The following is a 70,818-nucleotide window of genomic DNA, read 5'->3' as shown; positions in this document are numbered from 1 at the left end:
TTAATCTGCTTCATAATGCCGGGATCAAACTACAAATAAAATACAAAATCTAGTGTTAGTCCCGTTTCATAAATTCTTAATCGAGAAAACTAAAGCTCTCTAGAAGGCCATTCAAATTCCCAGTATGTTAAATTACGCATCGATCGGTTTCCTCATAAACCAAGAAAGCAACACCTATTACCAACAACAGAGAAGGGAAATGGTAGCAAAGAAAAAGGACGCATAAAAAAGGAACAGCAAGACAAGGTTGCCAGTTTGAAATCAGTAAACAATGGAAAATGAAAATCTGGAAGACAAAAAGACAAGCAAGACCTAAATGAGGAGCGGGATAAGACATCAGTATTGCTATGCACATAGTTTCAAAACTCCCCCGAATCATTGACTCGCCGAGTCAACTCCTTTTTTCCTAGGATTTGCTTTGGTTGCGTTTCGACCCGCATCTGCATTTTGAAACACTGTCATGCATAAGAGAAAAAAATGGAAATCTCCTCAAACGAGATTTGGAAACACGCTTCCTTTTTTATGTAAACCAAAGCATAATGAAGGGCTAGTTAAAACATAATAGAATGTAAGGGCAAAACCACTCAAACACAATTCAAGCAGCAGAGAGTAAGGTTTCTAATAAGGAGCATAGATAAGATGGTTTCTAATAAGAAGCATGGATATGATACCAGCCATCCGTAGCCCTCTCGAACATCCAAGTAGATGGCTTGCCTTCTATGTAAAAATGGCAGTGGATACTGGATAGACATAGAAGACTAATCAGATAATGCAACGGAAACAAGAAATTACCTTTAGAATATATTTAAAACAATGCTCAAGTAGGAGAACACAACAGAAACTGACTTCGGGTTTGAAACTCAGACTGAAGGCAACCGGTTATGTGCATGATAAGACTAAAACTCCTCCTTTATTCCTCTTGTATCAATAATTATATAACAACTGGATATAAACTGATTCACTTTTAAACATAGCTGTAGACACACCATTTTTGCCAAGTGGCTCGGCCAATCTTTTGCAGGACACAGGTTCAATATGATGGCTGAATCAATAAGGTACCCACCACAAGCAAATCAAAATAGCACTCAAGAAATTGTGTCATCCCTCCCTCAAGCAAGAAAGATACATGTTGAATCATCAGAATTACAAAAGGTGCACCTGAGCCCACCAATTGCAATTAAACTGGGCTACCCCGAAAAGCTTGGAAGTGCCAAAAGGCACATATTGTTGATCATCACTATCTAGTATCTACAATGCTTAAGTAGGAGAACATTTATATGTATCAACATAAACTGGCTTCGGGTTTGCAGCTTAGACTGAAGCCAAACCAGTAATGTGTATGAGACGACTAAAAACAACACGTTTCTTCCTCGTCTATCATTTACTACATTACAGGACACAAATTGATTGAAGTCTAAACTTAGCTACAGACACCCCAAAATTTGATCATCCTAACCATGATTGTTTGCCTGGTTGGGTTTTTTTTTTGGCTGATTGTCTGCCTAATTAGATTTTTTTAAAAAACTTGGTGAATCATTGTCAAGAACCCAACAAATTGATATCAGATTAATCAAACTCAATGCAAATCACGAACTGTGAAATGAACCTGAATCGAACCAAACAGCAAACCTGGCAACTATGTCTAAACAAATTGTTATGAAATAATGAATGTATTTGCTAGGGAATTTCGTGGAAAGCCATTTCGCGGCTGATTTTTGCAAGAGAGATCACCCATGTAGGCTCTCTTTTTAGCAAATTTTTTTTCTTATTTATTTAATTCTACTGCGGTGGCTTGCTACTTGACATATGGAGTCAAATTTAATCAATGGTTAACAAAAAAATGTCCAGCCATCTGCATTCATCTTTTGCCACACACTTTTTATAGAGGGAGGAATCTTTTAATCCCAAAGGAGCAAAAGAATTCTGAATTGATACGTCATTTTGGTCATTACTCTAGTAGGCAGTTGAACTGCTAGGGGACGACAATAAAGGCATTAAGGGGCCGTTTGGATACGGGGATTTTAGAATTCAGGTAAAATAGGGCTCATGATCAAGCTGTTGTATGTTGTCCTGGCAGCGCGTTTCTTGGATTTTAAGTGAGAAATTCAGGTTTTAAAAATCTCTCCTGCATCCTAAGATTTCTAAAACCAGGAAATATGGGAGGATTTGCTGCTCTATTGCTGATGGGAAGAAGGGCGACAAGTCAAAAACGACGGATGGTCCTCTTCTTCTCTTGTCTCTTAGCTACAATTTTGAAGAAATTCTGGATTCTAAAATCCGCGTATCCAAACGGCCCCTAAATCTTTGACTTAAATGAGGTATTTGGTGTTTCAGTGGTATAATAATGATAAAAGTAAATTTTAAAATCTCCGAGTTGCATAAAATTTTTTGGATTATTTAGTTAATACTCCTGAAAAACTACCAACTTACGAAAATGCATAACTAAACATTTTGGTAATTAAATGAGTTTTTATATGTTGTGTGCCCGTGAAGTCCAGTATTAAAAAAATACAGTGGGATCCACTTTATAGGATGATCCAAACCGTTCATTTGTTAGCCGGCCGGCAACACAAATAAGTTGTACCCCGAATATATAAGATGACCCTAACACTCCGATCTATTGAGCTTTCTACAATGTGCAGTCCCTTTTTTTTAAAAAAAAAAATGGTATAATGTGCAGTCCCTCTACAGTGGGGTACAACTTATTTACGTTGCCGATCAACAGATTAACGGTTTAGATCATCCTATGAAGTGGGCCCCATAGCATAAGTGAGTTTTTGGTTGATGTATTTGATATACTCTTTACATGCTTAGGTCATGAAATAAATGGGCGCCAAAGTCGAAAGAGTTTTCAATCCAAATTAAAGTTTAAAGGTGATTGAACTCCTCTCAGCAAATACAAGATAAATCTGGAGGACACATGTATTTGTGTTAAGAAGTACATGTTCATTACGAATTGAGTACATGGTCGATTTCAATAAAAAGTTATATATAAATTCAATCACGCACGCCTCTATGCTCAACTCACAAAGATAACTTGCTAAACAATATTGGTATTGTTGTGATCTAGATAGTTGTATGCATCCGATTAATAGGTGTATTATCGCCTTGGTGTGACTCAGTAATATTATTTGACTGAATGAAAGTTGAGAAGCATGCATAAATTAATCCCGCATACCCATTGGGTTGCACATTCACCGCCCCATACACATATTCCCCACAGGCCCCATTGTTGGGAAAGTAGCCTTCGTTTCCCACACCCACTTCCAGATTCAAATAGGATTGTGAGGGTCTTTGTGGGAAGCTAAAATGAGAAAGGTCTTCAAGGTTTTTTTTTTTTTTTTGGTAAGCCTCGTATAGAGAAGTTTTAATAAACTACAATTAAATTGTGTGGTGGCTTGAGAAAAACTGGATTATCTTAGGTACGTGAGGTGTTGATGATTTTTCCTCCAATATTGTCTACCTGGCTTTTGTATTAAAAAAAAGAAAGAAAAAAAGAGAGTAGATGACTAGTGAAACCTTTTCGATGCTGCGAGATAAGACACAGACTAGGTTGCTCTTTTTAGGTGATTTTCTGTCTCTACAATAGAAGAACCTCTAGTGCAGAAGATTTGAACATAATCACCTCCAGGATACAACAGCCTAACACATCGTCGATATCGATTCAACCTACACTATCAAATATATCGGAACCACCCACTAGAGCACTCTGATTGCCGAAGCAAAAATATAGAAATACGAGAAAAAAAAAAGATGATAATAGTGGTAACAGAGAAACAGAAAGCGTACGTAAGAAGAACGTACGTAAGAAAACCAGAAAGCGTAGTTTTTTTCGGTTGCGTGAAAAAACACAAGGTAGCCTCAGATTTTTGTAAGGCGCACAAAAGTGTATGTTCAAGACCCCCCTTGATTAAATCCGTAATGACATCCTTTCAATCCAAATACTAGCCACATGATAAATATGGATGACACAGGTATGTGATCATTACGAATTGACATAGTGGATTTCAATAAAAAGTTATATCTAAATTCAATCAAGCTTGTATGCTCACAAAGGTAACTTGTTAAATAATATTGCTATTGTTGCGATCTAGATAGTTGTATGCATCCGATGAATAGGTGTATTGGCAGCCTTGATGCGAATTAGTAATATTATTTGATCAAATGAAAGTTGAGAAATATGCATAATCACTAGACCCACATAGTATTTTCCTTAAATAGAGCGGCCAAAAGGGAAAATCATTTTTGGTATCCCTCCTAACCATCGGATTGCACATTCACATCCTCATACACATATTCCCACTGGCCCTAGTGTTGGGAAAGTTGCTTTGTTTCCCACTCCCCCTTCCTAATTCAAATAGGATTGTGCGGGTTGTGGTGGGAAACTAAAATGGGTAAAGGTCTTTACATTATTTTGCAAAGCCTAGGATATCAAAACCTTAATAACCTAGGACTGAAGTGTGCTGTGGCTAGAGATTGCTCGGGTAAGTGCGGTGACAGAAAGAGAGACCAAGGGAATTCTTAGTTTCTCTTTGGGTACTCTTTATGTACAGTCTTTGTTGAGAGGGCAAGGGAAAGGATTGTGGTTTGAGGGTTTGCATGTTAATCCATTGACCTTTGTAATTTTTGTGTTCTTGCCCGCACAAGCGTAGGCATCTTGGCCAAATCACATAAAATCTCGGTGTTCATATTTTGGTTTGCTTTTATTTCTATTTTTCCGTTTGTTTGTGCGCGATTATTTGGGTTTTTGCTAGACAGATTTCTTAATTCCATTTGTTTCCACCGGATGCGCAGCATGTGTGCCATATAGTGGCTACCTGTCGAAATTTAATTTGTTTAGTGATGTGTCGTCCCCTGATGGTTAGGGAGAGTCCTTGTTTAGAATTTACTCATAAGACTTTTGAAGATCATCTCGTCCAAAGCTAACACGAGCCGCTTCTCTAGTGGATAGATATCTGTTCACATTTTCAAGGTTAGTATATCATTGACCTAGTAGTAAATCTTGCTTACTGTTTTAGAATTTGTATCTTTTTGGGAAAAATCTCTTAGAACAAGCATCGTTTGACAAAAAAGTTTCCTTTTAGGGAAAGTAGCTTGGACACTAAGAACATATTGTGCCACTAAACTCCTGGGAGTGAGTAGTATATTGTGGAAAATCACATGGCTTCTTTTTTAACTGTCTAGAGGTTGGAGTGCTTTGAACACCCTTCTTGCTTCTAGGCCCAATTTTCTCGGCCTTTGACATGCATCTCGAGGAATTATGAATGAAAATTTGTAGGTGTTTAGGGATTATGATGAAAAAAATGTAGCATATCACATGGGGAAGCCGCTATTTTACTTGCATCTGCAAACCACATGCAAGGGATGCAAGCGCGCTGTGTGGGTTAGACTTGGATAATAGGGAGTGACAATATCAAATGAGAGGATTGCGGATAAATGTGGATTTGGGTGTCTTAGTAAAAGATCGAAGGGTCTTTTTCATTTTTTCCTCCTTGAACATGAAAAACTCTATATAAACCTGTCCAAATCCCATCTAAAGCCTATTAATTTTCTTTCTTTTATTGACGTATTGCAATAAATTTAATGTTTTAAGTAATAGAATGTGCTTTTTTTTAATTAATTTTGACTCATATAGTAGTACTTTCTTGTATTTTTCTAGTAATTTTTTATTTTTAGGATTTTTAAAATTTTGAACTTCTAATATAAATTCCATCGTAGCATCTTCTTTCGAAACGAAACACCAAAACGCTAAAACACCGAAACATTCTGTTCACTGACCAAAACAAAACAACGAACAAAACGGAACCAACAACTTAAGTTGTGCCCGTGCGCGTGTGAGTCTATTAACTATAACATGAGTAATGCTAAATGGAAGGTGTGCCTCTGCAAAAAACCAGCGGGAAGGGCGCCCCGTTGGATCAACATCACTAATTAACTATAGTGAATAATGCAAAGTTAAATGGAGGTGAGTGATACGGATCCTATAGAATGCCCTCCAAGCTGGTTTATTGCAAGGGCACCCTAGAGTTTAACATTTCCCTGTACCTTCTCTACGTGTGAAATGACAGAATTGCCATAACACACTCTCCCTAGCTACACCTCTACTAAATTACCCCAGATATATATGGCCAATGGCCTAGAGTGGTTTGAAGACCCCATCAGTCACGCCTTATATTTTTGGATGATGGCACCTTTGCAACACCATCACTATCTCCACACAAACACATGAATAGCATGACCATGTATAGGGTGAGGTCCACCATTTGACACCCTATATTTTGATTATCACAATCTCCACTCAAAATAAGAGTAGGGCCTCCATTTTGTACCTCTTGTTTTGATAATGGCACCCATGCCACACCATCACAATCTCGACGACTCCACCCAAACCCGAGAGAGAGAGAGAGTAGCCTCGTAAGTGAATAACAAAGAGAGTCATTAATTTGAAGTAAATTGGGATTAGCCTCGTAAGTGAATAACAAAGAGTGTCATTAATTAAAAGTAAATTGGGATCGAGGAGATTGTTATTTGCAATGATTTCTGAGAGTTCAGGCGTGGGGAGGTGTGAGAGTCAAACCCCGTTGACACACGTGTTGGTCCGACACAAAACGATCTGCTCATCTCATCTCATTACAAGAATGTCTGACGCGTGGACTGCCAGTTGCACGCAACGTGTCATGGTTCCAAGTGGTTAGACAGTTTCACGTGCGTCAGTGCTATTCAAAGATTAGAAAAAGAGCCGCCGACTCTCAGAGTGTCGAAGAGACGTCCTTCAACCAATGTTCAGATAAATTAGTGAGCTTTTGCTAAAAATTGAATTTGAATCAAATCGAACCCCTCCTGAATTTAAGGTAAAAGCTCAACCCGAATTTCAAAAAATCGACGTGAGCCCAAGGGTTTAAATTTCGATTTCGGAGAGACCTAACCCAATTTTTCTGCTGAAATCCAGAAATCCACTAAGCATGATAAACACATATTTTATTACGTAGAAAATTCTGCCCGAAATCCTCGAAATTTCGGTAATTCCAGCTGAAATTTTGGGAAAGTAATAAATAATTAAAAAATCTAGATTTTTCAGTGAAATTCATTAAATTTTGTCCGAAATTTCAGGGATAAGAATAACGAAATTTCGAGCGAATTATTATAACGTTTCGTGTATATCCAATTTCGGTTTTGATTAATTTCAGCTTCGGGGTTGTTCGGATTTCGGTTGAAATTTAAAACATTGTCTGAGCCTCAATAGTAGGGTGCAACTCGGGTTGGGGCCAACCCGTGTTCCAACTCGATTAGGTTCAACCTTACTTGACATGAGGAACCCTTTTTTCCTACCCGACCCAAGTTCAAACCAAACCCAACCAGACTTTTTAAGCTTACTAAATTAAAAAATGCTGGGTTTCCCTCGGGTCGGGTTGCCAAAGCCCTCAACCCGAACCCGACCTAAACTCAACCTGACCCGACCCAGCCCAACCCAAGTTGCACCCCTATTACCTCACCCCTAGCTTGGAAAGGAAGAAGAATGAAATGAAGGAGCAGGAAGTTAAACTTTTGCATCCACCGTCCAAATTCGCCCAAACTTTGTTAGGGTGTCTTTTCCCAATTTGATTTCAACACACTCTTCCAAACAAATAAAGGAAGGATCTGCATAGTAGAAAGTAAAACTTTCTTCTCTTGATAAAGATGTTATCCTAATTACTATAAAAAAGGCAGATTTTTTGTTCAAAATTTGTTTCTATAGTCTTATGAATCCTCCAATCACTTCTACTATGAGAATCACTAAGAACTTAAAAAATTTTATTCAAAGAAATCATGATTTTAGTATTGATTATAGGGCACTTTGTTCATAAAAGTTTGTTATAGTCTAGACTTTTGGAAGAGTTTGTGAATCATTGATTTATAGTAAAAAGAATTCCTTAATCAAAGAGTCATACTTCCATTTTGTGGCTGTCGCTTGTACACATGGGTGGTAATAGTGAATCATGGTCCGCTATGACCTACATGAATACAATAGCCTTAATTTGTATGGAAAGAAGAGAAAAAAAGAAAGAAAATTGAAGCTTGCAGCCCTTCTAAAGAGAGGCGGGGGTGTGAAGATATCATTTTTTAAGAAGGGAGGTGCAGAGATCAGTTCCCTAAAAAGAGGGCCTTATTCCTCACATGCTATTCATTTTCTAGTTTCAAGTTTATCTTTGTTCCCTTTTTTTTAAAAAAAGGGCAACAGAATATATATATATATATATATATATATATATATATATATATATATATATATATATATATAAACAGAACCGAGGTGGTCCTGAAGGAACTTTATCTTTGTTCCCTTAAGAGGGTCTGGAATTTAATTCGTGGGAAGGAGAAATCCAAAGGATTTTGAGGGTGTGCTGAGGAATTGGTGAGGGTAGGATTTTGGAGGGGGTGCCCGTTGCCCGAAGTGGCTCGTGAGATTCAGTGCCTGGTCCGGCCGGTAAGGGACACTGCCACGAGATGGTGGGCTGGGTTGTAAGTTTTGCCCATGCTCAGTTGGGTCCCACTTATTGGTGCCCGTTCGGGCAAGGGAGTCAAGTTGCCCAAAACCCACAATAGCAAACATTTGGAAGATGACAACAACTACCCGTAAAGTTTGTAGGGTCCCCTTCCTTTTATGGCATTAGTTGAGGTTCCCTTGGCTTCCACTTCCCACCGCCAACGTGACCAATCTCATATAGTATCAAAATTAACTTTTAGTGACAAATGGAGTATAATTTGTGAGGGATGCTAAACTCAAGGGCGCCCCTGAGTCTAGCATTCGTCATAATTTATTGCTCGGTTATTACTTTTGTTCACAAATTACCTTTACCCAAATTTTCCTTTCTTGTTAAGAAAAAACCTTAAGCTTAGTCATTACTCATTAGTTTGTGAACTATTCTTTTTCTCGGAATGAGCATATTTATATAGGGAGGTGATATAGTCGCCCCTTTTTTTTTACCAGCGACAGCACCCTCTAGCATATTTATGACTACTCTTTTACGCTAAGCGGGGCTGGCCCAAGTAACAAAAAGGGGTGAATCTATTATTTCCCTTTATATATATGCTAGCAAAAGGCAGATGAACTCATGAAGATGCGCAAGAGATATTTTATGTTTTATTTAGGGGGTGAAAAGGTCTATTCACTTCATCCTAAACTTAGGAAATTGATTTTAATTACCCTGGCTAAAATGTAGGAGGGCTTAGGGGCATCAATAGACTAGACTAGACATAAGGATTTGAAAGTTAATGGACAGCATTTGGATTTGGGTACAACAGCTGGATCCAAACCGGAGCAGTGTCTATTGGATCCATATCCTAATTAGGGAAATACCCCTCAAGCGGAAATCCCCCCATTTAACGGTTTCTGTGAGAATATTTCACTGCTGGACGATAAACTCACCCCCTTTAACGTTTTCCTTTGCATTTAAGACTTAACGAATAACTTAAAGGGGGGGATTTTATCCGTAAGAGGTGGGGAAAATATCATTCCCCCCTAATTAAGGTTCAAAGTTATTTTGAACACAAAATCTCTTGTAGCATCCTGGATCCAAATGGAAGGTATTCATGAGGGGTATTTTTGTAATATTTTACAATCTAACATAATTAGGAGTCTCCTCACTCTCAAGTTTCTGTAAGTAGGACCTCGGACACTTCGATGGACGGTCTGATTTGAAATGGATCGTGACCCAAAATCCACCTATTTGGGTTGTTGAAGAATGCTCTCAAATAGGAGCAAATTGGGCCCAAACTGGGATTGAGTTGGATATTCCTTCCCATTAGGTTGGGTTGGATTGATCTGTTCATACCTAAAAAAGTTGGATTGAACATCTCTCCTTTTCCTTTATGCTCACGTTCTCACACATCCTCTCTCTGCCTTGGAAACAAGAATCTCCATCATGACCTACCCAAAAAAGAAAGAATCTCCATTATGAGAAAGAGTATCGATTATTAGCCCATCACCAATGAGAAAATGTTGCCAAGCTGGGTCCAGTTGACGATCCGATTGGGCTGATCTGGAGGTTAGGTCCGTAATTTCTGGCTCCTAGTTCTCGGCGGTTTGGAATTGGATAAACCACAACCCGGCCCACTTGCATACCAACCCAACCTGATTACATTTTAAATCTCCTACTTTCTATTTATTAATCTGTTACCTTTTTTCAATTACGACAGCATATACATCACAAATTTTGTCCACTTAAAACCACCCAAATTATTTGAAGGGAAATGATGTATTCTTGCCTCCTTTTCTCCATCGGGACACACCCCTGTAGTGTATTGATGATTACTTTTTTAGAAGCTGTGGCCCAGTGAAGAAAGGAGGGCAAACATTAGAGGAATGATGTTACAAGACGCAGCCCACATGAGACACTTGTGATCGGTCTCACTCACGCAATGCCAAAGTGATCTAGGCCATCTATCTAGCTGTTCCCACTCGTTGGATGATCTTAACCATTCGATTGACAGCTTGGGAATGGACATTTAAAAAGAGAAGCAGAGATTGCATATTCAAGCCTTTCATCTGGGTGTTTAGGATAATCCAACGTGTGATTCTTAGGCTATGGATCTTGGTGGGGTCCATTAGGTAAATGGTGAGAAAATGCAGTTGCCGCGTGCCTAGCATCCTCGAGGATTTTCCAAGCAAAAAAATGCACTTTTCTTCAACTTAATAGTGCTTGGCTGCTATTCAGCATCAGTTTTCAGTGTTGCATGTGGATCAACGTCAAAGTTTCAACAAGACTACCAGAGCAAAACTACGGGACCTGATCCGTCCTTCTCTGCCAATGTAGCATTGAAATCCCTCGAGACTACCAGATAAGTTTCAAAAGTAATAACTGCACGTCTATGATGATGTGACATCAATGTTTCCTCATTGTACTTTCCAATTCCAATTTTTCAAAAAGGGAGGAATTTGGTTTGGAAAAATTTGCTTTTTCTCTTTCTATTTGTCTCGCTATATTGGTAATGACAATCCCCTCCGACTGCCCTTTGAGGTTCGCATCCAAACACTACTTATCACTATTCTACCAGGGAAATTCTAGGTAAATCAAATGTTTGTCTCCTCCCTATTGACTACTTATACTAATAATCTACAAGGTAAACTACCTGTATCCAAATAGATACATAGGGAGTCTCATAAATAAAAGTACCCGGTATGGTATTTTTCCTACTAGTTTGGATGGTGTTTTCGGCAAAAGCCACGTTTCATGATTATAAACAAAGGCTCTGTTCACTTTTTTTCCCTGGTGCTGTTTTCCCTGGAAAATAATTTTTTTTTTTCCTGACAAGACCTTGACAAGATAGAATTTCTGTGTTCACTTCTTTTCCAGGGAAAACTATTATCAGATATGTAATTTCTTATTTAAAGGCTAAAAATGATGTGGAAATTGACTTTTTCCCTGATACTTGAGATTTGCTTTCCTATTAAATATATTAGAAAGAGGCTTTCCAGGGAAAACGAAGGCTTTTCCTCTTCATTCCTTTCCCTTCTGCCATGTCACTCGGAAAGGAAAGGAAAACCGGGGAAAAGAAGTGAACAGAGCCGAAGAGTAGTAGTAGTAGGAGTAGTAGTTAGAAAGTGGGGTGGTGATTTCAACCGGGACTGAGGAAAGTACGAAATCCGATGGGCTATTTCCCGGTCAACTTCCGCTGCCTAGGCTAGCAAATCCCTTTTTATAAATGAAGTAAAAAGGGAAGTGATAAATTCTTCCCTTTTTTCTCTGAGACAGCCCCCTGCCGAATATTTATGAATAATAACTACAAAAGGGAGATGATAAATTCGCATCCCCTTTAGGATAATTCACACCCAAGTAGTGTGAATTGCCGTCAAAAAGCGTCAAAAGAACGGAGGGTACGCGGCAGACTTTAACGTTTTTTGACATCAATTCTCCTATAGGGGTGCGAATTTATCATCTCCCCTACAAAAATTTGATTATTAAAATGCGAGGGAGAGAGATAAAAGCGGGTAGAGCTCGAGCGGCAAAAGGCCGTGTTTTGGGACTTGAACCACAGTAAGCACTTGCCTGGAAAAGTCTCTCTCTCTCTCTCTCTCTCTCTCTCTCTATTTAACCCTTCCAAGCCTTCAATTGCCTGCGGATCTTGATTACCATTCACTCGATTTCTCGTATTCTAATCTCTGTTGGGTGTATTGACATCCTCTCCAAGCCAGTGATATGAGGGTAAGACACACTACAAGAGCTGCTTTAAAATCTCTAACAATGTGGGTTGTTTAGTCTGTACAAGGTTTCTAATTAGGTAACTTCGATTATATCAAATGATATGTGGGTTTGTTGCCTGTAGATTTTGAATTGGATGCAAAATAAGATTAATGGGAGACAGGGGAGCAAGAAATCGACCATGGTTTCGACTAGCAGTAAGTTTTTTTTTATTATATGGGTTTGCTATACTCTAAAAGGTATTGATTCTGAATTTTTTATTTAGATCGTTTACAGGGAATGTTATGGGTGAATTTTAATGGCTCAAAATGTTAAAACCCACAAAAGGATTGTAGCTTTATAGTAGATTTTTTCAATCCATTTTTATGATCTTTGGTTCTTGAAATTTAATTATTTTAATTTAAAACTTGAATCATGAGAGCATTAGATGTTTTTCAATCTATTTTTATGATCTTTGGTTCTTGAAATTTAGTTATTTTAATTTAAAACTTGAAACATGAGAGCATTAGTTCCTATCTCTTTGTTCATCCATGTATTGATTGAGGTACAAAGTTCTTGGTGCAGAACTCTTTTGATTCATCCTATTGGCTTTGTGAGAATCTTATGTCAATAAGGTGGAAATCAAGGAATTCTGAAATGATGGCGGTTTAGATCGTGGTTTTTCTATTATAATTTGCTAAGGACATGTTCGTTTTGGCCCTGTTTGTTTTGGATTTTGAGTCAATTTTGAGTCCAATAACAGTTCTGAATACAAAATCAATTCTCAACATCCAAGATGAACAGGGCATTTGGATTTTGAGATTTGATTTTGATGGACTTAAAAAATCAATTCTCAAAATCCAAAATCGCCTGAAAGATCAATAGCTTTAACAAAATAAGAAAAAAGGGATAACCTTTTTTAATCTGTGCTTATAAATTCATTCTCATTAGCTTTGACAAGTACAATCAACATTTTACTTGTTACATTCAAGTAAGATGGACTTAACCATATAAAAACATGAATTTACTTGAAAGTCATAAGCACTTATTCAATTAATAAAAATTGTAAACATGATGATGATGATAATAACGACAATGACACCGATGATGCTAATTGCAGTATGACAATAACAGGATGCTTTTTTTTTTCTCTCTCCGAGAGTGTAATTTTTTTTAATCCATAACTTCAAAATGATCTCAAGCAAAAGCTATATTATAGAAATGAAAACTCATTTTTTCACAAAAAAATGATCCTTGTATATTAATTGAAAACTCTAGGCCATAGGACACCCAGACAGATGCTCTGACTCTTAACTGAATCATGAAACGGAAACAGTAAGTAGGATGCGCAGATCCGACTGACTTAGGATTCAAATGAATCGTGATGCATACATAGGTCGGTCCGATCTAGAATGGTTCCGTTGACAGCCCTTGTTGGCTTCTTAGGGAGGGTCCTAAGAACTTACTTGATAACATATAAAACATAAAGCTATTTAACACTTGCCAATATTATGGGAGTTCAATGCGACAACCTTAACACAAATGAGTTTGTGAATAATAATTTTCTTACCAGAATTTATAACTAATCAAGGGAGGTGATATATACAATCTTGCATTAGATAATTACTCTCATAGTCTCTTCTCTTTATTTGGATTTTTCTAATTAGCTACTAAAGGGTGTTATAATTCTTGAAAAGAAATCAATGATTAAAAAGAAAAAGGAGACTAAATAGATGAGTTCTTTTATCAAAATCAAGAAGCACAAATATCATTTCCTCTAATCAAATTGTTCAAAAATTAATTTAAACTTTTTGAAAAATTGGAACAACCATCTTCCAAAAATGCAATATAGACCAAAAAATGCGAAGTTTTGCTAACATATTACTGGGTAAAAAATGGAACAGGCTTTGAAAAAAATGCGAAGTTTTTGTTAAGATAGCACGGGACCCTGCCATTTTTTCAAAAGTTAAAATTAATTTTCGAAAGATTGTCATGCTAATGTTCTCCTTATTTTACATTGTTCAACCAACTGTCAAAGGCTATTACAATTCCCCAAAAACTCTCAACAACTAATTAAAATTAATTTCTCTTCATTTGTTCTGTTGCTCTGTAGATTACAACATGCAAGAAGCTCGCCAAGAGGAATTCAGTGATTGGTCACATGGGTTACTAACAATTGGGACGTTTGGCAACAATCAATTAATGGAAGATACAGAGAGACCTGAATCTTCAGACAATTCACATCCATATGAAGACTTATCCAATTTTACAGCAGAAGAAGTTGGCAAATTACAAGAACAACTAACAAAGCTATTATCGCTTAAACCAGTTTCAAATGCTATTGAATCTAGAGGAGAAATAGCTAATCTTCCACTAGACAAATTTCTAAATTGCCCGTCAAGCTTGGAGGTCGATCGGACCAATTGCCAGAGATTTTGTGATGATGTTGACAAAGATGATGGCAGTCTTTCAAGAAGTACCAGTATCATTTTGAGTAAAAGCAAAGAAGTATGCACGGACAATAGCACTGCAATTAGGCAAAGATCGCTCTCCTTTCTTCTTAAAAAGATGTTTGTTTGTCGGGGTGGTTTCGCAGCAGCTCCCAGCTTAAGAGATCAGCTTCCTGAGACAAGGATGGAGAAGGTATCCATACAAAAACACACATGCACGTTCCTAAAAAGGACTTCATTTTTTAGTAAAAGATAAACAAAAAGTAGTGGAAATATTGGAAACAGGGGCTGGTAAGAATCTATCATTTTTTTTAAGGAAAAGACCATGTTTTGATAATGGAGCGAACTCACCTTGTTTTACACTTTCTGATTGGCTGGCGAGAACTTTTTTGGGAATTGTTATATCCTTTGACAGCTGGTTAAATACTGTAAAATAAGGCGCGCGCGCGCAGGGGCGGAGGCACATAGAGCATGAGGGGGGCCATGGCCCCCCCCCCCCCCCCCCCCAATGACTTGGAAAACCTCTTTTGTGGTTTTTGGCAGTACAAGCATTATAAGCTAGTTTAGTGGCCATGGCCCCCCCAAATGACCAATGCAGGCAAGTATAAATTAGTTTGGCCCCCCCAAGTGTAAATTCCTGGCTCCGCCCCTGCGCGCGCGCGTGTTTGTGTGTTATATAAGGGACATATATTGGACTGATATAGCCACACTATCAAAACATGCTCGTTTGAACATTAGTCCCATATCTGTATAGATATCTATTATAATATAGCAATAAGAGAGGTGGATGACATGTACAATCTCCCTTTCTCCCGAATCCTATGTGGACAGTCCCATATCTATATTTATATGTGGGAAATGATATGACCAAAATCATAATTTTTGTGCGAACATCAGTCCCATATCTGTGTGTGTGTATTATAATATAGCAATAAGACGGGGGGATGACATGGACTGTCTCCCCTTCTTCCGAATCCTATGTGGACAGTCCCATATTTATATCTGTATGTGGGAAATGATATCAGCAAAACCATTTTTTTTGTGCGAACATCAATCCCATATCTGTATTTATATACACGTGGACAGTCCCAGATCTATATCTATATATAGGTGGGAAATGATATCAGCAGAACCATTACTTTTATAATAGGCGCAAACTCACCTTGGATTAGATGCTTAACCTGCTGTTACAATTCTCCAGAAGCTGTCAGCGGCCTTTGACAGCTGGTTAAAGCATATGCGACAAGTTGAGTTCGTGCCTATTATGTAAACATAGTTGTGCGGTTGTGCCTATATCAGTTGCCTATATTTATGTGCATATGTATAGCATTATTTTCCATTTCAACACTTCAATCCATTTTTTCTTAGCCATTTTTGTCTGCAGCTTTTGAGGGCAATAATTCACAAGAAGATATACCCCCAAAGTTCAGCTTCGAAATCAACAAAGAAATATTTGGGGAACAAACAAACATGCAAGACAGACATAGAGAATCAAACACAAGAGAGGGCAGACGATGGATGTAAATGGGTCAAAACAGATTCTGATTGTAAGTTCCCCGCATTCTTTTCAGACTACGCCCACACGCATGATTGGATATATTTGTGCACAGATTTAGTTATTAAGCTCTTCCTCAAAATGTGCATTGATAGAATATTTTCTTTTTGTGCAGTCATTGTTCTAGAGATCTAAATCTCTCTCCATTTTGACCATAATGGGTAAGTTTGCACTCCGATTATACTCTCTTTTTTTAATATAAAAATAAAGGCTATATGTGCTCTTGAAACTTTACATAAATTCAGCTCTACTCCCAATTATATGAGTGTTTCTTCTTAGTAGTACTTTTAAAGCCGCATTCCTTTTGGATTTTGAAACTGATTTTTGTACCCAAAACTGCGCTTGATTCTGATTCCAATAATCTATTTTGGACTCAAAATCAATTATCAAAATCCAAAACGAATAGGGCCTAAGAAATTAGAAATTTTGGGCCTCATTAGATGCAACCAAAGTTGGTTCTTATTTTCAGATAAGATTATTTAATTTAATCTTAGGAAGCCATTAACTATATTTAGCCCTCCCAGACCCTGCAATGGTGGGAGCCTCGTGCACTGGGCTGCCCTTTTTTTTTTAAATGTCATGAAGGCCTCTTTGGAAGCCATTAACTAAATTTTTTTATCAGTTGCATTTCATCATATTTAACTTCAAACTTATATGCAGTTTTAGTGATATCCAAAGATGCCTCTAGTAATTTTGCACACTCCTTGTAATTCACAGATCTTGTTTGTTTGCATACATCAAGCATTTCCAGTTTTGAACAGTACTTTCAAAATTATGGATGCGGTACATAACATGAGGAATTGTAAAAGATTTTTTGCTAGAAAATGCACAAGTTGCACGCATTATCCAGTAATAAAATGATCCTGATGACCCACCTGATACCAATTTGATGGTTAACCGTTGGTTAAGTTTTCCAGGCCTGGCCTAAAGAAAAAACCAAAAAATTGAACAGTTTCTCAAGAGGAGAGTTGGATTTTTTGTTAAGGGTCCGTTTCTTTCGACGTAAAAATGGACGTAAAATTTGTTTCATGTTGAAAAAATGAACTTAAAATTTTTTTTACGTCTATTTTTACGTCGATAGAAACAGAGCCTAAAAGATGTTAGTTCTTATCAGAGTTTCATTAAAAGTAGATTGTAGGTAAGTTTCTGTGTAGATAAGGCAATTTTATGACTCACATTGGGTAGAAAGATTTTTATCTGTTATTCTATATACATGTGCTTGTTAGGCTAGAAGTGCTAACTTAATGATAATTTATGTTTCAGGCATGGGTGCTAGATATTGCTTAAATGCCCTAGCTCAACGTATAAGATTTACATAAATAAATCCGAGGCAGCCCTTGCAAGAATGATTTGGCGTATGATCACAAAATCCCTGCTCGTATATGTGTGAGCATGTCGCCTGTCTTTAGTCATCAAGTAGTCCCTGTTCAATGTCATACATGTTTTTAGATCTTTGTAAGGAACTTAATTTTTGGAAAAAAAAACCACATATTCCAAGCAGGATCATTGCATTTTTTTGTGGGTAAGCGGGATTGAAGTAATTAATTCAACATAGACACCCACTTCACCCTATATTCCGTTATTATATTGCTTTTGTAACTTCATCTTCTTCCTTATGAGGAAGTCTAAGCTTGACCAAAGGCTCTGTTCACTCGTGTTCCCGGGAGACCAAATCCCGGGAAAACCCCCCTTTTTTCCCGAGAAAGCTAAAATTCGCATGTTCACTTGTCTTCACGTGATTTTGAAGAAACCTAGGTGGAAAATGTCACATCTGACATGGAAATTTGGAAAAATGATGTGGAAATGAGTCTTTTCTCACGAGTGTGAGATTCCTTTTCCCTTTTTTTTAGTCGGATTTGCTTTCCCAGGAAAACTAGTGAAAAAAGAGGGCAAGAAGTTTCTGGGGAAATCTTTTCCCGCGCAAGTGAACAGGCGCGGGAAACCTTTTCCTGCACAGTTTCCTTGGATTTCTTTTCCTAATGCCACGTCAGATTCCCGGGAAACTTTTTCTTTTCCTTTCCCGGGAAAACAAGTGAACAGAGCCTTAGAAGTTGCAAAAAGCTTGGAGCTTGCTGCCTTCACCAATGAAACTTTCTACATTGACTTTGATACGTTAGGACCTTTTATATTCAGACTTCGCTATATTGGAAATCTACTCTTTAAAGAGTTTTTATTCTTGGGAATTAGTTTTTGTTTTGGAATTGTATATAGTTCAGATCCCAGGTTGAATGTTTAACTGCTCATAAATTTTCTTTTCATGTCGCAGTCTAGGGAAAGAACACGGATAGTTGGGTATGAAATTGTGTATTAGCTTATGAAAATGAGAAGAATATGGACCTTTGGTTAATAGATCAATTATCCAACTACAAGAGAGTTTTGCATGGACAAAGTGATAGTCAATCTCAATATGCATTGAGCGAGGCTTCATGTCTATATTTGCATTCATTATTAGGGAGTACGATATCATCAACATACAACATCAAAAAAATACATCTTGTAAATAAGCCATTAGTTAACATACAACATATCTTGCAAATAAGCCGTCTGTTAATGTTCGAGCAATGCAGACCTTCATAGAAACCATGTTGATTGGGGATTGAGCCTCTACCTCAATGTCTAAAGGCTTTGCTCTTTGACCAACCGGCAAAATGGGTTCAATCCCAGCTTACCCAGCTTACCAACCAAAAAAAAAAAAAAAAAAAAGGAGGTTTTTGAAAGACAAGGTGAGTTCGTCTTTTAAAAGGCTAGTGATATTTGCACTACGGTTACATAATAAAAGCCAAGGTGAATCCGTCTCGTAATCAAAACGTGATAGTGCGCATATCAGTGGCCTTTTTTAAAAGGCCACTGATATTGGCGTTACGATGTTTTAATAATTGCACAAACAAAGTTTATCATTTCCTTTTTAATTGGTTTGTGAGAGCTTTATGCTCTGTTTGGTTGCCGGGTTTTTTTCGTTCCTGGGAGTTTTGTGGGAGAGTAAGTTAAATTTTGGTCCCATCCCATGTTTGGTTGCCTTTTAGCACTAGGTTTATTTTAATCCCACTCTTGTAATGATTACTTGTGGGGTAAATTTTTTAATCCCACTTTTGTAATGATTGCCTTTTCATCCCATCCCAAGATAACCCCAGGAACAAAAATAAACTCAGGAACCAAAAATAAGCTTGAGAAGAATTTTTTTCTACCCAACCTATCAAGCAACCAAACAAAGGTTTTTTTTTTTCCCACCATATCTCCCAGGGTATTTTTTTCTCCCACATAACCAAACATGGGATTTTTATTTTACCATGATACTTCCAGGACTCTTTTTTTCCCACCTATCTCCCAGGGTATTTTTTTCTCCCACATAACTCCCGGGACCAAAAAAAACCTGGCAACCATACAGAGCATTACGGAATTAGGGGGCCTTTAATAACCTTGACAGCTGTTTAAATAAGAAAAGACAAGCAGAGTTATTGCGATTATGCCAACACGAGGAGCCTTTTAAAATTATTACTATTATTATTTTATAATGGGATTTGCTAGGGACCATTTTAGAAGGCATTTCGCGGATCGGCTGTTGCATGAGAGAGCAGCCACACAGGCTCACTTTTCAACAGATTTTGTCCTATTCGTTAATTCATCTGAGGTGGCTACTCTCTCATGCAACACCTGCAAATGAAATGCTTTTTTGTGATGGTCCCTAGCAAATCCACTCTTAAATGCTTTTTCAGTCTCTATTAGTCGCGAGGGAGGTGAAAAACCACCTAAAAAGGAAATGATATCAGTATAAGAGCTGTCAAAACTCAAAAGTCATTACAGTTCCCCGAAAAGCTTGTACGAGTCAATGAAAACAGTAAAGACAAGCTAGGTTCGTGTAATTATTAAAACATGGTTGGGCTGATATCATTTCACAAACAAAAACACTATTTAAATCGAGCCATTTTTTCTGATGCCTGACTTTACAGTTTCCATTTGCCCTAGGTCAAAGGGTTTTGGCTCTCCCTTTGGGAAGATGATGTAAAAGGCGTATCTTTCAAAAGGACAAAATTAGGTGCCGATCCAAACGTAGAAAACCCTAAAACCCTAGCGGAAAGCCAAAAAGATTCCATCTTTTTCGCCCAAATCGCTTTAGGTTAGTAGTGGCTTTGTCCTTTTTTTTTTTTTTTTGAAAAATTTCGGAGCATATTTGAATCTGAGTCTTTTAAATCATCAAACCTTTCAATTCCTGAAGAGAAATCCGGATTTTTGGCTAGGATTTCTGTTTGTGGAAGTTAGGGTTTATATCTGGAAAGATTCTGATTCAGAATTAGGGTTTTGGTGATATCGGATCTGCCAGGGAAAAGGTTATTGAAAGATTTTGATTCAGAATTAGGGTTTCTGGAATTGGGTATTTTTTTTAGAGGGCTTTGAGAGGTTTTGGTAGGGTAGAGTGCTCAGTAGAGAATTTACCTGCCAATGCCATTTGCTTCGGCTTTGGTGGATTTTTCGTCATTTTTTGAGAGACTGAAAAAAGTTATAGTTCAATGTCTTGGGCAGGCCCAGAAGATATCTTTCTTTCCACTTCTCTTGCAAGCTATCTTGACAGTATGCTCTCTCTCTCTCTCTCTCTCTCTCTCTCTCTCTCTTATTGGTCGAATGCTTCTTTTTTGTACTCCTATTGTATTTTGCATGTATATTGAGCTATCATGATTGTATTTTCATGGGTTTTACTAACATGTTTTGTTGGTGCCAATGTGATGACAGAGTTGTGCAATTTTCTGTTAAAACCTATGATTGTGGACACGGACACGGACACGTGTTGACACCGGAGTGTCTGACATGATAAACCCCCAATATTTAGAAATGGGGACACAACTAAAATAGGAAGTATATATAATCACAATCTGTGGATGCTGATTCATGTATCAAGTTTCAATACGGATACGTGGTGTCTGACATGGCAAACCCTAAATATCTAGAAATAGTGATATTTCTATACAAGTTCATATAGAATTACTGGAGCAATGATAGATACAAGGGAGCCCTTGTATAAAGAGCCGCAAAAGGGCCCTTCATTGGATCCACGTCATTTTCAGTTACATTTTAAAATCGGTTGAAAACGTACAATCAGTTACATTTTTTGATGTGGATCCAATCAAGAGCCCTTTTTTTGCTCTTTTTGCTAGGGCTCCCTCGTATCTATCATTCCTCAAATTACTGACTGTTATCATAATTTGCAATAATATAAATACGGTATTCATTTAACAAACTAATAAATCTTTGGATTTATCAACTATAATCTAAAACAAACATGAGAGAATAAAATAACAACATATTCATCAATTTAATTTAGTTCTCTTCCCCCTTTTTAATGAAATCTGTTACCATTCAAAAAAAAAAAAATTATTTCTCTTCTGTCTCCAAAATGCAGCGAGAAAGGAAGACCAATAGGATACACTGGATATAATATTAGAATAAGGGTTTGTTTAGGGTTTTAGATTTAGGGAGGGGACATAACAACAAATATTTGTTAAAGAAGAGATAAAAAGAAGAGTTTATAACAAAAAAAAGTTAATAATAAAAGAGGTAAACACAATGTTCAATAATAAAATAGAATGTCACACCTAACACGCTATAAAAACGTGTCAATACACTCACATTAACTTTGATACTTCTAGCACTACATTTAAAAGTGTCCTGACATGCGGCAAAAAATTCAAAGTTTTGGCTAAATCATAGGTTAAAACTTGCTTTTTTGATGTTTCTAGTTGTACCTGATTTCCATCTTCAGAGGCTAGGAGTTGTTAAAACATTGCGAAGCCCGGTATTAGATGAAAGGATATCCGTTTCTTTTATTTATCTTCATCTCCAACCTTGATTTACTTTTGAATTGCTGATATTAATGACTTCATGGGTTTTAACGCTTCGAATGCCCACTGGTTTTTCTCAATATTCGTGCTTCGTGTGGGTCTTGTGACTGTATATGTAGTACCTACTTTTCATTTTTCGACCGAGCTAATGGACTAGGAGCTAATTGGCTAGGACACAGTTAATGAGGATTGGTGAGTCCCGTGTGTTGGCGTTTTACCATGTTTGAACGACAATCACACCTACTAGCACAACTTGGAGAAGAAGATAAAATAAAAACCTTGGACGTTTCTCCCGTCTCTGTATTAATTTATAAAATTAAATGTCCTTTTTTACAATGCATCTTTCTCCCTTCTACAACTAATAATTATGGAGTGAATTAGAAAAAAAAAGAAATTCAAATATGATAATAAACTTAGAAACAAGCTAAATGAATCATCTATCATGGGCATGAATAATATGAATTGGGCGTGATTGCTTGATCTCCTCACCAATTTGGGATAGTCCTGGGTGGCATCTTTGGAAATAATTAGCGCAAATTAAATTGTGAAATTGTTACTAATTAGGGATCTCATTTGGGTGCAAATGTGGAAAGTCTTGGTGTGTGATTGAATCCTCTTGGCACAAATATGGAATGCCGTGGCGTGTGATCGGGAAAGCAATCTCACGACTGAGCGTGAGTGGTAAATGGACGTGTATTCCACAAGTCTCGAGAGTTAGAAACGAACATGCAATCTATGGCAATAATGAATTGACCACGTACATGAAATCTACTGCTACCATGCATGAGAAATAGAAAAACAATCTACGGCTATGTGGATAGAAATGATGCCATATGGACCCACTTGGGCACCCTTGGCCTTGAGCCTCTCTGACCTTTGCACAACTTTAAGATGTGCCGGCCTCTTCACGAATTCGTGGGCTGCACCAACCTCCCCGAGTTGGAGAAAATCCGTCTTCGGATTTGAATCTTCCTATGATTTGTGGACACGGACACGGATGTCTTGTGTCGACACGGACACGGGTGTCTTGTGTCGACACGGACACTAAGTGTCGGACATGGCAAACCCCCAAAATTTAGAAACGGGGACACAACTATAATAGAAAGCATATATAAACATAGTTTGTGGATATGGATTTGTGTGTCGAGTTTCGATACGGATATGAGTTGTTGTCTGACAGGGCGACATCTCAAAATCTAGAAATAGTGACATGTACATACACATAAAATTATTGATTATTATACAAATACATGTCCACACACCCACATTAACTATAACACTCCTAGCAATACATTTAGAAGTGTCTAAAGGAGTGTCGACACGTGTGGACACGCGTGCCGTGTCGGACACGGCAAGACACGTGCGTCAGCAACAAATTCAAAGTGTCCGCTAAATCATAGGAATCTTCCAAAGAGCGCACGTTCTTCCTAATTTTTTTGGGCATCAAACTCCCTTTGTGCTAAAAAAACTCAATTAGGAATGTGACTTTTAGTCTCTCAGTTTGAATTGTCTGTGAGAAACTTGCATAATTATAGGAAGGGCAATGATAAATTCGCACCCCCTATAGGATAATTCGCACCCCTTTAACGTGAATTGACGTTAAAAAGCGTTAAAGTCTTCCACATATCCTCCTTTAAAGGGGTGCGAATTATCCTAGAGGGGGTGCAAATTTATCATCTCCTTATAAGAATTTGCTTGGATTCTCCTGCATCAACATTTTCTTTCTTTTTTTTTTTTTTTTTTGAACTGAGTTTGGGGTCAGTACTCAGATCCAGCCGAACTATCACCTCAGTCACATTCCAAGTCTGGAATGCATGAGCCTCGATACAAGATATGAGTAATAAAGGGCGTGACTTGAGAAAGATCCTCTAGGATTTGGGGCCCAAACTCTATGATCCGCTTGCACCCGAGAAGTGAAATAATCTTCAAGAACACAATGGTGGTGAACCAAGCAATCAATTTCAGGACCGTTAGGGTTCCTAGATACATCCTCTTGTACTCTTAACTATCTTATTTGGTATGATGCTGGGGTTTGTTTTTGGCTATTGAGGTTAGGGTGCATGTGAACAAATCCTTTACTATCCATTTTGTGGTCATTTGCTGATGCTGTCCAATTCATGGCGTTTCATTGTCTTGTTTTGCTTGAGACTTGCATTTGATGCTCAGTGAAGCTAGTGGTGACTCCTGACATCCTTGCGAATGCTATCAAGTTCTTAGTGGGTTCCCTTTATTAATTTTACGAATGATGAGCTTATGTGAGCTTTAATGTCTTGGTTTACGGACTCAAAACACAAAACTACATGGTGGGGCAGGGTGTGCTTGTTTTCAAAATTATACAGTAGAGGATTGTTTCTTTATATTGGATGCTATGCTGCTGTAATATGCAATAAATGTCTCAAAATGTCTCAACCATCTGAGACCTTCTTAACTAATAATATATGCTATGGCATTGTGCTAATTATGGTAATTTTAACTAATGGTTTGTTCATTTCACAGAGAAGCTTCTAGTTTTGCTACGAGATGGGCGAAAGCTTTTGGGGATCCTCCGTTCGTTTGATCAATTTGGTACCTGCTAATTTTGTTCCTTCATAATTTCTCAAGCTATTTTGCACTGGCTTTTCTTCATGGAACTTGGTTTTCTGTTCACAGCAAATGCCGTTCTTGAAGGTGCTTGCGAGCGAGTGATAGTTGGGGATCTTTATTGCGATATTCCCTTGGGCCTATATGTAATTCGTGGGGAGAATGTCGTCTTAATCGGCGAGCTGGTAGTTTTCTATGTATTTAATTTACTGTAAAGTCTATGGGAATTCTTGCCAATCATTTCTTGACAGTGGACGGTGATTGTCAGGACCTGGAAAAGGAGGAGCTTCCTGCACACATGACTCGCATTTCAGCTGCAGAGATTAAAATGGTAAGCACTATTATCAGTGTCTCTTTATGTTGTAACAAATGTTTCTGTTCTCCAATCATCATGCACATATATGGATTCATAGGGGCGTTTTCATTCATGCATACTTTACATGCATGCCGATCTTTGTGCTCCTTAATTCATGCACTTTTGGTCTGTTTGAGTTATTGGAGGGGTTGCTTTGCATGTATGTGTCTTGGAGTTGGCTTTCCATATATGTCTTGGAGTGATATATTTGAAGACAGTTTCTCAGGATGCATTAAGTTGCAAAATTGATTTTTTTTTTTAAACTTTGTTTTTGCTCTGCATTAACCCCCATTTTGTTCTGCTTCGGGTAGTTAACAAATCAAAATAGTAGAACATAAATAGCAATTTAAAATGGGCGATGATAAATTCTCACCCCCTGTAGGATATTTTCGCACCCCTTTAACGTGAAAAAGCGTTGAAGTTTGCCACATCAATTCTGGGTGCAAATTATCCTACAGGGGGTGCGAATTTATCGTCACCCTTAAAAATTTGGAAAGCTTTTCTACATGAGATTATGATCTGGATAACGTGTTTAAGCATACATTTTTGCCAGCACAATGTATTCACTGGAAGGGGAGATTCTGTCCCATTCCTTATTGTTCGTTAACTTTTCACACCAAAAATAAGAAATGATACATTTTTGTGGGAGTTGCATTAACTTGTATGCCATTTTTTCCAGTTGGTATGTGACCCATTTAATCCTTTTTTTTTCACCAACCTTCTTGACTTATAATCGATAACTTATATTTTTGTACATAGCATTAGAAGTTACAATGATTAAGCGTCCAGACCAATTCAATATTGCCTGATCTACCTTTTTGCCTCCTGCATCTCCTTGAAGTTTATGTGCTTCCAGATTCTTGCACTTTTCTTCGACTTTCTTTAGTGCTTTAGATGGAAAGATATTCGGTAGTGACATTCTCTTTTATACTTATCTTTACAGGCACAGAAAGCAGAAAGAGATGCCACTGATCTGAAAGGCTCTATGAGAAAGAGGATGGAGTTTCTTGATTTGGATTGATAAAACTTATGCACACATTGAAGAGCCTTTCATGTTGGTAAGTTTCGTGCCATCTCTTCCGCAAATCTTATCGCGGTTGTTGTCAGGGTGAGTCGAAAAGGGTCTTTTTTTTCTTCTAGTTCCGCTGTACTCAGAAGTGGAATCCATGGAATGATCTATCATTCCCCAGGAGAGCCTCTGTAACTTTTCTTTGAGGAGAGTTTATTTAAGAATGGGTGGAGTTGAAGGGTTTTTTTTTGTTTTTTTCTAGTGATGTTGCTGTTAGTTATTTTTCTTTGGTTAAAAGGGTTTTCTTTGTGCTTGTAGGTGATAAATTATAAGTTGTATTTGGGGATGGAATTCTTTGTTTTTTTCCTGCTGAAATTGGGTTGGGTTGTGATTGGGCTTCTGATGATTGGATTTTGGTATTCATACTTTCAATCAGTTATAAAATTCTTTGAGGTCCTAGCTTTTGATTATCTCAACATACATATATACTATTATCTCAACAGAGACACATTCAAAGACTAGGGAAGAAATCAGAAAAAAAAGAAGCATTTAAAGCAGGGGTTTTGGCGCATGTCTTTCTTAATAAAGGGAAATGATATTCACACTCCCTTGTTTTAACAATGGCAGTCTTCCTTCATTTTACTCGTCTCTAATTAGTTAGTATAGCCTGTCGCAAATCCTCGGATGCGATCAACTAAAGTGAGGAGTGCCATTATCAAAACCGGGTAGTGTTGTAATCGTTTTCTCAGGTGCAGTTGGTGGGCCAGCTATGTTTCCGGTCGAAATTTTTCTTGGAAAACTTTTTCCTCCCCGGGCATGTTTGGCTACCAAGAATTTTTTTTCCTGAAATGTAAGATTACCCAATGCTGAGGGCTCCTGTGGGGGAGGGACAGACACGAGAGGGACTGACGGAGGAGTGGGTAAGAAAATTAGTAAAGCCTGTATGCAATATGTATAGTAAGTTGTAATTATCCATATTAATTACTTGGATGGTCACATGCTCTCCTCATTCATCCCCATCTCAAATCTATGTTTAACCCATGGTTAACAAAACATGATTAGGCAAAAAACAGGACGGCAAAAGCTCGAGTTTAATACGGTGTTGGTTGAAAACAACGTAGTAAAAAAAATGGAAACACAAGAAATTAGGTTTAAAATTTTGCCATTTACAAAATATGGTGGGGGTAAAATTGGAAAGTTGGCCAAGAAAATTTAAATTTTGTCATTTAGGAGTTTTGCTAACTATGGTATCACCAGCCTCTCTATGTATGTCCATCTTTAATAATGAATAAACAAACATTTGAAGGGATTTGCTAGGCATTTTCAGGAAAGCCATTTCGCTGCTGGCTTTTGCATGTGATAATAACAGCCACACAGGTTGGCTTGTTTCAGATATTTTGTCCAACTCATTTAATTCATCTAAGGTAGCTGTTCTATCATGCAAAAGCCAGCCGCAAAATGGCTTTCAGCGAAATTGCCTATCAAATCGTATATTTCAATTAATTTATTGGCTTTAGTATTCAACTAAAATAAATAAAGAAAAGAATTGTTTTGTTTTGATTTTTTTGTTTTTATTTCCCCAGTTTTCTGCCCCATCACGTGCTTCCCTACTCACTATCCCCTCAAATCTCTCTTTCTCTGCCACCTGTAAATCAGGATTCCACGATTTTTTTTTTCATGGTTACCAAACATGTCATTAAATTGTTCATCAGCTAGCCAGTGATCAAATATCTGATCAGCATCGCCCTTGCTCCAGAGTCCATCCACAATGAGGCCCCGCAAATGGACGGTCCCGATCACTCACCTTTCTATTCTATATATTCAGCAACAGTCAGTTTAAAACTAACCAGGGTTAACTTAACCACAGCTCTTGTTAGTTAAACCACAGCAGCAAATCAACTACATCGACTCCAAAAGTCCCAAGTCGCTCAACAGAGCTCTCGTTTTCTACTAGAAAAAGGGTGAAAGAGCAGATCTAGGTGCTCTCATTACTCTGAGCTTCTGATCTGCTAAAAATGGCGTCAATCCATTCCATTTCCCTTTCTCTTCTTCTTCTTCTCCTACTCTCTTTATCTTCACTCCTTCGCATTAATGCCTCAGTTCACGACTACTTTGGCGCGAAATTCAGCAGTAAGGGCAATGCTTTTGTTCTCCATGGCGGCAGTGAGGGACTCTATGCCTCTCTTCCAAATCGTAACTCGAGTACCGTTGCAGGAAATGGAGATTCTTATATACGGTAATTTCAGATCGGTTCCTCACAGATCTGTTGCATTTTCTTTTGCCGTTCTTGATTCTTTTTGCTACAATGGTTAGAACTTTTGCTTTATGTGTGGAAATTTTAGTTTGTAAGATGTTTCTTTTAGAATTAGGTTTTTTGTGAAGGAAATGCCTGTTCTTCTGTAGTTTTCTTTTTTCTTTTTCCTCTTTTTGAAGTGTATGAAAACTCCTTTGTAGATTTATGTTGTTTTCTGAGATGCAATTGTTCAGATCTGAGATAATGCTTGTATTGAATTGCTAGGTAGAGTGACTGTGCAATTGCTAAAACGATTTGTTGTTTTATTTTATTTAGTTGCATCACTTTTTATTCCATTCATTAGTTTAATGTGAAATACGTCGTTCAGAATTAGGTTTTTGTGAAGGAAATGCATATTCCTTTTTCTTTTCTTTTTATTCCCTTTGTTTTTAGTGTAAGAAAACTCCTGTATAGATTTATGTTGATCACTGAGATGCAATTTTTCAGATCTGAGGTAATGCTTGTATTGAATTGCTAGAGAGTGATGGTGCAATTGCTAAAAAGATTTGTTAATTTACGTTATTTTGTTGCACTACTTTTTATTCCATTCATTAGTTTAATGTGAAATTGCGCAAAAAATGCGTGTTTATTTTCTTTCTTTCTTTCCCCACTGCTCTATATAGAGTGAAAATAAAGAGAGAAATAGAAGAAGAATACGTGACGAAACCCAAACCTCCAACTAATGTTGATTATTTTCTATATTTTTTCTCTTACAGTCCAACTCTTCTTTATACTAATTCTACCCTATTAGCTCCTTAATTCAACCACATAATTAATCCCTAAATCAAGCAATTAAAACGTATAATTATTCCCTAAATCAAGCAATTACAGCGGCACGCTTTTATTTTGAAAGCTCATAAAATATGGAATTAAGATAATTTAGAAAAGTCCCTAACAGTTTGAAATCTTTTTTCTATACATTTGTATTTATGGAATGCCTGCCGCTAATATTTGCTATGATTCATACTGTTATCTTCGGAGTTAGGATTTATTTGTATTTCCATTTTTCTTTTCTTTTTTCCATTGACAATAATAACTTTGTCAAAAGCGAATATAGCCAAGAGAGACCGTCACCTTATGATATGATAGTTCCTTAAATTATTGGAATATGTTGTGGGTGCGTACCTTTGAAGGGGAGAAAATGCTTCTTGGAATTGTATATCATAGAATCAGCTGTGGATGTCTAGTTAATTTACACATTCTATTAAACTATCTTTACCTGATTCGCTTGTTTTTTTCTATTAAGATGGATGTTAGTGGAAGGGATATGATTAAACATGGGTGGCATTTTTCCTGATGTATATGTCTTATTAATGCGAACTTTCTGAATTTGTCTTTACCTGATTTTGTTGTTTACAACTGTGGTCTTGGCAATTCACAGGAAGTTTGTTGAACATGCAAATGCGTAGTGTTTTTCTGATATTACATTTTAATACTCTTTCCCATCTATAAGTTATATTCTTAACTGGAAAACTCATGGTTTTGGAAAGGTATAGACCTGTAGGCATCTGGAGTTGATTCCAACAAGTCCTTTTATCTTTGTAATTTTAAAAGACTTCTATGTTTTCTAAGTTCTTGTAGTAGGGGCTTATATCGGGAAACCTTTTCCTGATATTATTCCATTTTTCTGAAATCAGTTTTGAGAAGATTACATTCCGAAGGACTAAAGAAGCTGCTCAGGCTAATAAAGGAACCAAGTCGGGGTTGATTCAAGCTATCGTATTTGAAGTGGAAGATCGAGAGACGATAGGTGGTTCAGCCTATGGTGGCCAAAGGGCTGTTTGCTGCACGCCAGATCTTGCAAAACTCGGTGCTTGCACAGAAGGCCAAGTCATCCACCGGCTCTCTAAAAAAACTCCTCAGTGGCCACAAGTATTTGGTGCTTCTTTTGAGGCAGATAATCTTCTCGCAACTTTGCCTACAAAATCTATCCCAATTACAAAAACTGGGATGTATAACTTGTATTTCATTTATTGTGATCCAAACCTTAAGGGGTTGGTTGTTGAAGGGAAGACTATATGGAAGAACCCTACTGGCTATTTACCAGGAAGGATGGCTCCTCTTATGAACTTTTCTGCGTTCATGTCTCTTGCTTTTGTGGCACTTGGAATCTTCTGGTTCTCTCAGTATGCCCGATTTTGGAGAGAGGTCCTTCAACTACAGAATTGCATAACCCTAGTGATTGCATTGGGCATGTTTGAAATGGCTTTGTGGTACTTTGAGTATGCTGAATTCAATACTACTGGAGTCCGACCAATTGGGATTACGATATGGGCAGTTACATTTGGTGCTGTTAAACGGACAGTTTCACGCGTGATCATCCTTGTGGTTTCTATGGGCTATGGTGTCGTGAGGCCTACTCTTGGTGGTCTTACTTCGAAAGTGATTATGCTTGGAATGACATTCTTTCTGGCATCTGAGGTGCTTGAACTAGTTGAGAATGTAGGTGCCGTAAACGATCTTTCAGGAAAGGCGAGATTGTTCTTGGTTCTTCCGGTGGCAATGCTTGATGCCTTCTTCATTCTGTGGATATTCAGGTCTCTCTCGAAAACACTGAATAAGCTTCAGGTATTCATTCCTCTGTATTTTTTATTTGAATAATCTCTCCTCTTTTAAAACACTTCATGACAGGCCTAAATCTCCTTTTGTTGCTTTTGATTAGTAGAGATACGACATACATGTAGATTTCTTAGGTACTTCATGCATGTGCCTAACTGCTTATATACTTCTATAAATGTACAAAACTTTATCCCCGAAATTTTTATTAGCAGCTAGTTGATAACCTATTGAATTCTGAATGTGGTGGGTGACAGGCCCGAAGGATGATGGCCAAATTGGAGATTTACCAGAAATTCACCAATGCATTGGCTGTGGCTGTTATTGTATCTGCAGGTTGGATTTGTTACGAGGTAATATTCTTTACTTTGCATCTTACCGGAGACTAAGGTCAGAAAGTAGATAATTGTCTTGTCTAAGTTCTTGATTTTTGGGTTAGGTAGCAGTGGCAAACTGTTTATGTTTAATTTTATAATCATTTCCTTCTTGCCGTTTGACCAAAAAATCCTCTCCATGATCGCTTCAAAAGAAAAAAAAATTGTCAAAACGTCTTCAACTTTATATATCTTTTCTTTCGTCCTGGTGTTATTGAATACCAATTGTATAACTTTAATGTATCTATGTTCAGATAAATTATATTTGCAGAAAATCCCAGTTGGTGATAGAAACAGCCCACATCATGGGATGCACTAACTGGTCATTAGTATTACTCATTTCCATCACTGCATGCAACCATGAATGGCATGTTCAATTGCTGCAGATATCATTTCTCTTCCATTTAATATACAACATGTTTTTATGTATTTATATAATAATAGACTTCTCAATATTGTCACTCTGATATGTCTGGCCCTGTCTATGCTACCTTTTTTTTTTAGAATGGCCCTGTCTCTGCTACTTTACCAAGTAGTTGTTGAGGTAAGTATCTAATTTTGTTTGCCGTGCAGCTTTACTTCAAATCAAGTGACGTGTACAACCAACAGTGGCAAAGTGCTTGGATCATCTCTGCCTTCTGGCAGGTGCTCTCCTTTTCTCTTTTATGTGTTATTTGTGCTCTTTGGGCACCATCTCAGAATTCTATGAGGTAAGCCCTTATCCTGATTCCAGGTTCTGCTTTTTTTTAATTATGTTTTGTAAGTTCTATTTACTCTGTTTCTTTAATTCTTAATAAATTTAAATACATATGCTCCTAGCTTATATGATAATGGTGAACTCTGTTCTGCATGTAAAAATAACACAACTTGTTCTCTCCGTTGATGTTTTCCAAATGTAACGTTTGATTCTTTATCTAGAAATGTGGTTCTAGCTCCGGAAACCATTGAAAATCCTGGGTTTATTGTTCAGTTGGAAGCCAATAGTTGTATTCAGGAACTAAGATATACTGAACAGAAAATCCTTTTTTTCTTAAGCTTGTGACTTTCTTTTAATAAAAAATTGGTCACTTTTCTCTAGACATGGTATGAAGCTGAAAAATCTTCCTTCTGTTGCATCTGTTTATGCATTGTACAATGTAGAAGTTCTGAAGTTGGTCCAGCAAAAATATAGTGGTGTCTAACATGTTCATAATAAAGGCGTATTAAAATATTTTATTGCCACTCTTGGTCGCTAAGGTTCCTATTCTTGTCGGTCTGATCGTGACTTCAGCTACTTTAACTTACAACTGCCTCCTGAAATTATACTATCTATTCATCTATGAGTTTATTTGCAAGAAATATTTAGATTGAACATGGAAGATGTTACACGTTCCATGAGAGCAATAAGATAACAATAACAAATTGGAGAGAGATGCTGATGCCAAATCATATAACTTCAGAAGTTTATCCTCCTACCAAATTCCCGCACTTGCAAAAAAATACAATGAAAAAATTTATTACCTACCAGAGACCTGCCATAAATTTATTAATATAGGGTTCGGTATTTGCTCCAGTGGTTATGTGGCCAAAATTTTGCATTGTTAGAACTTGAAGTCAATGGTTCAATCACAGCTCCTGAACACAGCCACAGCCTGTAAAAAAATACAATAAAATAACCCCAAGTACCTTGCTCACAAATCGTCTGTCTAAATGGTTCGACTGCTTTACAAACTGTCTATCTCAATGCTTCCAGTTCTTAAAAAACCTCAAAAATTTAGAATTCTTACTAATCTGTGTAACCAAGGAACACCATTTCTTTAAAAAGTGCTATGTTGGGTGTGTTGAATGTTGACCAGACGTGTCACATTTTTGTAGGACAATTTTAGTTTTATTTTTCCTTGTCCATTGCTAGCATTTAGGGACCATTTGGATACACTGATTTTAGAATCTTGGATGGGAGACAAGAGAAGGAGACCGACCGTTTCGCTTCTCTTTAGAATCTTGGATTTTAAGTAAGAAATCCAGGTTTTAGAAATCTCTCTCCATCATGAGATTTCTAAAACCTGGAAACATGGGATGATCTCCTACTCTCTTGCTGACGGAAAGAAGGGCGAGAAATCAGAAAACGACATCTGGTCTCCTTCTCTCGTCTCCCATCTATGATTTTGTGGAAATCCAAGATTCTAAAATCTGCGTATCCAAATGGGTACATTTTCTATGTTTGGTCTTAGTTAAGGCCCTGTTCTTTTTGGATTTTGATTACTAACTGTTTGTCCAATTCTGATTATTGGACTCTAAATTAATGTTTAATTTTGAGTCCAATAATCAGCTTTGGACACAATTGGTTCTCAAATCCAAAACAAACAGGGTCTAAGAATGTTAGATTTTCTGAGTTCAACAGGGGCATACAAGTTTATGTGTAAGCTACATAGGCATCGAATGTTTAACCTGTCACCAACCATTACACAACATCTCTCTTTTATCTTACTTTTTCCATCAAAGGGAAAATATGCCGGCATGTAATTCCAGGCCATTAGAGTACTAGTCTCTAATCGATGTATTCCAAAGCCGTCAAGTTAGTTAGAATCTGCTGGTCAGATTTCTCGAAATCTTTCATTCCCATCAGCTGCCTATGCTTGTTAGATGAACTCCATTGATGTCTCTGAATAGCTGAAGTTGTCTCCTTAAAGGAGAGTTTCCAGCATTATCCGTGGCTAGAATTTATAGCTCTGCACTAGAAACTGCTGGAACACACATCCTTTCTGCTTTTCTCTCAATATTCACTGCTATAGCAGCCTTGGTTATGGTCCATCGAAAAAGTAGAAGACGTAAGTTTTCATGACTCTTAGGCCCTGTTTGTTTTGGATTTTGAGAACCGGGGACTCACAATCGGTTCTCAAAATCCAAAACAGACAGGGCCTTAATGATATTAAAGTTCACCTGTGATTGTTAATGGCTGATGAAATCATGAAATGGAATTTGCCACTAAAGATTTCTTTCATTGCTACATAAATGCAACTGCTTGTTCTCAATTGACTGCATTGTTCGATTCAATGCGATGCTGAATGTTAGAATATGGTTGATTTGGGCATATTTTATTCAAATATTTCCATTCTTGATTACTTTATAAAGAAAATTTTAGAACTCTACTATCTTATTCATGACCATTGCTCCGACTTTTAAATAGAGTTAAAACAAATAGACACGACGAGGACTAAATATATGTGCATCTGTCAGATACGCATATTCGGATGAAGCAAGTGAAGACTTTGACAAAGAGGATACTCTAACCCTGATTAAGCCGGCTAACCCAATGCCTACAAAGGACACCCGCAGTTCTTCGCCTCTGCTGGATACTAGAACTAGACAGAACAGCAGCGACTCCCTCTTACTCAATGTGGATCCAGAAGAAGATAAGAGAGAGTAGTGAGGTAAATTCCATCTTGCCCAAGTTTGGTTTGATTGAAGCTCTGGAATTTTCTCATCTCAGATTCTTGAATGGATGCCTCTACTGCTCCTTGATCCCCAAATATGGCACGACAGTGAGAACTCAGGGGGGGGGGGGGGGGGGGGGAACCACACATGGAGAAGAGATTGAGGTGCATTTCCTTGATTTTTCTTCTTTTGTTGTATGTTTATCAGTAGCTAGTATAATGTTGTAAAACAGAGCATTAAATGGATTGTTTTTGTCAGTATGAGAGCATTTCGTTGGTTTATGAAGATGATTTAGTGGATGAGGTTCTAGATTACAGGGAAAACTAGAATAACACGATTTACCAACTTTACAAAATCCTGCCTCGTTGCCAGTCCCACGGACTCCAAAGAGGATAATTAGAACATGATTTACCAACTGGGTCCATTTAGGGTACGTAAGAAAGCTGCATTCTTTTGCATCTCTAGGCGATGACTAGCTAACTTGCTATCTCAGCTGATAAATACGCGAAACAAACCCATAACCAAAACTAGTTGTAAGTGTAAGTATCATTTTCCATATGGCCACTTTAGTTTATTGAAGATCACATGGAAACGATTAGTTGCGTCATAACACACACCTCCTCGTCCCAAAAGGAAAATTCCAAACAGTTTCCAACTTGTAAAATTAAAAATTACAAGGATTCCCACAAATCAACACTCTTAATTTCATATCTACCCATTGTCAATGTCACCAAAATGATCAACCTACCCGACTTTTATGTCATGGGACGGGTCAGACCTCATTCTAATACAATGTTGTGCACCTACTACAACTACTTTGATTGATCTGAACCGTCCAATTGATAGGCCTAGCTTTAGATCCTCTATTGCACAAGCTGACATGCCACACTGTATTACACTGAGGTCGCACTCGCACTCTCACTCTCACCATATATCCAACCATTCCTGCCAAGTATATACCTCCTAATGATTCATCAGCGGGCCGAGTTTTTTTAATGACGAAAATACCCTAAACATTCTCTCCACGGACTATAATGCCTTCTAGCATTTTGTCATGTTGAACTCTCCGAGAGCCAATCTACATATATCCTGACATCTACATTCTATGGAGTGTAAGCTGGGCTCATGTCGAATACAAGGGTATTTTCGTCATTAAACCGAAAACAAAAAAATATATCTTTCTTCTCTTCACCCTCTTTCTGTTTTTTATGCAATATATTCCCGCCAACTCTTTACGATGTACCAAATGTAAAACTATCTCCGTCCCGTCGGCTTGAGCCGCGCTCGCTCAAGCTGTCTTGCTCGGAACGCCTCGAAGAGTGCTCGCCGTGCCCATCTCGCACGTTTGAAGGACGCGATCGGCGGCTGGAGCTGCTTGCCAGATCACCGTAACCATCTCTCAATGACGGCGCCATGCTAATCCCTCGGTCGGTGATGCCATCATCTGCAACTATCTCTTCTATCCTCTTAATGGCTTCTCTCATGTCGAGCCGCCGCTCCGTGTTCGGTTCGGCGCAAGCCACACCGAGGTGGAGGAGTTGCTCCATCCCGGCACGCGATGTTTCCGAGCCCGCTATTTCGGGATCGAGCACCTCGGCCTCTCTCCGTTCCGATATGGCCGATACGGCATATTGAAAGACGTCGGTCCCACCTTTTCCATGGTTTAGATATTGGGAGGGGAATTTACCAGTCATAATCTCGAGGATGAGGATGCCGAGACAGTACACGTCGGATTTAGGTGACACGTGTTGGTACTGGATTGATTCTGGGGATTTGTAGGCAAACATGGATTGGGAGGCTTGGGTGGGGCTCACCAGTGGAGAGAAGCCGAAATCAGAGAGGAGAGGCTCAAAATCAGGGCCAATGAGAACGTTGCAGGACTTGAGATTGCCGTGGGGGAGGTCGGAGTTGAGAAGTTGGGCATGGAGATAGTCCATGCCCTGGCCGATTCCTCGTACGATTTTTAGACGGGTCGGCCAGTCCAGCTCGGCGTGGGAGGGTCCTCGGTCGCCTGAAGAAATACGAAAAGAAAACGTATTAATATTTGATAACTTATCTCAATTCTAATAGATGGGGTTGAGTGATCTTGACCATAGTTACCAAAGTCGGAAACATACTTGACAAACAAAATGGGAAACCAAAAAATAAATGCGGGAAACGAGAAACATGAAAAAAATTGAAAATTGAATGAGAAGCATCTTAAAAAGCACATTAGAAACATTTTAGAAACGATGGTGAAACATCTAGGGGTGGCCAACCGGTTCGGTTCCAGGTTCCAGGTTCCATGAACCGTTAGAACCGAACCGAACCGTAGTACATAGTAGGACCGAACCGAACCGGACCGAACATAATCGGTTCGGTCCTGTTCGGTTCTCCGGTTCTAATGGCTAATTACTAATTACTAATTATAATTTATAAAAACTTTTAATTAAAATTATAATATAAGTTACTTTCTTATTATAAGAATAGTATTAACTATTACTTATTAATATTATAAGTAATTTATATTAATAAGTATATGTATAATAGAAATATAAAAAATATTATATATATATATATATATATATATATATATATATATATATTTTCAAAAGTTCGGTTCTTCGGTTCCATAACCGAACCAAGAACATTAAACTCGGAACCGAACCGAATAAGTTCGGTTCTACATCAGTGGAACCGAACCGGACCCAAAGTATTTTTAAACAGTTTGGGTCTGGTTCGGTCCTGGCCACCCCTAGAAACGTCCATGAAAACACACGCAAAACACAAGAAAAATATGAAATACATGGTTTTGTAGATTAAAAACTTGTTAATTTCAAAATTTTATTTGAATATTTCTTATTTTTATTTTTCATTACAATATATGTTATTATTTTACTTTTTAGAATCTATTCAAATTTTTTTGTGTGTTTTTTTGCAAAACGATTTTGGTCAGTTTCCCACATATTTCACATAAGTTTTCTATGAGTTTTCCATACATTTTTTTCTCACACGTTTCATACATGTTTCACATAAGCTTCTCATGTGTTTCTCATACGTTTTTGGAAACATTTTCTCAAATTTTTATCACGTTTTGGAAATGTCTCTAGAATATGTTTTAGAGGAAACGAGTTTCCCACCCGCACAAAGAGTTTTCGGCTACTATGATCTAAACAGTCGATATAGTGGACGCCATGCAGAATTGTCTCATTCTCGGTCTTGTTGTGATGAAAGCTTATAGTTGCATTCGGATCAACTTCTTCGATCACAAGTTGGGCCCCAATTTGGATGTTTTAAGATTTTTCTTTGAAGAAGTACATCACTATTTGTTTTTACTTGATAATTTTGAAACATTACGCACCATGTAGAAGATAGAGCAAGCTGCCCATGGGAATGTACTCGTAAACCAGCAGCTTCTCCTCCTTCCGGTAATGAAAAGCCAACGGCGGCAATAAATTCTTATGCCTTATCTGCCCCAATCTTTTCATCTCTGCCTCAAACCCATCCTGCCCCACCCTATTCATCTCCCTCATCCTCTTCACAACCACCGCCATTCCATTCCCCATCATCGCCTTATACGACGATCCCAACCCTCCATTCCCCAAAATCTCCGCCGCCGCCTTCATCAAATCGGTTAACCCAAACATTCCCTTCTGCCCATTCACCACCACCAGCTCCGCCACCGCCGCTTTCTTGCCGGAATTCATCTCTTTCCGGTGGGCCGATCCCTTCCGATTCCCGTTCGAAGACACGCAAACCTCCACCACGTCCTGCCTTACATCTCTCCCCAACCTATTAAACTCCGCCTCCCGCCTTTTCATCGCGGCCCCCACGGCTACACCCGTCAAACAAATCACTATGAGCATCGCAATTCCGATCGCCGCTGCCTTGCCATTATTTAGCTCATTGTTCTTCACATCATTGGCATTTGAGGTACTAGTACTAGAATTATCAACTGTTTGATCAACCTTTGTGTCATTGCATGGCTTACCCAGTTGTTCCCCGCAAAGCCCAGAATTTCCGGCAAACGCGCTACGGTCAAATTTCGCGTAACTCACAGGAATATTCCCTTCTAGTTCGTTATTCGATACATTGAAGGATATCAACTTTTTCTGATCGATTTCTGGGATTTTTCCAGAAAAACGGTTGTTCTCGAGGTGCAATTCCATTAAAAGACGAAGCTTTGATATGGAATTCGGAATTGCACCCTTAAAGGAATTCCTTGCCAGCCAGATTTTCTTCAAAGACGCCATTTCTGAAAAGAAATCCGGCGGGATTTCGCCTGAAAACTGGTTTCCGGATAAGTATAAGCCTTTGAGTGCGCCTAGGCGGTTGAATTCTGGAATGTTGCCCATAAATTTGTTGTTGATGAAGCTCACCGACCGGAGGCCAGGAAGATTGATGAGGGCATCAACGTCGATCTTGCCGGAAAGACCCAAGTTTCCGAGCCGGAGTCCGGTGACGATGCCGTCGAAGCAAAGGACGCCGACCCATGTGGTGTTACCGGAGCAAGATGTTGAATTTGGGGTCCATGAATCAAGGGCAACTGCATTCTTGAATGATTTTTTTAGATTGAGAAGGGCTTCGGATTCTGATAATGAGGTAACATAGAAGGGGGAGAGGAAAAAGAAGAGAGATAAGAGAAGAGATGACCGGAGGAGGGGAACAGCGACCATTGCTTGGCCGGAAATCTTACCCCTCCGGGAAGAAACGGACCGCTGTTCAGATTAGTGTTATCAGTTTTCTTTTCTCTTTCTCTATTTTGTTTTGTTCTCTTCATAGCAAGGTCTGAAGGAATGGTGAAGAAAGGAGGTTTTTCTTTGACCAAGTCAAATGATTAAACGGTTAATTGTGTCCAAATTAGTGGCTTTAAAAAAAATTAGTGGCTTTAAGTTGATCCTCTTCTGGCGGGAGTTCTACTGATTCTGTAGTTCGAGCCAGATGGAGTTTCGTTTTTGACCGTCTATTTGAAGGCCACGTGTACGGTATGTGGAGTAATAAGTCCTTTCATCGGATGGTTAGAATCCTCCGATCGATGTTACTTTTGGTCTGTGGCTACGTTTGGATGAACGGTCTAGATCATATACAGGATTCTACTTTTTCTATTGGTTTGGTTCGTAACTTTTACACGTTGAGAATCGCACCACCTCATGAATAGAGTTAAAAACAAAGAGCATGATGTGTCCTACCTTTGATTAATCCAAACCGTCCATTCTGGAGCCTCTCTTTGGGTCATAATCCAAAAACACAAGGTTCTTTTATAGGCCACCATTTGGATGGTTAGAATCGTTCGGCTAAAAATCATGGCCCACCAAAGTGTAGACGCAGATTATTTTATCGCAATGCCACATGTATGGTGATGATGAGACTTGGACCCATGTCAATCCAGCTCGCGGGACAAATAATCAGCTCCATCTCCACCGTAGGTGATAGGCCCCACTCCTCCCATTGCCGTGTAGGCTGACAAGGAAAAGTATAGCCACGTTCATGGAGGAAAACCCAATATGGCTAGGATCATCTTATGATTTCTTAAATTGGGGCCAATCCGTGCAAATGGACGGTTTGGATGCCATGAAATGGGAGCTCTTAATCTCAATTCAAACAGCTTAACAATAAACATCTACATAAGGTAACCAGTAAGAGCTCAACACGTGTTTGGATATGTTTTATTATGGAGGAATGAGAAGCTTGACATAGGCCCACCAACAAGATGTTAACTGTCACATCATCTCTATGGTAAGCCCAGAATCAGGTTTCTCACGTATCATAATCAGACCAGGTGAAGAGTCACAGTTGAGTTTAATTTTGAGCTCACCCTTATAGCGTGATTTGACGTGAAAAAGTGTTTTCACCACATCAGATTATGAGGGGAGTGCGGGGGAGTGAAAATATCATTACCTTACCCTAATAAGGCTCTATTCACCTGTTTTCTTGCTATTAGAAAAGGAAAGAAATCTAACATGGTAAAATGAAAAAGAAAGGAAAAGAAACTGTCACGGTAAACCTGTTTTCTTACTGTTCACTTGTCTAGATTAAATAGAAAAGAATTTCCACATAATATTTTAGTTTTCCACGTATATATCTCTAGTTTCCCGGAAAACGAAGAGAACAACGTTATTTGTGCTTTCTCGGAAAAAAATGAGTGATTTTCCTTTCCTTTCTAGTGTCGGGAAGACAAGATTTTGGCTTCAGGAATCCACTCTCAATATCCAAAGCGAACAGGGCGTTAATAGGATCATCCCATCAAGGTGGGGTCAGCATAAATGGGCCGGGCTGGACTTGTAGGTCATGTTCTTTAACCATCTTTATCAGCGTTTTTGAACTTTTTTTAACCCACTCTGGAGAATTGAAAATAATATAAAAAATGGTGTGTTACCCAAAAACCCATGGGCACAGTCACAGCACATGAAGAACCATGCAGATCTCTTTTGCTCTGTATTTGTTAGGATCATCCGATCAACTAATCCTATTATAATTTCAGTAAATCCACCTCATCTCGTCCACTGCAGCCCCACATTAGATGGGAAATGGACGAATAATCTGATAGGAGAATCCTAATCTAATCCCCATATCATTAGCCTGCAGATGATCATTAAAAGTAGCAACAGCCAACTTAACATAGGGGTGCAACTCGGGTCTGGTTGAGGCCAACCCGACCCAACCCGAGGAACCCATTTTTCCAACCCAACCCGATTTCCAATTCAGGTTTGGGGTCGGGTTGACCCGATTTGATATGGTACCAATAGTTGACCACCTCAACTCAAGCCAGGTTGTTTTGGATTTTGAGAACCAATAATGAGTCACAAATAATTAGTTTTTGACTCACAATCGGTTCTCAAAATCCAAAACAAACAGGGACTAATAATTAATAAAGGGAAATGTTATCCTCATTACTATATTTTGATGATCACACTCCTCACTTTATTAAAGAACCGTATAGCCCGCACAATAGGATTATCCAAACCGTCCATTGTCAATTGTGGAGACTATTTCAATGTTTTTTTTTGAAAGATACAACAGTTAAAATGAAGCCTCATAGTTAATTAATTTTCAAACTATTGCATATAAATTTAGGGAACTTTTACAATTTTACATGCATGCAAAATTAGGGAAATGATATTTCCACCCCCTTTTATTTCTCTTTATTAGACTTTTTCAATGTTGAAAAAGAAAAACACATACAAAACTTCTTCAAATGGAACCCAAATTCGGGTTTCAACCCGATTTCCAATTCGGGTTGATTTTTCCCAACCCAACCCAACCCGATTTGCGAAAAAGCTTAACCCGACCCAACTCAAATTCGGGTTGAATCCGACCCGAGTTGCACACCTAACTTAACAGGAAGAACAACTCCAATTTAGCGTTGTCAGATCAATGCCTTGTATTTCAGGAATAAGTACCCCTTCAGATTTGAATTGTCCCTCAAGGACATCAAAGACTTACCCTGACAAAATACATACATGACATACAAGAGAACCGAGAAACATCGCAAAAACAAAATAACCACCATTGAATGAGAGCATTGTATTATAACATGCACATTGGTCTGTTTTCAATGGCACGGCCAAAGGAGGCAGGAAACAAGAGCAGGAACATCAATACAAAACTAGAAAAACAATCCATTTTATGATTTTATGACACAGCATCATACTTATGTCGAGGATCCAAAGTAGGGTTGAAGCACAGAAGAACATTCAGAAAAACTTTTAACTCTTGAATCCCACCATTAAATGACCTGAAACTGATTAACAGTGAGACAGGCATTGAATGCACCCATCTGATTAACATATAACGGTTTCTGGATAAATTTCATTTCTCTTCTTTTTCATTCTTTTACAGAGTGATTTGAGTCTAATCAGTAGCTTCTATCATTGTGTATTAAACAAGAAAGAAGATATGCTCAAAAGAACCCCCTGCCCTCATCCAAACATCCCAAACATGCCTTAGGTTTCTTCTCTCAATCCACAGTCAATATAAGCCAAGACATCCAATGCCACACCCCTGACCATGAGAGGAGTTTTCTACACAGAATCAGTTATAGGGGGCAAAAAGGATAGATGAGTTGTGCCCACCGAAGCCGAATGAATTAGATAGTGCCACCTTTATGTCCAGCCTCTCCTTTTTTGAGCCCACCAACAGGTTCAGGTCCTGAGTGTAAATGTTGTCCATATCAAAGATTTGCCACATCATTGAAGTGATGATATATAGAGAAATATAACAAGAAATGAAAACATACCACGCCTTTCTCTGGGTTTTCCAGATTGATATTTGGATGAACCCAACCAGTCCGAATCGCCTATATGAATGGCATTTGGAGTTCAGAATAAAAATAATAAAAATGCAATGAGCTGTATGTGTATGAATCGTTTATGCAGAAAATAATTGTTAACAGAAAAGAATTGTCAATAAAAATGCAATGCGCTGTATAACAATTGTTAACAGAAAAGAACTATATGGTGCATGACAGTCATAAAGCCAAGGCAACACAGTAGTGGAATTATTTATGTTGGTAACCCACTCCTTTAGACATGCATGTCCTGTAAAAATGAATGTAGGCACATGTGCATGAATTTCATTTTGCATGCACAAGATGAAAAACTGGGATACAAAGTCTTGCATTCAACAACATTTGGCAAGTTGGTGTTGTGGAATCAAGCCACCACAGACACAAAACCTACGTGTTGTACATGATCACATGGCACCCTAACAAAACCCAATACAGCGACACATTGACAAAGCTATATGATGGTATTCAAATAATTATACATAAATATTTCATAAAATCATAAAATATAGGAAAAATATCAGGATAAAAAGAGGTACATTAGAGGTAAAACCAATAATATCAAATAAAGTAAACCAAGATGTCGACACATGATCCACCAAGTGACACGGTATCACAAATGGAGTTTACCATAAACCATTTGTAGGCAACTATTTTTTTTTTTTGAATGGCGGCAAAAATTTATTACAAAGAAAACGAGAAAACCCAAGACCGAGATGGTCAATACAAAGATAGAAAAAAAAAAATTAGAAGCATACAACAAGAAATAGAAAGAGAACAAAAGGCAAAATAAAGAGATCAAGGAGGGAGGTAATCATATAGCTCTAATCCCTCCTTAGATACCCCACTTTTTGCAAGCCCATCGGCCTCTTCATTGGCTGATCTCCTTACATGCTGAAAAACAATATTAGATTCTCCCACTCAATCCTGGATCTCATCAAAATATGGGGCAAACCTCCACGGGAACAAATGAGATCTTCTAAGCCATTGGATAGCATCCAGTGAATCACTTTCACCCACAACATGGTCCAAAGCTTCTCTATCCAATAACTTTATTCCTTGGAGGCCTGCTCACACCTCCGCCACACTGGAATCAGTGAACCCTATTGGTCCAGAGAAGGCCCACCTAACCAGACCCGCCTCATCCCTCAGTACTCCGATCATGGATGGACCCAGGTTTTCCATGCTGGACCCATCGAGGTTAAGCTTAATAAAGCCAGGTGCGAGGGGCTCCCAAGCCTAGGAGGAAGGGACTCTATGCTCTTTACTCAAGCAAATCTCTCTCCACCTTCTCCATAGATCAAAAACAGAGATGAATCGGAAGGATGGGATTACTTTCACCAAAGCTATGGTTAGAGCAATTATTTGTAGGCAACTATTAATCAACTTGATAGTTTGAAAGATCTAAACCTAATGAACACGATACAACAAATGGTTTACAATAAACCAACCATATCCTTCACACATATCCTCCACACATCCACCACCATCCAACCCATTCCCATCTGGCTACAACAGAATTAGTACAAAATTGGTTGTTATTTATTTGATGGTTATAGTTTGTTTGAAAATAATGATATAATATTATTATTGGGAAATGATATTCCACCCCCCCCCCCCCCCCCCCCTCGCCCCTCACAGATAAAATCCCCCCTTTTAACGTTATTCGTTAAGTTTTAAAGGCAAAGAAAAACGTTAAAAGGGGTGAATTTATCCTCAAGCAGTGAACCATTCTCACAGAAACTGTTAAAGGGGGAAGAAGGGACACGGCAAATGACACAAATGATATCTTCACACTAAACAAATGACACTTTGATAGCCGTGATGAGTAATATTTCTACTTCCAAAAGAAAAACCTTGAACATGTTCCGACAAGAAGTTTCTTGAGATTTTTTACTCTTCTTGTGACTTGATGCAATGAAACAAGTATTCAATGTCAAGATGGGGAACACGGCATTACTCACGATAATGGAATGCATGAGCAGATCTCATATCCACTTCATATAAAGAAGCCAAATCATCAATTTCTCATCCCTTTTTGTTTCACCCAAATAAATAGAAACTTTCTAAAAAAATGAACTTACTAAACCTAATTATGGTTACTAAAAGAAGTAGCCTTCTAAGGGGAACACTTCCTAACATACACAAAAAGTGAGAATGTGCAGGAGAATCTCACATCCTAAGATTTAACAAAATAAAGATGGAATTATTGCTATTTAACTTATATCCCCAGAAGCCGATCCTTCCAATGAAGAAGCCACTTAAACCAAAAAGGACAGAGTAAAAAAATAGCACTATTTTCTTCAATATAATCCCAAAAGCACAAAGCTCAACAAGAGCGGATTGTATGTGATGACTAATGAAGAACTACATCCCCTTGACCCCTGCCACCACCACCACCACCAAATGCAATTGATGTTGTGGCACTCACCCTTGCAACTACTAAGCATCTTATGTTGTGGCACACACCCTTTCTTCCATAAGATAGGGACAGACCGGTATGTCTGGCCCACTTCTAATGCATCAACTCATATAGATGTTAACAGGATCAACCTTTACATAGTACAGTAAACATCAGGAAACTTTATTATGAGTTCGGAGCAGATGCAACAAGAATGCCTCACACATTTCTTCAGCGCACGGAGAGACAAAACTAACTCAGAACTCTTGCAAACAAGGATTATGCCGGGAGAACTTACTGAATGAGACTTACACCTGTACTCAGAAACTTACTGAATGAGAGTTATTCTCGTATGATTTTTAGGATATTAGAGTACTCATAAAGGATACACATATTTTTGTCCAATCACTCGGAAATGATTTGTATCTAAATATGTCACTTTCTTTGAAGATGTTCCATATTTTTTGTTCCTCGAGTGATATCGTTGCACAATCTTCTTTCAAGCTTTATATACCTCTTTCAAGCTTTCTTTTTGTCCAATCACTTGGAAATGATTTGTATCTAAATATGTCACTTTCTTTGAAGATGTTCCATATTTTTTGTTCCTCGAGTGATATCGTTGCACAATCTTCTTTCAAGCTTTATATACCTCTTCAAGCTGCCATTGACGATTCAACATAATGCTTTCCTGGAAAAACGTCACAGGTTTACACTAGGAGAAAGTCTTGAACTCAACAAACATATCAATCCAAGGAACATGCACAATCATTTGATTCACCAGGTATTCATTTTTTTCCCACCCCGTATTCCTTCCATTCCCTTATCCTCCTCTTCTGATTTGCCTATTGCACCCTGTAAAGAAGGGAGTACTTGAAATTTCTTTAAAAAAAAAGGAGGGGGGGGGGGGGGGGGAGTATTTGTAATTGTCTTCCTATAAATTATTCGATTTCTTGTAGTTCAGTGTTTCCTTTTGAGTGTATCTTGCGTCTATTTCCTCTCTTTCTATTCCTACCAAACTTGTAGATGCTCTGGCTCATCCACTCTGACAGCACTTGGGATCTAGTTGACTTATTTAGGGAAAACACGTTGTTGATTGCAAGTGAGTTTAAACTATGAAGTACAAGCCAAATGAGGATGTCAATAGACATAAAACTCGCCTTGTGGCGAAAGATTTCACATAGTTGAGTGGGATTGATTATCATGATACTTTCTCCCATGTGGCTAAGTTAAACTTAGTGTGTGCTCTTCTATCAATTGCCGGCATGCTCTTGTGGTTTTGAAAAGTTAAACAGTATCTCCAGAGTACTTTTGATATCATGGATTTTCGGTATCCTTTCGTGTGATTGAATTCGTTTGTTCAAAGTGAGGAATCTTCATTTCTCAATAAAAGTATGTTTTAGACCTCCTTAGCATATGCTTAATAGAAGAAAATCTAGTTGATTGTCCTCTTGAGATTAATCATCAGTTTTTTCAATAAGATGACTACCCCGTGGCATGATCCTTCCAGTTATCAGCAACAAGTTGGTAGCCTATATACTTCCCAAACATTGCATATGTCATGATTGTGGTTGGCTAGTTCATGCATTCACTTTGTCTTTGTCACTAGGAAGTTGTTCTTCACATAGTTTGCTATCTTAAAGGCTCCCCAAGAAAAGGTTTGTTGTGCCGGAATCACAGATACTTAGAGGCAACATGATATTGTGATGAGACTGGATGGGATCCCCAGACTTCAGGGATGTTATTTGTGATGATGGATATTCAACTCAAGAAGAAATAAAATCCCAAATACCCTTGCTTAGGCTCTAATAACATGGTAATCTAACGAGATGGATACAATAGACACCCGGTGTCCAATGAATAAAGAAACCCAACAAGTAATTTACAAAAAATAGTAAGATCTCAGTAACCATGAAAACACTAATATAAAAAGTGAGACGAGTGCACATGGGCATTCGTATAAAAATTGAGACGAAAGCACATTGAAAAAGAAAACCGGTGGCACACACCGTCAGAAACTCACTCATACGGGACTATTACATGCATGAAATCGGTACATGTAAACCCAAAAAATGAATAGAGCCAAAGCCAAGATTGTTAAAGAAACCTATCTTGTAAGAAGGATAAGGGAGAGGCTTCTTACTTGTACAGTCGCAACAGCTTCCACAGCACCAGCTGCTCCTAATAGGTGTCCGACCATGGATTTCGTAGAGTTCACTCTCAGCTATAGAAGTTAGATATTTTGGTCATTTTTTATTGAAAGAAATAGAAAATGTTATTTTTATAAAAATAAATTACAAAAGATATTCATAATTACCTCGGGATTCTGGCCAAAACAACGAATGAGAGCCTGGTACTCTTTCAGGTCACCAGCCTGTGTTGAAGTAGCATGAGCATTTACATAATTGACATCTTCTCGGGCTACTCCAGATTGGGATAAGGCCTTTTCTATGCAAAGAACAATGCCAGTGCCTGGTTTTCAAATGAGAGAAATGAGAAGTAAACATTGCATGGAAAAGATAAAGGTGACTACACAATGAATTTTTTTATTGTGTTTCTCTATACCTTCGGGATGAGGCTCTGTCATGTGATAAGCATCACAGGTGAAGCTTCCACCTAGAAATTCCGCATAGATATCTGCTCCTCTTTTCTGCACAGTACAAATACAATAAAGTAGAACCAGAAAAAAGCTCAGAATAATATAAGAATATACCACAAGGATCTCTGGAATTATCGAAATTTATGTAACTGGTGTACACGGGTGACATATGAACCTTAGCATGTTCAAGTTCCTCTAGAAGTAGAACACCAGCTCCTTCCCCCATAACAAATCCATCACGATCCTGTAACCAAATTATATGCATGTCGTGTTAAGCAGATTAAACCATGAAATATCGTACTGCTGTAATTCAGTTGAATGAAGCCTGATATCCAAAATTAGGGTAACGATAGTATTGACAGATTAGTTCAAGTTCTAGACCACAGCAACTGAGATGGAAATATGCAGGTAACTTAAAATCGATATATACAATATCCCAGGGGCGTGAAGCTTTGGTTGGATCACTGTTTCTCTGTGAAAGTGCTCTGCATGCTACAAAACCTCCGAGGCCTGCACCAAGCGCATTACACAACAAAATGCCAAGATTAAAAACATCTGGAAAAGTTGCCAACTCATAATGTTGAAAATCTGAAATCAAAATCTGCAAAATACCGATAGGTATGATTGCCGCATCAGAGCCACCACAAAGCATCACATCCTGCTAGCATTTGACACGTTAAAAAGATTTGAAGTAAACATGGAAAATACTTTTAGTTTTGAACTGGTGGATAACCAAAGGAAAGGGAAAGCTGCTTACAGCTTCACCCCTTATAATATGGTTTGCTGCATTCAATATACAAAAGTTGCTAGTTGCACAAGCAGTTGAAATTGAATAGTTTGGCCCCATCCATCCCTGCAGTCCAGACATTGACCAAAATAAGTTGGACCCAAAATTTAAGCTCTTAGTTTCTCAAGACAGTAAATTAGTGTACCAGATCCATTGCAAGCATCGCTGATCCCATATTAGTAGTTGCAAAAGGTACGCAAAAGGGATTCATCTTCTTGTACGAGACCCTCAAAGCTTCTATCGCATCATTGAAAACCTGTCCCCAGAGTGCCCATAAAGGATGTAAATGAGGAACTATTGTGCAATAAGAGGAGTATATGTATGCATAAAATCTAATATACAAGTCAAAATGTTGTAGAAGTTCACTGAACTCGTTGAGAGACAGAGATCGTTAAACTGAAGCTACCTAAGCCTCAAAACACCAAAAGGTTCTCACTGACACATCGGCATTGAATGTTCACGGTTCACCTTAAATGAATAGAATGCAAAGCATACCTTCATTCCACCCATTGCGGATCCAATCAAAACTCCACCTTTTGTTTTGTCTAACTCATTCATGACATCCTCTGTAATTCCACCATCTGCTAAAGCTTTCTTGCCGGCAGTCAGTAAGTAAAGCATGAATTTGTCCATCCGCTTGGATAGTTTTGGTGCAACCCATCCGTCTGTTGAGAAAGATTTGATTTCCCCAGCAATTCGCTACATAAAAGTCTAGAATAAGAAATGGGAAGAATGCTAGCAAGCTCCTGAGTAATACTCTTCTAATCATGTTTCCTATTTGTGTGAGTATCAAATGGCGTTAGGTCAAACAATTTTGTCGAAATTTATTATAATAAAGATGAATTATGAAGAATATGTACCGTTGGAAACTGGGCACACTCAAATGCTTCAATTTCACTTATACCACTGACACCTTCAAGGAGATTATTGTAGAACATGTCCGGCTCGTGACCAACCGGGGTTACCACACCCATCCCTGTCACGACAACCCTCCTTTTCTTTGTCAGGTTTCTCTTCTTCATTGCAACTTCCTTTGCAGGTTGCACAGCTACAGCCATGGCTTTCCCTGCGAAATTACAACTGAATTAACTGGTGCAGAGTTCTCATTACATTTAATTAGTAACATCCAGAGGCGATAGTTTCCTCAATTCAATTGATATTTAATGAATAAGTCAAGTAAGCCCCTGCTGAAAATTGTTACGATTATTTATGACCATTATGAATTTCATTCATATCTATTTTGGTTCACATGACTTTACCCAAAGCAATGAAAATCATGAGGTACTCTAATTTAGTATGTCACAAGTCCATGACAGATGAAACATCAATAAAAGTGGACCACTAGTGAGCTGAAAGAATGGAACCTTGCAAATATATTCTGAAGTCGTGATGAATTAGATATAGTTGAGCGGGAAAGTGAAACTGCTACAACTTATGTATGTAAAAGAAATTGAATGCACTGAACGGTTTTGAATATGAAGGAACAATCTGTCTCAAATACAGTTGGTAGCATACAAGCAGGAACAACATGAAAAATCAGCAAACAATGCCAGCAATCCACCCTATAATGGGATGGGAGTAGGGGTGTTCGTTCGGTTATAACCGAACCGAATAGACCGAAATTTGATAACCGAAATAATTTCGGTTATCAAATTTCGATAACCGAAACCGAACCGAAATTCTTAAAAACCGAACCGATTAAAAGTTCGGTTATTCAGTTATAACTGAATAACCGAATAGTGGGAGAAAAGAAAAATCTCGGTTTGGATCAGAGGGCTAGGATCATCCAATCGAAATGATTTTTTGAGCACAACCTAATTAAGTTGTGATCAATCAAATGGACGGTTTTGATCATCCTACGGAGTGCCCATATAGCACTTTTTTTTGAAAAAATAATGATTTTTATCATAATTTCGGTTATTCGGTTAACTGAATTTTTTTTTTGAGATAACCGAAACCGAACCCGAATAACCGAATTTCAAAAAAATAAAATAACCGAAACCGAACCGATAAGGAAAAAAACGAACTGAACCGACCAAACCAATTCGGTTCGGTGTTATAACCAAATAATGAACACCCCTAGATGAGAGGGAGCGATTTTCTCTAGGGAGTGGCGGCAACAAAGGTAAAAGCAATGTAGCTATTTTATGAGCTGAAGCATGGTAAAAATGAGATGCCCAAGTGGGAGGGGTACAACATAACTAGAAGATTCTTGGACTTGTGCAACAAATACCACAAACAATAATTCTGTATCAACGACAACCAAGAGCCAAGTTCAACACGCACTTGAGCCAAGTTCAATAAGCATAATCAATCAGAACACAGAAGAACAAAAACTAAAACAAGAAGGAGAAAACCGATTAAAATTCCAAGTTTGAGGCATTAGTATTACTAAATCTAGTCTAATCCTAACAACTGCTAAACATACAAATACATATTATATAAGTCAGAACCAGTCTCATAATGTAAGTTCCACCATTTGAACTGCATATAATTAAAAATCTGAGCATCCATTAAAACGTGACAGCAGTATCTGGATTACATAGGTCGAGCTTGGATTACATAGATCAAGAATCATTGATTCATTAAGCTAATTAGCCGTGTACACAAATAAAACTACATGACAAATCTGAGTACAGAAAAACCACAAAGATTGAGACTAATTAAAAATGACAAAGCCACCTACGAAGCAAACAAATACATAGTATTTAAGTCAGAACCAGACTCTGAGCTTCACCATTTGAACTGCATAAAATTAAAAGTCTGAGCATCCATGCAAACATGACAGTAATATCTGGGGAATCACAATCTTATCTGATCGAGCTTGAATTACATAGATCAAACATCAGTCATTCATTAAGCTAATTACCCGTGTACACAAATAAAACTAAAATCAAATCAAATCTAGGTATAGCAAAACTACAAAAATTGGGACTAATCAACCATGACAAAACCACTACGAATATGAAAACTCAGATAAGCACACAAATAAATTAAAAAGTACAAAAAAGAAAAACCCATTACAACTAAAAGTATCGCAAATCAAACACATGCAACCCAATTATTCAATGAATTCATGTTCACAACAAATTTCACATGCATGAAAAGAGAATCACAAGCATATAATAAAATCAAATCTAGGTATAGAAAAACCATAAAGATTGAGACTAATCAACCATGACAAAACCACTACGAATAAGAAAACTCAGATAAGCACATGCATGAAAAGGAAATCTCACACGTAAAATGCATTGAGATCAAATTTCCCTCCTGCGAATCCTTTTAATAAAATTTCAATGTCAACAATTTATAAGAAAATTTAGAGTAATTACTTGCGGATGTGGATTAAGCTAATTACCCATGAACACCAAAACTAAAATCAAATCAAATCTGGATATAGCAAAACCACAAAGATTGAGACTAATCAACTATGACAAAACAAAACCACTGCAAATACGAAAAATCAGATAATCTCACAAATAAATTAAAAAAGGAAAAAGAAAATGTTACAACTAAAAGAATCCCAAATCAACACATGCAACCCAACTTTCCAATGAATTCAAACATATTTCACATGCAAGAAAAGAGAATCACGCACATAAAATGCATTGAGATCAAATTTCCCCCTTGCGAAAAAAAAAAAATTCAGATATCAACAATTCATAAAAACAAAAGAACAGTTCATAAGAAAATTTAGAGTAATTACCTGAGAAGGCGCGATTCATCCGCCTATGCCGACGAGTATTCCCATTCTTTGACCCAAACAAAGAACAAGAACTATAATACTGTTCACAAGGCTCAAAAGCCAAACAAGAACTCATCAAACCCTGAATACTGGATCCATAAAATGAAGAAATCAAACCCTTTGGAAGAAAATCATCCGATCTGCCATTTGACAAAACCCTCCTCTTCTTTGCCCACCTACTCAACTGCTTTGAAGACAAAAACCCAGAACCTCCTCTTAATGAATAATCCTTCTCGCACGTGAGAGACATGCAAGCAGCCACGAGCCACGTGCAAAGCGGAGAAGCTACAGAAGAGACCGCCATTGAAGTAGAAAAAAGAAAGAAGAAAATCCCAAATTTAATCGCAGAGAAAAATGTCCTCCATTGAAGAGAAGAAATGGGTTTTTCCTAGATACCCTTCAATCTGATAAAACCACACCCAAATAGAAGAAAGATAGATATCATGGATCTATGAAAGCCAAATGCTAGGACCTGAAATAGAGAGAGAGAGAGAGAGAGAGAGAGAGAGAGTAAATACAAAAGAATACAAAAGGATCTCTGACCAGGTAAATAAGGAAACTACAACCAGAGGGTTGTTCCTTTTATCTATCAATCAATCAATACAAAAAACAAAAAAATTAAAAGAATAGCTTTGCACGTTTTGATTCAGAGAAAACATAGAGAGACAATGAACTGAAGAAAAAAGACATAAAAAATGGGGGAAAATCTTTTTCACTCAGACTTTTTTTAATCTTTTATATTACCAAAAATCCAGCACGTGAGGTGCTCCAATAAGAAGGAGGCAGAGAGAGGTTTCCACATGGTAATTTTGGTTATTTTACCAGAGGAGGGTAATTTATGTCATTTAATACCAAGGCATCTCCTCCTTCTTCAGAAAACTTAGAAGGACATTTTGGTCACTTTAGCTAGATGAAGAGAGATTAAGCTCATTTTGGACATGCTAATTATCATCTTAGTGGGTAACACAATAGCATACATGTTACATAGTGGCACAATCGTTTATAATTTCGAGCATTGTATTGATGAGCCCCACTACATCGATCGAGCAATCCTAACCCTTCAAATGGACTCATTCTCATTTGAATACATAATGTCGGTCAAGTCCCTAATCTAAAGGGTAAGATCATCCCATCTAATAATAATATTGGCCCTATATGTTTTGGATTTTGATAATTGATTTTGATCCAAAAACTGATTATTGAACGCAACATTGCATTAAGGCCCCGTTCGTTAAGATTATGGCAACCGACCTTGAGTCCAAAACCAATTATGACAATATATTTTGAGTCCAATAATCAATTTTGGATTGTTTTGGAGCTGTAGAGGAATAATCAAATTTGGACATAATTTCCTATGTTTTGATATTCCATTGGTAGGCTACTAGGCACCCACATGTTTTGATAATTGCAGTAACTCGCCTTGTCTTTTATTACCTAACCATATCTGATGGATGGTTCCAAACATTGAACCAACGGTCCAGATTGAAAAGCCAAAGCCCTCGGATAAAGAGATTAGGATTCAAATGAATGGGTAGTTTTATCCTATGATCCTTCACAAAGAGAAGGAATAAAAGAATTTTAACATAGGATACCCACCCACTACTGATAAATTATGTTATTATTGAAATATGATGCTCGTCTGGTAGGATCCATTGGGACAAACATCATAAGAAAATCCAATCCAACGGCTCACATCGCAAGGAAATTACTTGCGCCACTAAACAGATATAAAGTAGCAAAGTAGCCATTTGACAGGGGTTTCACTAACATGCGCATGCAACGTACGACGCCTGTCCATCTTCACCCTAATCAAGTTAGTTTTTCTCATATAATAAAGGGAGATGATTTTTTCGCACCCCCTATAAGGATAATGCGCCCCACTTTTGACGTCAAATCACGTTAGAAGGGGGCGAAAAAATCATCGCCTTATTATGAGGAAAAAAATGGTTTTATATATTTTGTTTAAAAGAGAAGGAAAGTTGAAGAGAAGTCAATATTATTGGTAGGCCAAATTTCAACTCCTTTGCACCAAATCTTCTCTACCGTTGTTATTTTTTCCCTGGAAAAAATTATCTCCCTTCCCCACGCAAATTCCATTTCTAACAAATTCAAACGGAGAAAATCCTTAAGAAAGAAACACGCAACTGACTATTCCTTCAACTGCCTCCAATCATCATGGGAAAAAAAAAAAGAAATCATGAAAGAAATTCCCCAAAAGGGGTGGAGATATCATTTGCCGTAGAGATATTATATTCGTAAGAGAAAAGAGAGACTCACGTGTTGGTCTTGAATCCCGAAACACACAGCCATTGAGAAGGAGTGCGCTTACTATTTATAGACGAGGTTACAGACTTTTCATATTTTTTATTCATTTATTGTTTTTCTATGACTCTTTTTATATTGCGTTTGAAAGACACTCAACCAAATATGCTGGTATCGATTCCGTAGACGTGGAGATCGACTCTCGTACTGGTCGCTCGGCAAATCACCTTCCGCCACGTGGCAGACGAGCGAGGTGGAGTAAATTTTGCCTTTCTCCACTTAAAAACGGGTGTAAAACAAATTTTACGCCCATATTTACCAGCCACTAATATTTGGTACTCTACTGTTCAGAAATGCTAAAAGGATTGTGAGTGTCCGGGCTCATTCCTAACGATCACTTTCCGTCTTATCTCACCAACAAATACATGTGTGTGCCCATTGATGTTGGACCCAACCTGGTCTTTGAACCTAACCTATTGACATACAAGGACATTAGGGTCCCACCAAGGACATTTAGTCTCTCACACACACTCACTCACTCTCTCTCTCTCACTCTCTCTCTCTCTCTCCATGGTTTGTAAAGGAGTTCATAAGCTTCTCTTCTAACAAAAGATAGCAACAGGTAACAAAAGGGTAGCCGATTTCAACCGACATTCATTGGAATTTCAAATGCCGACGGCTGCCGATTCCTCCTAAGGTGCCAGTGTTGTAATAAACTTCCACTTGACCCCCAACATGTTTTAGACATCATGGTTGCTTTTTTGCCTATGTGGAGCCCGTGTGGCACTCATGCCCTCTCTTTTCATCTTCCAAACAAATTCTACTAAAATGAAAAAAATTTGGTAGAAGAATAATGAAAAGGTTTGTCTTTTTTTTCTCTCTCTCTCTCTCTCTCTCTCTCTCTCCTATCTCTCACTCTCTTCACTTTCTATATTGATAATGACACCCCTACTTTTTCCACTACTCTCCGACAGAACTGCCGGGCAACCAAACACTACTTGCCACAAGTCCAATATTTTCCAAGTGGTAAATCTAGACATCTTCTATGCTTGTCTCCTCCCGCTTGACTTCTTATTCCACTCGTCTCTGAGTCACTCCTTTGCAACCAAACATAGCCTGGGCGTCGTTTGGATACGTGGATTTTAGACTTCGGGATTTCTTCAAAATTGTAGGTAAGAGATAAGAGAAGAAGCGGACCGGTCGTCGTTTTTGACTTCTCGCCCTTCTTTTCGTCAGCAAGAGAGGGTAGCAGATCCTCCCATATTTCTAGGTTTTAGATCCTCCCATATTTCTAGGTTTTAGAAATCTCAGGATGCATGAGAGATTTTTAAAATCTGAATTTCTCACTTAAAATCCAAGAAACGCTGTGAGGATAGCATACATCAACTTGATCATGAACCTTCTTTTACATTGTTTTCAAACTAAAAACTTCGATTCTAAAATCCGCCTATCCAAACGGCCCCTAGTTTCCAAACAATTCCTTTCATTTTCCCTCTATGCCCTTAACTCTCTTCCGGAGTTGGGTGGTTATACTATTTTACGCAAAAGGGTTTTCACCATTTCCTCTAGATGAGGCTATCCAGTAGGATCATGTAACGTAATGTGAGATTTGACATCTTATGATTTTTATCGACTTCTCTTTGGATGCTATTTTTCAGCTCAACAAGTTGAAATAGCACAGCAATTTGTGTGTAAAATGTGCACAAAAATGACTCCTTGAGATAGCTCAACAATTTGTGTGTAAAATGTGCACATACCCGACCCAAGTTGCAACCCAAGACTCTGTGGTGGCTGAGTTCTGACGCCACTGTTGTATTGTCCTTCTTCTCATTATGTCTCGTTGCCACGCGAGGAGACATGACCTTATGTTATCAAGTGCGTTTTTATTGCTTCTTGGCTGTTTGACCTAAGGCATCGTGTTAACGAAATACTACCGTTGGGCGGTAATCGTTGTAGGAAAAAATTATTAATTAGCATAAAAAAGGCATAACAAAAAAACATGGAAGGATGGTACCAGCTAGTGTTTGCTAGATTAGGAAGTTGGTTCAATTTTCATTAGTGTAATAGTTTTCTTTTATAAGTTTTCGAAACTTTCATGAGATATAAGAATAATATATGAGAAATCGAAGAATTATTTGTGAAATTAGCATTTAATTCATGATTTTTTTTTGTAGTTCATAGAATTCACATTTAATTAAAAAAAAATGCGACAACTTTTTAAATTATCAGGAATTTTTAAAGTTTAATTCAGAGCCTAATGGTTCCTGATTTATTTTTTCAAGAATTCTCCAACTTTTCAAAGAAGTTTTGTAAATCTCTCCTTCTTATGTATGTGACCATTAGTTGGACCTCTAGATTTGCAAAACCAATTGAGGGTTTTGAAGATTAGCTCACATTCTTTAGTCTAGAACATGTATGCCTTAGTAGAAGAGACGGTCTCATTATATTCAACATCTCTTACCTGGATAAAATGAAAGTCCCCTATAATTAGAGTGAGGGAACCCACAGCTTCTCTCCCTTAAATCTTAATAACATCTTTCTCAATCAAGGACCCTCAATTTTACTAGGGTTGGGTGTCCATCTCATTGGTGGATAGACCCATCAATGTATATGTCTCATATTTACCCAGCATACTTTTTTTAATAGAACTTCTCAACAGATTTTGTCTTATTCATTTGATTCATATGGGGTGGCTGCTCTCTCATGCAACAGCCGGTCCGTGAAATGCCTTCTGTGATGGTTCTTAGCAAATCCCTTGCTATATATAATAAAGCTAAATTAGCAAGCTAAATAGAGTAATTAACCCATAACATGCAATGGAAGGATGATTTGAGAGAGATTAAATATGGATAAGAAATGTTCTAACCATACTTTCAAAACTCTCCCGCGTCATCTTCAACTCGCCCGGGTAGACTCCTTTTTACCTTGGCCGACTTCTCAAGTCCGCATTTTTCCTACAAAGTCGATCAAAATCTATTTGACTGAGTTATAATCGTGCCAGCTGAGTACTCGACCATAGTACTCAATTGTGTCCTGCTTAGTTGACTAGGATTTGCTTTGGATGCGTTTTAAACCGCATCCGAATTTTGAAACAAAGACTTCTAAAACGGTATAGCTTAAAAATTAGGGAGATGATATTTTCACCCCCCTGCATTACACATGCTCTCCCCTTATAAGGTTATATGACGTGAACAGTGTGCAACTTTAACGCCTTTTGACGTCAAATCACCTTATAAGGGGAGCGAATGCGTAATGCAAGGTTGGGGGCGGGGGAATATCATCGCCCTAAAAATTATTCTAGGTATTAAGGACACCCATCAACATTTAGTTTTCTCTATTGTTGCTAGGTTAGATGGATGTCCACCACAAACTTTTAACTCTTGTTGGCGGTGTTCTAAAGAGATGAAGATAGAAGCTTTATATTTGAAGAAGTAAAGAAGCTAACAAAAGATACTTCCTTTGCCCCTTTAAATGGTATAAATAATGCTCTCCACCTTTTGCCATAAATGACATTCAATGGTGAATGGAAATTATTGTACTATAAACCCTACAAAACCCTGAAAATTTTAAACATATATTGAGCAACTTCCCATGACAAAATTAAAATTCTCTTTTAATGTGCTTTAATGTGAAGATATACCGGTGCAAGCAATGAGCCAACTCCTAGCAACTTTGTGTTGACTTTCCTTGTGAAAAAGGAGAAAGTCTTTGTAATTCAAAATTACAAAAAGGGGATTCTATTTGTCTTTTGTGGTTTGTCCTTTAGGACCTATTTTATGATTTTGAATGTCTCTACCAAAATTTGAACTTCCCTCCAAAAGGACTAAAGTCTTGTGAAAACTTTTAGTCCAAGATGGGAAGTTTATGGGGAAGAGAGTAGTCATATATATTCTTTCACTCTCTTTGTCTTGTGAATGAGAAAGAAGAAAAAGGGGGTTCCTCGCACATGAGCCGACGGGTGGCCCGGTGGGATAGACCATACCACACGCGCGCGCCACCCGGCCGGCCCTGGAGCGCGCGTTGGTCTAAAACCTTTTTACTTTTCTTTTATTTCTTTCTTCATATTTGTTAATTATTTTACCATTTTATCCTGACTTCTAACCGTTTGAGATACAGTGTAATCATGTTAATTTCGCGTTAATTTCTACCCGTTGGGAAACATCTTAAAAACGTGTCCCTTAATTAAGGAATTATGGACGAGTCTTTTGGAAGTTTATAAAATCGTCCTTTGGAAAGAGGGATAAACAAGGAAAAAAGTTCTTCTCTGCAATTTTTCTTCCTCTCTTCTGCTTCTGCGCTTCTTGAACAATTTTCTATTAATTTTTCATCTCTGATCAAGGCTACATACGCGTGTTCGCAAGGCATCTAGGTAACGTGAGTGCACACCTCCTAGAGTGGAGTTGTTGTATCCTGGAGACATACGCCAAAACACCCAATCGGTACCACGATTCGTCGTATGTGGGGGCGATACTTGTCTCAAGGACAACGAATTTAGATTAGTGCCTCGACTCACCGATAAGTTCCACTAACTTTTGTTTCGCTATTGTTTTAGTTCTACAAATCACATTTTATTGCATTGCTTATACATCTGCCATATTATCATATTCATCATAAGAAAGGTATAATCCGAAATCTCCCAAATTCCTTATTAACAAGATAACACTTTGGCATGACAAAGATGGGTCATTGACTACACTATGCCATTACATGGAACAACTGAAACAAATTAAAGAGTTAACAAAGACAGATTGGATAGAAAACTTTTATAATACTTTATCCCGACAGACTTTCTGCTTGTGGAACGAACCATTAAGGAAATTTAAAGTGTATCCGTGCATTTTATTATAGACTAGCGATGAAACTTCTCAAGTATTCAGTCTTTTAGCAGAGATAGGGAAACAAATGACTTAATTTTTCTTCCTTTTTGGTAGGTAAGCGAGCTTTAACCCTTGAAGGACCTTCCAACTAAGAAATGTATCACACCATAGGAAGATCTATAGATTTTTTTTTAAAATTGACAGTGAATGTAAATTGGGGACAAGATGTCCCGGTACATAAGATACAGCTATGCCTGCAGAGAGGGAAGGGATTCAGTACAATTTACATAGGAAGATTTATAGATGTACATAGTTACTGAGGTAAGATGCCTAAAATTAGGATCAGGGCATTCAATATGCCATGATAACAAATACAATAGATCTAATCAAAATAATATTACAGATCTATTAATCTAAACAGATCTTAATCATGCAAATAAACTATAACACAAAGAAAGATTAAACATTTATCTCGATCGACCATCGTGATGATTGATTGGGCTGGATCTTCTACCGCCTCTGTAGCGTTTTATTTTGTTTTTATTTATTTTGAATGGCTTCTACTGCCTCTTTAGCCTCTCAGTCTGCATGATCTTTGTTTGGGAAGATCTTCTTTGGTTAGGTTAGATGGCAGCATAGACCAACCTCGTAGAATTTCACGCATAATAAAACTCTAATCGCTTAATTTGTTTGACCAGCTATACTATCTAGACTTAGATGTAGTTGAATTGGGCTACACTAACCATCCATGTCCCAATAGCATAAGATGCATTGATTACTCTTATACCCTTTACTGTTCACTTTCGTCAATAGGTAATTCCACCAATTTTACTCTTAATCTCAGTCTTCAATCTAGACCATCGATCTAAGATCAATGATTGCCAACATAGAGCTCACACAATGACATCAGGCATGATCTCGTGTATATGTTTGGGATTGAAGAGAACTGATTGGAAACTGGTTTATGTAGATCATGAAAATGATATTCTCAGTAATTCTCTTTTAGCTTCATTTTCTAATCTAATGATCACATTCTATGTACACATTTTTGGGTCATAGGAAATTCGTGTTATGTGTCCAGAACATCCAAGATCTTGTCACACGTGGAGAAGTTTAGCAGCTGAGTTTGGATGGCTATCTGTTGAACATTCCCATACAGAATCAAGCATGCAGTGCGTCTGATAGCAGGAATGTAGTGGCAGGTCCTCTATTATGATAATTCAACTGCCTCACTCGATCAGTGAAGATTCGCTTTAGTCAAGATGGAGATTTAATGGTTGGATTTAGAAGCTCGGCAAGGGCTATTGGATATACGGAGGAGGGTGGTATATCAATGCTGGTCTTGCACTCTATCCACCTGAAGCAGATGCATTGGGCGCTCATATTGGTCAGAGACTCAGAAGTTCGTTTGAAAATGTTGGCTTCCTCTCTCAGCACACATGTGCACGCCCACACACACACACAGGCGTACACACACAAATATTAGTCAGAGACTAGACAATATGGTATTAGTTGGTCGGATCAAAACCAAAGTTGGGCCATTGGACTAAGCTCAAGTTGTTTGTATTTGGCCAATGCAAATGCCATGTGGGCTACTAGTTGGCTTGCCACACAGTGGTTCGCCCCAAACTTCACTGTATACACAAAGTTAATGATTCGACAACTTCTCTGAGTTGGAAGCTTGGAATTGGGTTGTCCAAACACTGGAGTGTGGCTCATAAAATTTGTCCAACGAGTTTAAAAAGAGATTGAGAACCAACAAAAGAAATCCAATTTTTTACTAAAGAAGCCATATCAACAGTTATTATCATCAATGGCATTGTCATTACACTACTTTCTGACTAATAAACACATCCCTCTGTGTTACTATGACAACTCTAGGGGAAGATTCTATGATGCCACATATTGGAAACATGCCAAAACTGGAGCACTAGGAGAGAACAGCCATCACATCTGACGCCCTCAAAGCTATGTAAGCAGAGCCATCACTGCCTTTGAAGTCATTGCCCGCATATTTGGAGTACAAAACGGTGTTACCCGTGGCAACACTGAGTGCCTTCCTGTTGCCCTCTTCATCTAAAGGACCTGGTCCAACAGCAACCACCTGCAATACAAAAGTATTCCAACTTAATAAATTCCTCCCACTACAATTACTTCTATAGATAGGTTGTGGCTCTAGCTCAATTGGTCAAGGCTATGGTTTTCAACCTCAAGGTCTGAGGTTCAATCTCAGCTTACCTATAAAAAAATTACTTCTATAGATTCTAAAACCCACAACCGTATATACAAAAGTTTATCATGCGGCATTCCAACATCATTTTCAGAAAAGGATAGCTTCATATATTTGCAGCATTCCAGCATGTACTACACAATGGATTAACCTCATTAAACCACTACACAGTGGATTAGTGGACTCCCATAGTAGACAAACCAGAGAGAGTTTGTTTATCATTTTCAGAAGCAAAGATAGATTTCCATCCTTAGAGCCCATCCTAAGATCACCTTTCAGAGAAGTTCCCCATACCATTAAAAAGAAAAAATCAAACAGGGCCTTAGTTTCAAACTGCTGAATACCGGTAGGCCAGAAATAAAAATCCCTTCATGAACTCCACAAATTCATCGAAGATATACTCAAAACAGACCTCAAATTAGTTCTAAATTTATTAATGGGGGCTGCCAGCGAATGGAATTTCATTTGCAAAATAAAGATGAAATCCTATTTTGTGACACATGTACAAGGAGACAAAGTAGTGAGCTAAAATCCCTGTGTCTAGGATGGCAGGTGCGTTGCAGTGGATGATCCCAGTAGGGGATGCTTGGCCTCAAGAAACGAAATCTCGTTTTGGATGTGTTTGCCTTTATTAAAGAGCAAGTTGTGAGCGATGGACCGGAGAGGGAGAGTAGTAACTAAGAGCAAGTTGCTTCTAATGTGTGTTTTACAACTATTTTCCTTTTTTTTACTTAGGCCATGTTTGGCCACCATGATAAAATATTCCACGCAATATTTATGGGGCCAATTGTGAGGGATGGACTAGAGAAAGACAGACTTTAGAGAGTGCGAGTGAATGGAGCATGAAAATTTCCTATTGATTTTTTAGGGAACCAATTCTAAATAGGTATTTTTTCAACTAGTTTTTAGGGGTGCCAATTCAATTCTAAATAGGTATTTTTTCAACTAGTTTTCAGGAAACCAATTCTAAATAGGTATTACTTTCCATTCAATTCTCTCCTTCCTACTCTGCCCCTCCGACACCTTTTTTGATGAAGGTGACTATTAATTGAAAATAAACTTACAGATGGGTAGAGGGGGCAAGGTGTCCAGAGGGAGCAAGGTGTACCCATCCATAGATGATGTACATATATAGAATTTTGAAGAGTACAAAAACCCCTCAGATCAAAGTGGAAATAATAAGGTCGCGAGAGAAGAGTGGGCCTGCCTATGGGCTGTGATTGGAGTGGCCCATCGCACTATTTTGCCTTTTGTACAATGTGTAAAGTTCCTAACCTATAAAAATATTCTAATGTCTGGTTGGTCAAATATACTTTACAACATCAAAGCACATGGAATGTTATAACTCACTAAAATTTGGTGAAAAGTATAGAATAATGATTTATAACCCAAATTCCAAAGCTGCCACTGGATTAAATTTGTGTGGTAAAGAGATTTTAGCACATTTTCAAGATTCTAAAAAGATATTTTTTGGTCAATTAAGGAAAATGTAAGCGCCTTACTAGGTAGACACCACAATCATATGCAGAGCTTGATTACAGTATATTCAATAGTACATGTCAGGCCAAAAGTAATGCCAACTTTAAGAACTTAGTTATCTATATTCAGGATTTCAAATATCTAACAGAATAGGCATGCCAAGAATAGATGTTTCCCGAAATAGCAATCCCTCATTAAATTGACTGACTAAACTCCAAAAAGCACAAGATTCTTTTATCCCATTCAGATCGGGTGGCATATTTTTGCGACCCAAACCCTCGATATTAGAAAATGAATAGCAATCAAAAACTTGACACTCAAAGGGAGATATAGAGAATATAATATCATTTGCAAAAGAAAGTGATCACACCGTCCCAATAGAAGGTTTTTCCTTTGATGCCTCTGTTAACAGCAAGCCACCAGCAGTTTTCTGTTCAGCTTCAGCAACCTGAAAAATAGAACATGCACAGTTATATTACCAATAATAGAATGAAACAAACAATATGACTGAAAGTATTCTTCATCAAGTCCCTCTAATGTTAATAAAAACCACACAAACCATTGAGCCAAACAGCTACAATGCTGCTATAGGAAAGTAAGTTATTTCTGCAACAGCCTTTCTGATGGAAGATAAAAGCAAACAGAGAGAAACAAAAAATAAAACACAAACAGCCCTAAATATTACAATGAAATGGATCATGCAATGGATCCCACTTATTCCAATAATTCAAACCATTCATTTAGAGGTCCCGGCCGTTAGTAAAAAAAAAAAAAAAAACCTTTGCAAGAAGATGATCGTAGCCCTCTGATCTATTTGTGGTGTAAAATGGCTTTTTCAAAAAAGTAATTAATATAAATTTTCAAAAAAAAAAGAAAAGAAAAGTTATACACTTAACCCTTAACCCCTACGACATGTGGTCACTGGAACATAAAAAAAGACCGAATATCCCCCTTAAATTTTGCCCCGCGTATTGGAACAATGAAAATTAATTCAAGGATAAACCAATGGTGGGTGAACATATTGCTCTGAAATAGTTTACCCAACAATGGTTTCCCCCCTCGTATTTCCCCACTAGAACATACCATAAGTAATTTTGTTCCCCACAATTATTCCATGAGAATCAAGCTTTTGAACAGGAACCAATGTTACCAAGAAGTCAGGAACACAGGTCTCCATAGTGGGGGATGCGAGAGCAAGATGCAGTAATGCTACTTCTATAGTAGTATCCTACCATAGAAGTATACTACATACCCACCTGCCTTTTTAACATTGTAAGCTTTGCTACAAGGTCTCTCGTAAGATATCCCTATCAAGTGGTATGGTAACAATGTGGTACTTAATGCATACATAACTTGTTATGCCTGACCAGTAGGCAGAGCAATTAGAGAATCCTCTACCTCCACATTTCTTTGTTACAAATCCCTGAGAGTAATTCCTCAGCATGTCTTACCCTGTCATATGTACTTAGAATTGCGATATAATGGGCTTTTAATACATTAGTAATACTACGCAATGTTTAAAAACTCGTTGACTGGACTCAGAACTCCCTCGAGTCGACTCCCTTTTACTTTGGCCGCGTTCCGCATTGCACCACATCCGCATTCTGTGTTTTGCCCTACAAAGTCAGTAAAAACTCCTTCAACTCTCCCGAGTTATGACCGTGTCAACCGCGTTCTTGGCCGCATCCGTGCCGAGTCGACAATGATTTTTCTTGGTCGTGTTCCGCGTCAAATCCGCATTTTTAAACACTGATACTACGAAAGAACCAGTGTTTTTGTTTACCAAGCCCCACACTTGACCTTTTCCTATCATTTGCAGGAGGAGAGTTTCCTTAAAGATTTGAAATATTATCTTTTAAAGAAGATAACTGAGATCAGGATTACAGGAAGGAAACAAACCTTGATCAAAACACGATCATTAAGAGGCTTGAGATCTTTGACATCATCCGTCTCAAGAATACCCACTATGTCATCCTCCTTCAACAGAAGATGGTTAGATCCATTGAACTCCACTTCTGTGCCTGCATATTTGGAGTAAACGACCTGTGCACCAGTCTATGAGCAGACAAATAGAACAGGATCAACAAGATGTACTCCAGCAGAACATATAAAATGAAAGGGTATGAAAGAATATATAACATTCATGTCATCCACAAAAACAAGGAGAAAGAAAGGAAGAGACAACAATTTAAGGTACATATATTAGAGATCAGAAGCTCTGCTTAATGTATTCACTTTTATCACTGGAATTTAAACAGCACCCAGCACCAGTTCATGACTGCAGCATCTCCTACCGATGTATTAAACATATGTATTATGGAAACAGTTTGGAGTCAGGTATTCACCTGGACGCAGATATCCACCTTGGTCTTGCCCATAGTCCTACCCTCCCCAACAGCAACAACCTCACCTCCTTGGGGTTTGGACTGTGCAGTTGTTGGAAGCAAAATACCACCAGTCGTTTTCTCCTCCACAGTCTTGATTTTTACAAGCACCCTATCACCCAATGGTTTTATGGTAGTGTACTGCAAGATATGACAATGAATCAGCACAATGTGGCAATGAAATGAAAAAGAACATAGTTTGCAGTTCTCAAATTACAGTTCCCCTGGGAGCAAATCACATGCATGAGGATGAAAAACAAATGTAATGAAAGATAACAACTACAAATCCCATGAATAATATACACCCGTGAATTCTAAACATCAAAATACACAAACTCATCGTAATCCCTGTCTAAAACATTCCAGAAACACCACTTTGACTCAGGTATGCCCATGGATAAATACATGACTTGTGCATGAATACCAGCGCAGATATTACTTTGTATGGGTCCAGGTACACATTTCAGAATACACTAGCAAGCCCTAAGCCATTGGAGGTAAACACTGTACACATTTCATTATATAGCAAGTTACATAATGGAGCTTAGGTAATGTAAGTTTATCGATATTTTTCTATGGGAATTGCTAGTGTCCATCGCAAAAGCCATTTCGCGCCTGGTCTGTCTCATGTGGGACCAGCCACCTCGTGAATGGAAACAACAGCTTTTGTCACCATTCAAGAGGTGGCTGGTCTGACATGCAACGGACGAGCTGCGAAATGCCTTTTGCGATGGACCCTAGCAAATCCCTTTTTCTATAAAGAAAGCTTCAAACTAGGAAGGAACTCAAAACCAATGGTGGGTGTAAGTTTAAGTTAGTGGAGCCCCAAGGAAAACAAATCCAAAAACCGTTGAACTCAAATCTGTTACTTTCCCAACTAGAAGTGCCCATACAACAATAGTGCTGAGAGGAAGTTTGTCAGGAACATAGGATATTAAACAATAAGGTATTGGGATATTGGAGTTTCATCTTCACTGGCAATTTTTTGGTGATTTCATAGTCTACCATTCCAATTGCAGTTATCAATTACTTAAAGTCTAAATGCTCCACTGCTTTCTGATTTCATTGTGAATCTGTTTGCAATGAACCAGTATCAAAACATGCCCTTCATGCTTCTTTACTAATGCCGTACTAATAAGAATGCAATGACCTACAACATTTAGGTCAAAAGCTTTATCCAGTATATTTACTGAAAGAACAAATTGGGATATGAAAATTGAAACCAAAGGAATGCAATCTATTTATATTATGTGGAATTACTATTAATCTATACAACAATGACATATTAACAGTATCTAAAATGCTTTCAAAAACATGATTTACTGGTTTTACTTTAGCAAACCCGCAACAAGAAGAAGTTAACGAAGAAGTGACACAATTACAATGCTAAACGGCTACATCAATTGTCTCAAATTCAAATACTCCACTTCTTTCTGATTTCATTGTGAGTCTGTTTGCAATGCAGCAGTATCAAAGCATGCCCTTCAGGGTTCTTTCCTAATGCCACACTAATAAGAATGCAATGAACTACAACATTTAGGTCAAAGCTTTATCCAGTTTATCAATGTTGAATAATGTATTAGAGTAGTTTAGACATTACTTGTAGTAGTTAGGGGTATTGTAGTCATTGTACATTGTTTCCCTAGTATAGACTCTCCATATCTCTACTCCTCGTCTTCTTTCTCTCTAACCCCAATCTCATTTCTAACAATCTATTTCTTAAATTTTAATTTTTAGGTCATAGATTTGATCCATGAACCACCAACGCGCAATAGAAAAGCTAATTAAGAAAAAATCATACATCATGCTAAATTACAGAATATGATAACAAATTAACAAATCAGTCTTTCCTTAGTAATCCCGGTTCATCTATTAACTACATCCACGGATTTCCCTCATCCCCCAATTTCAATTACAAATTAGAAAATCACAGCAGATATTTCTCTTCTTAAAATTCCATTTATAATGCAAACCAGCAACCAAATCTACTGCGAAATCCCGTAAGCATTTCGACTTGTATATCTAGGGTTTTTTTAGATTAAAAACCCCAGTACAAAATTCCACAAATCTAAAACAGTAAAGGAGAAGAGCAAAAAAACAAGGAAAACAATAATACCTTGGGTGCTACAACGGTTGCAGCCTTCACAGAGAGCCCTCGGAAGCATCTCTGGTTGAGCCCAAAACAAGGGCCCACAAATGAAACCCTAACCGTTGATGAACGGAGCCCTTCAAATGAAGGCAAGCTCCTGCTCGTAAAGGAAGAACCAGCAAACTGCACAGTTGCCATGGATTTCTGCAAGAAAAAAAACTAGAGAAAAATCAGAATAAACGAGAAAAAATGTCTGAATTTCGTAAAACTAGAAAGAAAATAGGGAATAATGTGGAGCAGACTAATGAAATCAACCTGAAATAGAGATTGATGGAAGAGAAAAAGGAGATTATCCAAACCAGATTGTGAAGAGGCGAAGAGGAGATAAAACCCTAAAAACCCTAAATACATTGTTAATGCTTGCGTGGCAGTTTTGTCGATGATGATTAGATGCTTCTAGAATGTTTGTTAGGAATCCGGAAATTTGGCCTTGTAAAAGCGTGGAAGGGAAATGATATTACGAGAAGGCCTAATATGAGATGTGTATTAGATGCCCTAATGGGACCCATACGACAATAGCATGATCAATAATTCAAGACACCTCATTCATGTAGGCCCTATGACGTAGACGATATGCTTAAATATCACACAACTTGATCATTCCAAGACTCTAGTCAATGGCTTAGATACTTACCGCTATTAAGAAAAGAGAGAGTCTTTAAGGCCCGTTTGTTTGGATTTTTAGAATTGAGTGTGAGTCCATGACTTTTAGATTGTGAGGCCAAAACCTAATACCGGAATCATAATCAAACAACCAATTGTCAGGCCTAAACATATTATTGAACCTAATTTTGAGTACCATAATAAGTTTTTGACTAGCAATCTGTCGCCGTAATCTAAGGCCCCGTGTAATCTAAGGCCCCGTTCGTTTCAGATTGTGACAAATCGATGGTGATACGCCCCTCACCATCAGTTGTCACAATCTGAAACGTCAGGGCCTAATTATTGGACTCAAAAATATGTTTAGTACTTGCTAGGTTGTATTTTTGTAAGTAAAAAAAAGCTTATTATTGATCTGAATTTTACCGAGTTCAATAATTAGTTCTAGACTCACAATCAATTCTCATAATAAAAACAAATAGAGAGGCTAGACATAATTTTGAGTCCAATAATCAGTTTTTGAGGCCTAAGGGTTGAGCCTATAGCTCATTTGGTACAGGCTACATGTCTCTCTGACAACTAAAAGTCGTTTCTAAAACTTACAGGGTTGCACAAAAAACCGCTCGAACCGATAAACCAAACCGGGCATTTCGGTTCGGTTTGGTTCTGTTTTTATGCCTATCGGTTCGGTTACGGTTACCAGATTCACAAAACCGATCACATCGGTTGGGTTTACGGTTTAGAGAATTAATCCGAAAAAACCGAACCGAACCGGCAATTGTTACCAAAGGTCCAAAACCACGCTTGAGGTATAAGCTCGTTTCTTACTGGTCCATGAAAGTCGGCCCAAGGTGGAAGAAAAATAAGAAAAAGTTACCAAGATTGCGTCTTGGTTGAAAGTTGAAACGTACCCTAGCTCTCTTTCAACGCACTCTCCTTCTCTCCGCCGACCTTCAAGAGTTCAAGCCTTCATTTTCCAACCATCTGCAGGGCAAGCCGACGATCCGCCAACGGATATATCCGACTAGGTTCGTACCTTCTTTCTTCAACTCTCTTTTTCTTCTTCTTTGTCAAACTAGGGTTTCACTGCTTCTTTTATTTTCACTGATTAGGGTCGGAAAAAGAGTTGACTTCGACTTCTCCTCTCTCATTCGACTCATATTCTTCTGGTTTTATGGTGTAGGAAAAGTGTTAACCTAGATTGCTTCTACAAACCCTAGGTTTTATGGTATTGGAAAAGAGTTGACTTCGACTTCTCCTCTCTCCTCTCTCCTTCGACTCCTTTTATTTTCACTGATGGCTTTATTTGGGTGTTTGTATTTTTTTTTAACCTAGATTGCTTCTTCAAACCCTAGGTTTTATGGTGTAGGAAAAGAGTCTCCTTCGACTTCTCCTTCAATTCCTTTTATTTTCACTGATGGCTTTATTTGGGTGTTTGTATTTTTTTTAAACCTAGATTGCTTCTTCAAACCCTAGATTGCTTCTTCAAACCCTAGGTTTTATGGTGTAGGAAAAGAGTCTCCTTCGACTCCTTTTATTTTCATTGATGGCTTTATTTGGGTGTTTGTATTTTTTTTTTAACCTAGATTGCTTCTTCAAACCCTAGATTTCTTACATCAATTTCTAGGGTTTGGAGAACTAATTAGAAAAGGCTACTGAGATGCTTCAGCTGATTTTTAATTTTTTAACCTAGATTTCAGAAAACCTAGATTTTTAATGAGGTGATTTAATGAGTTTTTTACCCATGTTTTTCAAGTTTATCCACTGATGAGATTAGACTTCAAGGTCAAATACGGATAAACCGTGAACCGAACCGGTCAAAATCGGTTTGGTCCGGTTCGGTTAGACTACCTATCAGTTCGGTTACGGTTAGGAAAAAATCCAAACCGATGGGATCGGTTCAGTTCAAGAAACACCCTTAAACCAAACCGGACCGAATCATGTGCAGCCCTTAAACTTACTAAGAAAGGTCGAGTTTGGAAGATTTAAATCAACATTTTTTGTCAATTAATATTAACTTCTTTCATTGAAATCATTCAATATCTCATGGTTCCTTTCGGGAAAAAAAATTGTGATGGACATCGTTTTTGCCAATGAAGACAAATATTGTAGGGGTGCACGCATTGGCATATATGTTTAAGATGATTTGGTTCATGGATATTATCGGACAACACACAGCCTATTGCCCTTTAATCCCATTCTAATAATAAGTCTAGACCCTTGATCAAGCATTATGAAACACTTCATTTGATGTCTTTAAGACATTGAGTTTTGTATCTCTCAGTCTTGTCTGATGAGATCTCCGTTCATTATCAGACTTGGACCAATTGGTTGTCCTGTGATGTCTGATCAGATCAAATGTCCCAAACACTAATCACATATGACATGTATGCATGGGTCATGATCATTTTTGTTCATCTCAAACGAGATCATGTTTCTAGTCTGTCATATTTCTTTTTGTAATTGAACAATGTTAAGAGATTGTTTGGCATCAGCCTCTTCGCTTGGAAGTCAAAGTTGCACCTTTTTT

At 38.0% G+C, this 70,818-nt stretch overlaps 6 protein-coding genes across 9 annotated transcripts; 3 read left to right on the top strand and 3 right to left on the bottom strand.

Moving 5' to 3' along the window:
• The first annotated feature begins 12,012 nt into the window (after positions 1-12,012).
• LOC143880866 (protein DEEPER ROOTING 1-like) lies at positions 12,013-17,656 on the top strand. The gene is made up of 6 exons (XM_077383841.1): positions 12,013-12,182; positions 12,304-12,376; positions 14,272-14,801; positions 15,993-16,155; positions 16,279-16,324; positions 17,427-17,656. Exons 1-5 carry the CDS (start codon positions 12,177-12,179, stop codon positions 16,296-16,298), a joined length of 792 nt encoding a protein of 263 aa, XP_077239956.1. The 5' UTR covers positions 12,013-12,176; the 3' UTR covers positions 16,299-16,324; positions 17,427-17,656.
• A 2,424-nt stretch (positions 17,657-20,080) lies between these two features.
• Positions 20,081-26,408, top strand: LOC143881622 (sm-like protein LSM1B). Of its 3 annotated transcripts, XM_077384819.1 has the most exons (7): positions 20,081-20,277; positions 20,665-20,729; positions 24,491-24,559; positions 24,644-24,759; positions 24,843-24,905; positions 25,873-25,987; positions 26,257-26,408. In XM_077384819.1, the coding sequence occupies exons 2-6, from the start codon at positions 20,669-20,671 to the stop codon at positions 25,948-25,950; spliced, it is 387 nt and encodes a 128-aa protein (XP_077240934.1). In that variant the 5' UTR covers positions 20,081-20,277; positions 20,665-20,668; the 3' UTR covers positions 25,951-25,987; positions 26,257-26,408. The 3 variants fall into 3 exon arrangements, with proteins under 3 accessions (XP_077240934.1, XP_077240932.1, XP_077240933.1); XM_077384817.1 differs by lacking the exon at positions 26,257-26,408 and having other exon boundaries at positions 20,083-20,277; positions 25,873-26,188; XM_077384818.1 differs by lacking the exons at positions 20,081-20,277; positions 26,257-26,408 and having other exon boundaries at positions 20,303-20,729; positions 25,873-26,188.
• A 1,402-nt stretch (positions 26,409-27,810) lies between these two features.
• On the top strand, positions 27,811-34,697 carry LOC143881621 (uncharacterized). Its single transcript, XM_077384816.1, has 5 exons — positions 27,811-28,174; positions 29,869-30,799; positions 31,045-31,140; positions 31,735-31,871; positions 34,378-34,697. The coding sequence occupies exons 1-5, from the start codon at positions 27,954-27,956 to the stop codon at positions 34,565-34,567; spliced, it is 1,575 nt and encodes a 524-aa protein (XP_077240931.1). The 5' UTR covers positions 27,811-27,953; the 3' UTR covers positions 34,568-34,697.
• A 406-nt stretch (positions 34,698-35,103) lies between these two features.
• LOC143880865 (pollen receptor-like kinase 3) lies at positions 35,104-39,349 on the bottom strand. Its single transcript, XM_077383840.1, has 2 exons — positions 37,916-39,349; positions 35,104-36,586 (listed from the first exon to the last, which is right to left on the bottom strand). Exons 1-2 carry the CDS (start codon positions 39,228-39,230, stop codon positions 35,808-35,810), a joined length of 2,094 nt encoding a protein of 697 aa, XP_077239955.1. The 5' UTR covers positions 39,231-39,349; the 3' UTR covers positions 35,104-35,807.
• A 2,705-nt stretch (positions 39,350-42,054) lies between these two features.
• LOC143881619 (3-oxoacyl-[acyl-carrier-protein] synthase II, chloroplastic-like) lies at positions 42,055-52,986 on the bottom strand. Its single transcript, XM_077384815.1, has 13 exons — positions 52,329-52,986; positions 49,483-49,688; positions 49,118-49,321; positions 48,768-48,878; positions 48,593-48,688; positions 48,448-48,493; positions 48,266-48,345; positions 48,011-48,079; positions 47,802-47,886; positions 47,554-47,708; positions 47,380-47,460; positions 42,791-42,850; positions 42,055-42,702 (listed from the first exon to the last, which is right to left on the bottom strand). Exons 1-13 carry the CDS (start codon positions 52,669-52,671, stop codon positions 42,586-42,588), a joined length of 1,653 nt encoding a protein of 550 aa, XP_077240930.1. The 5' UTR covers positions 52,672-52,986; the 3' UTR covers positions 42,055-42,585.
• Positions 52,987-61,194: 8,208 nt separating this feature from the next.
• LOC143881618 (20 kDa chaperonin, chloroplastic-like) lies at positions 61,195-68,102 on the bottom strand. Of its 2 annotated transcripts, none has more exons than XM_077384814.1 (6): positions 67,944-68,102; positions 67,656-67,832; positions 65,501-65,680; positions 65,055-65,210; positions 63,526-63,603; positions 61,195-61,550 (listed from the first exon to the last, which is right to left on the bottom strand). In XM_077384814.1, exons 1-6 carry the CDS (start codon positions 68,037-68,039, stop codon positions 61,377-61,379), a joined length of 861 nt encoding a protein of 286 aa, XP_077240929.1. In that variant the 5' UTR covers positions 68,040-68,102; the 3' UTR covers positions 61,195-61,376. The 2 variants fall into 2 exon arrangements, with proteins under 2 accessions (XP_077240929.1, XP_077240928.1); XM_077384813.1 differs by having other exon boundaries at positions 67,656-67,847; positions 67,944-68,090.
• Between the last annotated feature and the right edge of the window lie 2,716 nt (positions 68,103-70,818).

Source organism: Tasmannia lanceolata, unplaced genomic scaffold, assembly GCF_043159265.1.
Source record: "Tasmannia lanceolata isolate RefF3 unplaced genomic scaffold, GAP_Taslan_0.1 ptg000007l, whole genome shotgun sequence".
Taxonomy (NCBI): domain Eukaryota; kingdom Viridiplantae; phylum Streptophyta; class Magnoliopsida; order Canellales; family Winteraceae; genus Tasmannia; species Tasmannia lanceolata.
Note: the sequence above shows the minus strand (reverse complement) of the source record. Positions and strands in the feature narration are given on the sequence as shown.

Coding starts and splice junctions, on each gene's coding strand:
- LOC143881619 (XM_077384815.1), bottom strand. CDS start 52,671: ATGGCGGTCTCTTCTGTAGCTTCTCCGCTTTGCACGTGGCTCGTGGCT. Junction 49,689..52,328: donor GATGAATCGCGCCTTCTCAG/GTAATTACTCTA, acceptor GTAATTTCGCAG/GGAAAGCCATGGCTGTAGCT. Junction 48,346..48,447: donor TGCGGCAATCATACCTATCG/GTATTTTGCAGA, acceptor CGCTTGGTGCAG/GCCTCGGAGGTTTTGTAGCA.
- LOC143881618 (XM_077384813.1), bottom strand. CDS start 68,039: ATGTATTTAGGGTTTTTAGGGTTTTATCTCCTCTTCGCCTCTTCACAA. Junction 67,848..67,943: donor TCCATCAATCTCTATTTCAG/GTTGATTTCATT, acceptor ATTTTTCTCTAG/TTTTTTTTCTTGCAGAAATC. Junction 63,604..65,054: donor ATGATCGTGTTTTGATCAAG/GTTTGTTTCCTT, acceptor TCTATTTTTCAG/GTTGCTGAAGCTGAACAGAA.
- LOC143880866 (XM_077383841.1), top strand. Junction 12,377..14,271: donor GACCATGGTTTCGACTAGCA/GTAAGTTTTTTT, acceptor GTTGCTCTGTAG/ATTACAACATGCAAGAAGCT. Junction 14,802..15,992: donor CTGAGACAAGGATGGAGAAG/GTATCCATACAA, acceptor TTTTGTCTGCAG/CTTTTGAGGGCAATAATTCA.
- LOC143881621 (XM_077384816.1), top strand. CDS start 27,954: ATGGCGTCAATCCATTCCATTTCCCTTTCTCTTCTTCTTCTTCTCCTA. Junction 28,175..29,868: donor AATGGAGATTCTTATATACG/GTAATTTCAGAT, acceptor TTCTGAAATCAG/TTTTGAGAAGATTACATTCC. Junction 31,141..31,734: donor CAGGTTGGATTTGTTACGAG/GTAATATTCTTT, acceptor TTTGCCGTGCAG/CTTTACTTCAAATCAAGTGA.
- LOC143881622 (XM_077384819.1), top strand. CDS start 20,669: ATGTCTTGGGCAGGCCCAGAAGATATCTTTCTTTCCACTTCTCTTGCA. Junction 20,730..24,490: donor TCTTGCAAGCTATCTTGACA/GTATGCTCTCTC, acceptor TTCATTTCACAG/AGAAGCTTCTAGTTTTGCTA. Junction 24,760..24,842: donor TCGTCTTAATCGGCGAGCTG/GTAGTTTTCTAT, acceptor GGTGATTGTCAG/GACCTGGAAAAGGAGGAGCT.
- LOC143880865 (XM_077383840.1), bottom strand. CDS start 39,230: ATGGTCGCTGTTCCCCTCCTCCGGTCATCTCTTCTCTTATCTCTCTTC. Junction 36,587..37,915: donor CTTGCTCTATCTTCTACATG/GTGCGTAATGTT, acceptor GTATTTCTTCAG/GCGACCGAGGACCCTCCCAC.